Source organism: Ammospiza caudacuta, chromosome 2 (genome assembly GCF_027887145.1).
Source record: "Ammospiza caudacuta isolate bAmmCau1 chromosome 2, bAmmCau1.pri, whole genome shotgun sequence".
NCBI lineage: Eukaryota > Metazoa > Chordata > Aves > Passeriformes > Passerellidae > Ammospiza > Ammospiza caudacuta.
In genome coordinates this window covers 77,991,110-78,063,198 of record NC_080594.1, presented here as the reverse complement: position 1 = coordinate 78,063,198, position 72,089 = coordinate 77,991,110, and positions in this window count along the sequence as shown.

Sequence of the window (72,089 nt, the reverse complement as noted above, 5' to 3'; positions counted from 1 at the left end):
CTCTGGCTTCTCAACAATGTGTACTCTCTGTGGCAGCTCCTTTGAAATCCCTCAGTTCGCCCCATGAAACGACTGGTGCATTGTTCTTGGAGCACATTCGTTGTCTGCAGGCTCCATCTCAGCTGTTCTTTGAATTCAGTGAGGCACTGAAGTGCTACTCCAGGCCTTTGCCTGGTGATTCAGGACTACAGCAGGTGTAATTAAGCTCAGGCATGCTGCTAGGAAACCCAGGACTGCTCACACAGTACATATGCACTGTAAATGAAGCTCCTGTTGTTATAAAAGAGTCTGTTTTCAGTATCCCGCCATTCCTATTGCAGCACAGGGCCGTTCTGCAGCAGGGAATCCTTTTAGGTAACAGCAATGAGAACTGACTATGATGGGTCGCTTGACATGTGTCTGCAGGACCTGGGTAAAGGAGTTCAAACAGGAGAATTACGGGATTTTGAAGCCGTGAATACCTGACTTAACTCTTTGATGCTTGCCGTGAGGATTTTCTGACACTTAAACAGCACCAAAATAATTAATGTTAACAGTGTGATTGTTGTTATTACAAAAAAAAAAAATTTGCAGAGATTATATATGAACTCCTGGACTGCATGAACTTTCTATGTCAGGGTGCATGGTGCCTTGTCTGAAGAACTTGCTTAGTACTGAGCTTTTGTCTGAGGAAAGCCCTAGTGGCATTTGTCTGTAGATGTGTGTTTGAATTGCAACTGCCCTCATTTAAATAAGTAACTGTTTCTGGTAAAGCTAAATCTGTTTTATATGCATACAGATATGACTGTGCAGTACACTAAAACTAAAATGTCCTTAAATGCCTCTTTAAGAACATAGACTGTTGCAAATTTAATTTTCCTCATGAAGAGTCAATGGATGGATTTTGCAATCCTCAGAGCAAAACTCCAACTCCAGAATTTTTAGAAGAACTATAAAATTCCACTTAAACTGTGGATACAACACCCACGAAACTGATCTTAAGGAGAGCAGGATATTTGCCTTCTTCAAAATCAGTTCTATAAGAACATATAATAACCTTGGTATATTCAATTGCCTAATGGCCTCTTATTCATCTAGGTTCCAGTTCACCAGGATACTGAAGCAGATACGTTACTTCAAATGCTCAAATAGTCCCCATGAAATGAAAGTTTATTTCCCCCCTGACATTAACTACCTGTGAAAATTCCCTAATGAGTAGAATCTTATAATATGAGCTGCTTTTGCAGAGACTTTGTATATAATTAACCTCTTTTATGCCACTGTGCAGCTTTAGAATACTATTGAAATGTAGCATTCGAATCATGCAGCTTGAGAAAATAATTTGATTGCTAGATAGGATGTGCCCAAATCAGCAAGAACTCTGACAAGTCCTCTTTTCTCAGAACTAGACCAAAACTCATCTATCTTCTGCATACTCAAAGTCATGAAAGTAGTAGCATTAAAAGTGAAATATTTTATGCAAAGAGACATGTTTTCTGTGTAGTTAAAAATGCTTTTAATGTCTTTATGACTAGAGATTATATAGAATGCAACAATGTTAGGGTTTGCTCTTAGATGAGGGTTGTTTTCCATTGTATTATTATTAAAAACAGTCCTACAGAACAGGCCACTGCTATTTGAACAGTTTATTAGGCAGGAATAAACTATCTGAAATAAAATAAACTTCTAAAGGCAATAGAAAATAAAAAGGAAGCAGTCAGCAAATGACACAAGACACTGCTTGCTATTCTATTCCCTTCAGAGAATCTGGAGAGAAAATGGGAATGTCTGGATGTCTCAGGCAATTTTAACCAACAAACCAATGAAACTATTACCTCAAAATTAACATCAAATATGCTTTCTCATCCTTAAAAAAACCCCTCAAAAACAGAATACAACTCTTATATTTTGCAATCACAGGAACCGGTATCATTCTTCCACTCACTCTAACATTGCTGTGATTCAGTTTGAGTTCAAAATGACCACTAGAATCCCCAAATCACTAACTTTTTTCATTTGTTATCACTCCATCACTTTTTTGATTAAGGTAGTTTGCTAAAATAGTGGCTGAAATGTTCTGAGTCTCACAATAGCAGGTAAATGGCAACCTTAATGTGCTGGTTGCAGAGGGGTAATGACAGTACAAATTGTGACCAGTTTTGCAATCTTTCTGTACAGCTGTATCAGGAAGTCAGCCAGTTTGGAGCAAACTTCTAGTCAGAGGCTCTTTGATGAAGCATGAAGACAGCTTTAGAGTGTACCTCAGTTTTGGAGATCGTACTGATTTATTAGTTTTTTTATTTCTTTAGGGTTTGTAATGAATTTGCTCATTGAACTTAGAATATTTTAACTAAAATTAAGACTAGCACTATGGACAAAAATCTCCCCAAAGCCAGCTTTTCCAATGGGTAGAGCAGCGAGCCATAAGAGCACTGTTTAATTTGCCAGTGCTTCAGCTTCTGCTCTTTGCTGTGTGGAGACAACGGGCCCTCGGGAGCAGACAGCGTGGGTGGGGTTAATTTCTCAAATCCAGACTTCCACATGCGCTCTAATCACTCTGGGCTCCTTTCTAGGGTGCAGCTCATCTTATCCTAATTTGCAGGTCTGAAATAAATGGCAAGGACTCTGCTCTAGAATTGCCTATTTTTTCTCCCTGGATCCTGCAGGCAGCAGCTCATGCCGTTGGCATCCCAGGTAAGGTGAGACAAACCCTGTCCTTTGTGTTGGTACAGCAGAGCATAACACACACAAGGGATAGTCCTCAGTGCAGGGGGAGGCTGCACTGCTGCAGTGCTGTATAACAGATATTACTTCCTTTGAGATAGCTAGACATTGCTGTAGGCTGCATGTGTTTTACCCCCTTGCTGATTTGCTCTCTGTGTAAGCATTTGCCCAGTAATATAAAATAAAACAGCAACAGCAGCAACAACAACAACAGTAATGATGATGATGATAATAATAATAATAATAGTTATCATCATCATCATCATCACCATCTTTTTTGTGTTGTGTTTTGCACCTTTACTCAGAGGCCACAGTCCTTGTGGGTGTTATGTCATTGACTTATAATCAGTAATGACAAATTTTAGGCTTATAGAAATATTCATTCTGAGGCAGAAGGGTTTACACAGCATTACTTGCCAAGGGACATCATCCTTCTGCTCATTTTTTTGTATACTACTAGTTAAGTTCCATGCTGTAATCCTTCTCTTTAGAGTAGAAACATCCAGGTTTTAATGCATGTAAGGGATTGTGCAGGACTAGCTTTTTCTCTTTAATACACCATTACAAAGTGGGCTCTTTTATGGGGCAGATTTACAGATCTCCTGTGGAATCCATCATCTCTAGTCAACATTTTCATTGAAAGAACTTCTGACATGAAATTGTACTCTTATCAAAGCCGTACACAGAGAAGACAAGACTATTAGAAGGAAGGAACTAATTACTGCTCAAAACTGATTTTAATAACTTTTTCAGTGCTGTCCCTAAAAAATAAAAATGCAAATTCTCTGTTCTCTATTTGACTGTCCCTTACTCGTCCTGCCCCCTCTGCTGGCTGGTAGGTGCAGGATCACTTTTCACACGGCCTTTGTCCCCAGTAGGTAGCACCCGAAGACTGTATTTTGTGGATGAGAGCACTATGAAATACATGGGAATTCAGAAGCACCTCTCCTACACTATGTAATTTTTTTTTTCCTATGCTGTGAATTTTCTAGGTAATTTTCTCAGTTAAAAGCCAGGCAGACCTTTAGTAACACAAGTAGCAAACCACAGACGACAAGTCTAGAAGTTTTTTAAGTATTCCTTTCTCCTTGAGAGTCTTCATGTTCTAAAATACAGGTGTATAAGCAACTGGGTACTTCCCCATGGGGCCATCCTCAGCAGAAAAGGGAGTGTTCTTGCAGTCTATGAATAATTGCAGTAGATGTGTGCCATCCATACAGTCTGTGGGAAAGAGAAGATCCCAAAGGAGACAGGGTCACTGACTTGATAGTTATTATTTCTCTCCACAGGAGTGGCACAAAGTAACTTTATTTATTAAGTTAGTTAGTAGTAAACCATGATTCATATTTGTGTTTATTTGGGATAATCAATTTAATCTGACATCTGATAAAATACTCATAGGGATTCCTGAGAAAGTAGCTATGTAGCTTGTTTTAACAATAGATATTGAAAATAAATTGAAGAATCCAGCTTTTGACCTTTTTTTTTCTTTTCTTATAGTCTCATAGTGCAACATAAGGTGAATGATTCTTCTATACTGCCCTTGTAACTAGAAGCGATAAGTTTCACTGACCAGGGATTAGAGAAAAGAGAGTGGAGGGAATTAGTCCATTCTTTGTGATTGCAACAATGGACATTTTTATTTTCAAAGGATCTCTGGCTTTGCTGCATTCTTCAGTGGTAACCCTGAGACCTGATAATTTGCTAGCAAAGACTCCTTTAGTCCTGTCTTTTTGACACCATGACACTCAGCAGGTTGATCCTTTTCTCATGGTTTCCTCAGTTGTAGGTTAATTTAACTGATATATTTAAAACACAAACCAGTCTGGGACTGATTCTTCAGAAATATATAACTTTTAAATATAATTTATCTGGAGCATATTTTTGTCTTGCACTACCAACTTGTTTTATGTTCAATTTTGAAGAAAGGCTCCAAAGACAGAGGTGTCTAGAAGGTCACCAGCTATTCTAAAAGTCATCTGCTATAATGTGCAGCAAATTACTGGGGCCAAATTTAGCCCTTTATTGAACAAGAATAGGTCTCTGTGGCAAAACTAGTAGTAAGGTTTATACATGTACACAGCATACAAATTTGAATTCTGTGTTAGAGACAGCAAGCCTTGGATCAATATTTGGAAGATAGAAAACAGAAGCAACTTTCCACTGCTTTTAATGGGGAATAATCCACTTGTTCCTGCTTCTTTGTGCTTAATTTCAATTATTAGGAAACTTAACAGTGGGCTGAGCAAGCTACTGCAAGCTCCCTTATTTATCTGAGGGGGATACTGCAACTGCATAACAGGAAGGTGTTTGTGTGCTCATTGTGTGGACTGAAAAAATAAAACAAAAGGTAGGTGATATCCAGACCAAGATGTGCTATAACAGTCCTTCGTAGTGGTACATGAAGAAAGCAGTCACTTATCTATCCTTGCAATCTTAACTATGTTTTTGGGAATTATTGTTTGAGGAAGAAAAGAGAGGCGCAGTGTTCTCAGTTACTTAAAATAAGAGAAACTTTAAATTGACAAATGCTTTTTCTGTTTCTGTGTGTATGAAGAGATGAAAAAGCTTGGGCATATGTAGCTTTTCCCATCTGCATGCTTCACTTGAAATATGAACAGAAGAAGGCACTCCCCTGCCATGACCCTGGGCATTTTGACTGCGTTCAGCTGTGACTTTCAGAGCAATAATCTCCACAAGTATTGAAGTTCCCATGCCACTTGGTGTCACACAGTGTCTAAGGAAGGGCTCTCCTAAAATGCAAAGAGCAGATAGAAATGAACTCCTAATAAGGAAAAAATAAGAAAAATAAAGGTAATTTCTTAGATGATACACCTTCTGGTACAGTAGTTTCCTACTGAAATTAGTGTCTAGTACCTGAAACACACAAGTGGTTAACAGTGAGGCATTAAGATGATTGATGGTATCTCCAATTCAAATCCCCTTCTGCAGAGGGAGGGGGGCAAGGTAAGAGAAAGAAATTCCTCTTAATGCAAAGCTTGGATAGCATCATTATATGCAGTTATACAGGTCGCTGCTTTCTGCATTTTTATAGTAGCAAATCTCTATAAACCATGCTGCACTTGCTCTGCTGTTCAGAAATATACAGTAAATCCCCTAGAGACCATACTGAATTTCTAGGACAGGTATGTCTGTTGCAAAATGTGACTGGATTTTGAATATGCTCAAAAACTTCTAATGTGCTTTTATTACCACTAGGCCTTCTTGAACTTGTCTGTATATCCTAGGTGTTAAATGAGGTGTTGTATTTGCATAAACTAGTCCATGCATTTCCCTGAATTACACCAGCTGGAATCCTCATTATTTGGATAATGTAGCTTCCTGTCATGTTTGGGAGGGATTCTTGTCAAACAGAATAAATTCTGTCACTCTGCTGATATTTGGTCTTTCAACAAAAGATAGGTCTTTTTCCATTAGTATGTTCTCTTCCTTTTTTTTCCTTCATATATTTTTTCCCCAGCAGAACTGGATGCAGTGGTACACAAGAGGGCTTGAGTTTTACAGCGAGTACAAGAAAAAGCAGCAAGTGGGACAGAAATGAGCTACCTGGCCTGAGACTACATTTTGAACCCAGGTGATGTATGATGTATACCATCCTCTACTCACCTATTCCCCAGTCTCCATGAAAGAGAAGAAGATGGTTATCTGAGCTAGGAATAAACAGCAGCATCTCCCTGATCCGAGTGGAAAAAAGACACGTTGAAGGATGAAATGCCCATCTGAAAACAGTCTTGTTGCCAGCAGTGTTAGCAAAAACAAAATCCCCAGTGTCTTTTTCCTTTCCAGGAAAACAGAAGTAAATAATGAAAGTAAATTTGCCCATTCTGGTATTTAGAGAAAGAGACCAGTGTGATAGATGGACTTGGAGGGCGAGAACTGAAAGCTAACCAAGAACAGAAGAGAAAACGAGCAGACTAAATTTTGCTTGATGTAATCCCCCCAAGTGGGACATTGTATGTTCACAGCTTAAAAGAACTTCTGAGCAATATTTAAAAAAATGAAATAAATAATTTAAAAAAGGAACATGAACTTAAATGCTTATATAAAAATATATGTATTCTATATATATATATTCCTAAAATGCTTGACATACTTCAAATGAAACACATTCTGTAAAAGTTCCACTTTCTCAATAGCATTGTTCTTTGGAAGGCAGAGGTCTCATTTATGACACATCTTTGTACAGAAAGAATGATATTAAAACTGTAGGTATTGTGGGCATAAGAAATGCTGAAGAAATTTAGATGGATGTCTTGAAAATGAGAAATATTATCTTCCCAGGTAGAAATAGATTAGAAGGATAATTTGTGATTAAAATAAAAGAATTCTGACATCTGTAATGTGGCTTAAGGTTTATTCTGCTAGCAGATGGCTTTCTTCAGGCATTAGTATATTGAAGGGTAGCGCTCAAATTTCTGTTAAAAGGTCGGATAAAGACTGCTGCCTTTGAGTGAAGTAATGCCTCTGTGAAGGCTTGTCACGGTCTTCTTCCAAGCTGACTTGATTTTATTTAAAAAATCTTCACATGGGATTCAAAAAAATGGTCTTTGAAGCCTAAGGAAGCCATCTTGGTTTTCCTCAAAACTGATAGTTAGTATTCATAAGGAGGAGCTGATTAAGTGTTGGATTTGATTACCCTAGTGGGTCCCTTCCAGCTCAGAACAGTCTGTGAATCTGTGAAGAACTGAAGAATCTTCTTTGCTGTTCAGGGTCTGGGTTTGTTGATGGGGGTGCAATAAGGAATGTGCTCAAATCTGCCCAGGTAAGCACTAAATATTTGCCTGTGCTTTAAAGAGAGCTCTACTAATATCACTTTGACACCAAGACCATCTCTTTTCCCAAGTGATGTTATTACTGGCCTGACTAGGTAAAAAAACCCTGATGACTGTGCAGCATTGCAGTCAGCTCATGCAAATTTGGTCTCTGCTGCTAAATAGGGCAGTCAGAAAAAGCTCCATGGCCTCAAAGCCTATAGGCATACGTATATACAGTAGGACTAATCCAACACAGGTCTATGGAGAAAGTTAAAAAGAGTGTAGATGATAGGGAAATCAGTGCTTGAATGTAGACATATCTATAGGGATTCCAAAACAACAAAAACCCACCACAACTTTTTTTGAGTTTTTTTTTTGTTGTTGTAAAAAAGAGTTATTTTTATACTGTTTATGCATAAATTCAGATTTTAAACCTGGATTATATTTATATATTAAGAGAAGTATGCAAGCACTGAAAAAAGTCCAACATTCATACCTTCACAATGATGCTTGCAGTTGTTACTCATAGGGCAATCACCCAGTGGTGTTAAACACTGTGAAATTACAGGCTCATTTTCTTCATGCTGTTTGAATCCCCATTTTTTAAATTACAGCAAATAAAAAATGCGTTTTTCCAAACTACAGATTTATATATTTTTAGAGTGTACCTATGATTTCATCCCTTTTTTATTAGAATTTTTTTTTGGTCCTAACTTTTAATTTGATTTATTTGCCTTTTTTTAATCGTAAAACAATCTAATCTTTCTATTTTGGTTCAGGCAGGAAAGCTGCAGTATTTTATTCTTGCAGTAGGTGGCAGATGTAGACTACATATTTATTTGTAATTTCGTAAATATCTAAACTAGAGGATTATTCTATTTTCTAAAAATCTGTATTGATGTTTAGGAGCACCTGCATGTTAAAAATATTATTCCTTCCTAATAAATTTTATTTTAAGTACCAATGAACTCTCACAATCCCTTATATATTAATAATAATAATAAGTAAATCACAGGTTAGAAAGAGAATGGATTGGAATGAAATTATTTCTGCTGCATTAACCTTGAAGTCAAACTTGTTCATTTCTCACGTTTTCATTTTCCTGGAGTTAAGAGTGATCAAAAAAGTTTCTGTAAAAGAACAGTTGTTTTCATATATATAACAAATGCTGTGCTGAATCTCATAATACATTTTCTGGAGCTGTTTCAATTTCTTCCAGTGGCTTTATGCAACAATACAGAGCCTCTCTTGATTAGAATAGGTTTGCAGTCATAGAATTTTAAGGGCCAAATTAAAGTATGACACAGGTATTTTCCGTGGCAGCTGCTGAAGGCGTGCCAGACCCTGTACGTGTCTTGTTGAGGCACAGATGACCTCAGAGAGGCACATAATACTTAAGTAATCTGGAAGACCAAGGGAAAATCAATCAGTCTGAAAAGCAATATGGGTTAGGGATAATATGAATAATAGAAAAGAAGCATGGACATAGGCTTTCAAAATCTGTTTCAAAAGAACATTTTCCTAGTGGAATGATTAATGTTTGCTTGCTGCTCCAGCTTTTAATTTATTCCAGCTTTGTCAGACTCTTGCAGTGTGGGTTGTTCTATTGTTTTTTATATGTGCTCTTACACTGCACTTATCGTCATAATACCTGAGTGTCTTAGGGTAGGTGCATTGAATAATTAACATCCACTGCATATTTGTGCTGTCAGCTTCTCCCAAGGAGCCAAGTGTGTGTGAGAGGGGTTTTTTTTCAGGCAATTAAAGCAATGCACAGGCGCACAGTGATGTGTGTTAGAGAGGGCACATTCTGAGAAATATGGCTTGTAATTAGAGAGATCTGATGATTCTTTAGTTCCTGTAGTAAGGCTTTTAGTGGTTTTGTTAGCTGCATTTTCTGTACATTTGGGTGTTCTGCAAAAGGATGAAGCACCATTGTCTCATGAGAGCATATTTGTATAAATTTTGCTGGTATGTGTGAATGTAGAAATGGTGGATGCTTATTTAATAGGTTTGCAATGAAATCAGTAGAATTACAGTGGGAATTGGAAGGAACTCTTATTCTGTTCTCTGTACAATTTATAACTCATTAATTGTTGCAGTCTTACTGTGCCAGTACTCTTCAAAGAATTATTTAAAGTTCTTCTGTAGGAAGTAAGTATATTATCTTGATATGGATCCCATTTTCTCTCTTTTTTTTTCTTTCGTTGTTCCCTCTGTTCTTGCTAATCTGATGGTTGCATTGACAGATTAACCAAGGGTGATACATGTTTCAATGATTGCTATTTCGGGGAATCAAGCTATTTACTGGAACCTGTGCATGATAAATTCTCCCATAAGTAACCGCCTGACCAATTTCTGTAACAATTGCCATTGTGGATGGGATAGATGAGAGCTCTTGCCATGGAGAATGAAATCTGGCAAAGTGTGATGTCGGATCCCATCCAAACCTCTTCTGGATTTTACTCTAACTACATTAAAAATAAAGAACAGATTATTTCTCCCTTGACAGATTCCACTCTTCACCCTACCTTCCTCCGACTGATGTTACAGATGATTCCATTTGATCTGAAGCTTGATCAAATGGATCAATTTGATAGTAGTGGAATGAATATGTTAATAGTAGTGGAATGTACTTGAATCCAATTACCAATGTTTTGCAATACCAAGTAGAGAGGAACAGCAAATTCTGTGATCATTTGTTTGCCTTATTCCCATTAGATTTCCAGTCAGAGTCTGGAATCTCAGTCTAATTTTGTTTTTTTAGCTAATGAACAAAGACGCAAACCTCTTGTTTACCCCTCATAAGAAAAATAGTACAACTGAAAGAGATTTTTTGTTTTCTGTTCTTATTACAGATAATTGTTTGTATTATCACAGAATCTAAGAATCACGGCCCCAGTACTTGCTATGTACAGTGCGGTAAAAACAGAACAAAAATTCTCAGACTCATCAGTTTATACAGCAATATCAGTATATACATGTTCATCAGTACATACAACAAGGAACAGTAAGTGAATCTGTATAAGGAAAAATAAGATTTCCATTTTGAATTAGGCAATCCTGGTTTTTTATTCATCCCCATAGTGGGAAAAAACCCCAAAACACCGAAAACCACGCAGTGGAAAAGATGTCTACAATATTGCTAAACCTTCCTTCACGAGACACTTGGCTGACATGCTGTCTCTCACCTCTGTTTATTGATTGCTTTGCTGACTTTTTACTGGATGTTGGAGTCTTGACAGGGTAAACATTGCCATGAACAATAATGAAGAAGCTAGACCCTTTCTTGTAAACCATAAAATGGCCTTAAGAAGAAATTAAAATAATAAATAATAATTGTTGTCTAGATTTCCACCTCAGCATGATTTATGAGACTTTTAGGAAGTTTACCTTAGATTTGTCATAAGAAAGGGTAGAAGAAACACCTTATTTCTTTTTGAATTATGAATTCTATCTTTCATTAAAACCTCTGACATAATCCAGTTTGTTACTAAGCTAACAGGATGCATTCCTCAGCCATTAATAATGTACTGTAATGATGAATCAAAATATGGGCCAAAAGCTGCAATGACATTTAAAAAAATTTCTGGTGATTTTGGTTGCCTCACAGACATAAAATTTCTGACAGTCAACCAAATCAAATACAAATGCACTAATCTTGTCCCCAAAGACAAAGAATTTGATCCAGTCCTTGCACCCTATTATTTTTATTTAAATACATATTAATATTCTCATGCTTTATTAAAATTTTAAACCATTATTCAAATCTGGATTCTTCTTTTTTGCTTTAGATTACTCTGCAATGGTTGCTCATTTTTTAAAATTTGCCCGACCCCTTTATGCCCTATATTTAACTGTCTAAATTTATATTGATGTCTTAAATTGTTACTGCCTGGAATAACTTGAGACTGTCAAAATAAATTGGAATTATACAATTTATTTCAAATTAAACACAGATTCCTGTAGATCTAGTCCATCTGCTTTGATGCTTTGATTAGCAGAGTCAGGCTAATTAAATTCTGCTCACTGTATTTAAATTCTTGAATGTATTTTGTTCATGGCCATCCTTCCAGCAGGAAGATAATTATCTGGTGAATCTGAAAACATCCTGAGCTATTATTCTGAATTTGGTCTTGGAAAGGGCTTCAAATGTTTACACGGGTTTTTGGTTTTGTTTTACTTTGTTTTGGGATTTATTTTCTAAGACATATTATGTGCTGCTGTTCTGCTAGGTAAGACAATTACACTGAGTAGATGGCTACTGATTATAGTCAATTCAGCAGACTGTGTTTGTGTCTAAATTGCTGCTAGAAATGATCCTTGATTTACTTTTAAGGGCAGGGTGAGCCCAAATTGCTCGACTCCTTGCTTCCTCTGCAGTTCACAGTGGACTGTCAGCTTGCTCTTACATGTGCAAATGTCAAATTAATTCAGTAGTAGACATGACCTAAAAGACACATGTAATCCAGGACTTCACCATGAGCCTGAATGATTGTGCTTGTGCATTTGCAGAAAAACACCTCACATTTTAAAATCACAGTGAAAACCAAAATATGCTTATCCACAAGTTGTTTAAAACAATGAAAGACATTTATATTAACAAAAATGAAAAAATGAAAATTGGCTTTATAGGCAACTCTTTCCAATGCTGAGGGAACAATTGGGGAGAAGTCGGGATAGGACAGGGAAGTGTTTCAGAATTGCCAAGAGAAAGCTGCTGTTTTGAAAATTGAGTAGTGGATGCAGAGACTGCTCAGCTTCTCACATTTTTCAGATTGTTATAGGAAATGTAAGCTACTGCAAGGATGAGATGGAAAATAATATCCTGTCCTGATGGAAACTGTTCCAGAGACAAATAAAATGTGGGCAATGAACCACTGAGAGGGAATGCTAGAAAGGATGTGTTCTTAAAGTCAGACCTTTCTTCTGGAGAAGATGAGACAGACCTCCAGCCCTCGTATTGCTCTGGGATCAGTCTGTATATTTTGAGTTAAAGTGTTAACAATGAGAAAGGAAAAAGGAATGCAAAATCTGGGCTAGAAAGGGGCCATGCCTCTTTTGTCACCTGTTGCCATGACTGGCCTGACTTTCTGGTTTTTTTTCACTGTCTTCAAACATCAGGTCTTGATAATCAAAATCACACCTAAGATTCACAAAGGATTTAGGGATAGTGTTTAAAAAACCTTTTGGATTTTTCTGTATATAAATTTTAAATTCTAAATACCTATTTATTTCAAAGAAGCATACTAAGGTTTTAGTTCAATAAACTATGTCCACTAAGAGCCAATTTTGACCTACCAAAATAAGAGAAATAATAAGAACTATAATAAGAAGAAATACATTAGAAAAGTCAGAGAAGGGAAAGAAGGGAAGCTAATTTTTTTTTGAATCCTGCTCTTAGCTGGTGCATTGACACCAAAATCATCATCACTAGCATAGAGTCATAGAATCATGTATCAGGGACTGGTTTGGGTTGACAGGGACCTTAAAGATCATCTTGTTCCAAACATCATGCTGTGGGCAGGGACATCTCCCAGTAGACCAGGTTGCCAGTGTTCCATTCAACCTGGCTTTAAACCATTTCAAGAGTGGAACATTCACAACTTGTCTCTCTCTAGGAACTGAAAGTCTTTCTGGGCTTCTGGCAGATATATAAAGCTAGAATTTCCATAAAGTTATTCTAAATTATGGGCTTTATTCAAGGAAAAAGGAACACTTACATGAAATCCCAGTATATAAGCTGCCTCCACTTGCTTTTGGCACAAGATGAAATTGGTTGTAAAATACAAGTCAGAAGAGATACAAGTAGAAGCCTGCAGAGTATTCAGGAATTTGGAATTCTGTAATGGTGTTTTATAAGGGTCTTTAGGTGACAGCTTATTTCCCTCAGTTTCCATGTAAAGTATGATATTAGTGTTAAGGAGACTCTTAAACTCTTGATATTTAATTTTAAGCAGCTGTTGAAGACTTCAGCACACAAAAATCTTCTTAGGCATCAAGTCCAACTACTTGAAGTTTTAAAAGAGGTTTATTTTAGGTTTCAGCAAAAATATTTGTTAAGGTCCTATAAGAGTTGCATCAAGAGATACCTTTTACAGTTACAATTAGTTGCTATTAATATTACTATTATTAGTTATAACTATCCTTGTTAGAATCCTAATCATAAATTATAAGAATGTTTTGTAATGCTTTACTGAGTTCTGATATGTATAGAGATCCCACTGGCATAAATTCTTTGCTGTTATTGTTGTTATCAATGTTTATGATCATGATATGTTGAAAAATATTTCAAGAACATTTGGAGTCCCCAGCTGAGCTCACAGCCTCGTTTTGCAAGGCTTTACAAAAACACACAGGAATAGATTGTGCCTCTCTTTCAGTATAAAGAGATGTAAACCATAAGAAGCTTTTGGCTTATTGTGCTTTGATTAGGAGAGGTATACTTTTAGGTAGTACAAGATTAATTCTTATTTTAGTTGACTAATGCCATGATTTCAAAAATGCAAATCACTCTGGCTTTAGTAGAGCTTTAGTTCTGTCTTTTTGGTGTTGTTCCAGAATATAGAGAATAATTGTTAATGTGGTTTCTAATGTACCCACTCGAAAATACATTAATTCAGTAATTTGACTTTAGTTTGGCTAGCTATAAAAATCCATTTGTGCAATATCTAACAGTTTTCAGCAGTTAAGCCTTCAATCAGATGATAGAGAAAACCCCAAGAAATACTGTCAAAAAACCCCACCTTGAAAAGTTCTTATCATATACTCAAGTGACACAATATGAATTCACTGGAACTGAGTAAACCTGTGGAGGATCTAACTTGGTGTGTTATTTGGCAAGTTAGTGAATTTTGTTGGACCTTTTGTGTTCTCAAAGAACATGGAAAAAGTGATTTAACCTTGAATACTAATATCTTTATGGTAGCATATTCAGAAGCACAGTAGGAAACCGTAGTAATTTAGGATTTTAGATATGTCATGCCTAATGAAAACAAGATCCCTCATCACAGATTGGTCATAGATGATTAGTTGTTTTTCTGACTCCTCATAATTTAAGAGAGGAAATGGAGCCACATCCTCCAAAATATAAATCAAGAAGTATTTCCTTTCTCAGTTCCACAGAAAGTCCTCTCAGAAGGTTTAAAGAAACTTCAAGTTTGGTGTGTTTATTTGCTCCTTTTGCAATGTCTGTCTCTGTTTTTTTCCCTTTACAGGTCTACCATGCCCTTGAAAACAAACAATTGCAGGTTTTAGTGATTACTTTTACATCAGGTTAGAAATAATCTGTTATTCTCAAGACTGAGTTAAAGTTTTCTGGACTCTGGCAAAATATTGCTTTAATTTCACTTCCTTATTCAGCATGGTCTGGTAAAGTTGCAGGTTGAGAGACACCTCATGTTTCAAAAGCAAAATGCTGCAGTCTGGATTGGGTGGGTAGGACTTGTACAGTGGCCTCCTGCAGGATACAGATCTGAACTCGGCGCTGAAAATGTTTCATTTGCATAGACATTCACCATATTGATTGCAACAGAAAAGACAACAGGTAATAAAGGTGATAAAAGTCAGTGCTGCTGAAATGAGATCTTGTTTGCAGCCTGCATGAAAGCTCAGTTGGAGCTTCTGTGATAGGGCTAGTCTCTGAAAACATTTGTCTCATAAGCATTTTTAGAAAATCTGTGTGAAGTGATATAGAAAACCAAAGGAAGTCACAGCTTTATGTTCATGACAGTCAGACAGTACAGTAATTTGAAAATGCTTCCAGTAAAATAGGAATGAATGTACTTCCCTTGATCTGACATCTTCAAAACATTTTTTGGCTACTGTTCTTCACAGATATGCTGTGGCATGCCACATGCATTTTTGGCATGTATTGCAGTAGCAACAACTTTACATTTCCTGCAGGTTTGCAGTATTCAGGTAGCTATAATGGCTTTCCATATTCCTTGCTTTCTTTTATTACCTTATCTGGCAGTTGAAAAGGACATCTGGTGTCTGCACATATGGCAGGCTTCAAATCTCAGATTCACAGAAGAAATCTTGAAGGATATGGACAAAATGTTTTTCTTTAATGGACGATAACCCTTGTCTCTAAGATTGTTAATGGCAGGAAACTTGGGTTTTTCTGTTGTAACAATTCATAGTGACAATGAATCCCACAGACAAATGTGTTTGGCTTCCTCTGTCCTCTGTTAAATGTCTGAAAGTCAGACGCTGAAATATGATCTAGTCAGCCGAGACTCCCTTGTCAGCCAAGTAAGAAAGTTATGCACCTCCCAAGGGTGATTCATTCCTAAGGAGTGTTTAAGATATGTCCCTTGAATTGTCTAGGACTGTGTCATTCTCCAAGCAAAGGAGACTCTGGCTTCAGATGTGAATGCAACCTTTTCAAGTCTGAAGGTAATTATGCTTAAACCTATCCTTGAGAGCTTCAAGATTTTGATACCTAAAGACAACAGAAGCTTCAGATGGTACAAGGAATCATGTGAACAGTCCACGGCAAATATAGTACAGTTTAAAAAGCTGATAAAGATGGTTTTATGCTTTTTAAAAAAAATTTTTACTGGAATGAGATAAGGAACTCTCACAGAAAGATCACTAATGCTCTTTTATAGCTGGCAACTGCAATTGGGCGTCTGCAAGAGGCAGTGACTCAAGTGCTTTTTATCTAGTGGAAATGTCAAAAAAAAATTTTGTAGTAGGTGTGTGTGTGTGTCTGTGCATCCCTACATATAACACACTTGAAATTTAAGAGAACACTATTATACAAAACAAGAACAGTATAAATTACTCAAGTTATCATGACAGTACTAGCTCAAGGAGGATATTTAAAGGTTCTCTGTTGAAACACCCCAAAATTACTCTGATCGAGGTTAAAGGGCATTGCTACTTTCTCTTTTTTCTTCCTTTTCATTCTCAGCCTGTGTCAGGCTGCCACAGGCCTGCTTCTGTGAACTTTGGGCACTTGACAACACTGAGTTCTACAGCACATGCATGGAAATATGGGGACTCAGCAGCACTGTAACTGAGCTTGTTTTTTCAGCACTAAACATCTATCTTTCAATTTCATAATGCAAAGGAGGGTCAAAGCAAACACAGAATAAATCTCACAAATCACCTCAAGCATGAAGTCACAGGAGAAAAGGGGTAGCAGGACCGACCAGCTCCCTGCTTTTCACGCTCAGCCCATGTCCCAGCACACTCAGCTCCGTGGCTTTGGGGGTGGCCAGGGGAATCCCAGCCATGGTCTGTGCTCCCTGTGCCACCTGCACTTCCCCTTGTGGTGTGTCACGGTGCTGGCACTGGAGCCAGCAGGTGTCACCTGCCCTTAGCCCCAGAGGAAAACGAAACCAAACAAGTTTTTACAGGACACTTTCAACATTGAATGGGGATGGATCCCATTACACTCAAGACAAGAGATACAACTGAGATAAAAGAAAATCTTTGGTTGGCAGCAGCTTTTCTGACTGCTGCACACGGTGCCAACAGATTGATTTGAGCTCAGCTTTATCCCAGACAAATCAGTGGAAGACGTATTATCTGCAAAAAAAGGTAAACAGAAGATTTGCAAGTTTAAAGGACCAGGGGAAGCACAGATCTATCAGCTGGAATGTGAAGGAACTGATCTAGGGCCAGCTCTTGGGAGAGTGGTAAAATTCACTGTAGATTAGGTGATGATGAAATTAACAAGTATGTGAGTAGACAGTTCTGAATTTAGAAATTAAAACTGAATTTTCAAAATTCAGTCCAGTGTCAAAGCCATCAGACTTATTTTTCCTTTCTAATTTAACATCTGAAAGCACATTTTATTGCTACCTATGAAAAAGTTGGTAACTTTTCCATACTTTTCCACTATAAAAAAGCTGTGAACACAGTTGATATTTTGTGCTTATTTTCTCAAGATGTTTTTTCCTCAAATATATGTCTGGGCTTTATGGTAAAGTAAGATATTTAATAACACAGGATCAAAGTCTTCAGTATTTGTTCTGCATCAGGGGAGAATGCTATACTGACATAAAAAGTAAACTTTATTTTTATGCATCTGTCTATCTTATTGTCCTGCTTATAACACAGACTGTTGGAATGGAAATAACACCAAGTCTCCAAGCCTTATGATCAAAAAAAAAACTAAAGAAAAGGCATCTTTTTTTTTTTTATCAAGACCTAATAGCCTCCAAAGAGATATTACAGGTTTTTTAGTAAGTGTGTTATGGGTTTCTCTTTTTTTTTCTATTTAGTTTGGGTTTTAGAAACTCTGAACTGAGGACATTTGAAAATCCTCAGTTCTGTTTATATGTTTCTTCTTAAATCACTGTAAAAACCCTTGGCTTTAGGTGTCACAATAATGAATAAATTAATTATGGATTGCTATAAAGTATGAGTGCTATTACAACTGTTTAGAATGTGATAAAAATCTTTGTTCACCTTTTCAAACAGAAAATACAGCATGTATTATAACTTCAATAGCAAGTGAGAATATTTAATGTTGAGCTTCCTTGAGATTAGGACAGTGTTATCTTTTTTTGACATTAAGCACCATTTCAAGTCCAAAAATAGTTTTCTTCAGAAGTAATATGTTAGTATTTATGTTACCATTAGCATGTTTAAATGAAGGTCATTTAGATTTATTATTAGTAAATGAAAATACTGCTAAATTCACATTAATATTAGTCTTAGAACCTTATATATTTAAAGTATTCTGTAACATAATTATATAAAGGAAATTCCATTTTAATATGTCAGATAGTTTTATCATCTTACAGGCAGCCCTCCAAAGTTAATAATGTCAGGAAACATGAAGTGTTTTTGGCTATAAGATTAGACTTTTTATTTGGGAAAGGGCTTTAATTTTCATTTCAAAAGTAGATTTCATGCCCCATGAAATTTAAATGGTGACATTTGGAAAAAGTTCACTTTATTAAATATAGTGACAAATTATAGTGTACATGCTTCTTGCTCAATCCATCAAGACTACCTCTGGAAAGACCAGGAGTCTTTTTGCAGGTAAGAAAAAAGTGAATTCACGAAATAGTCAGTTTCACCAATTGTTCATCCTCAGGAGGCATGTAGCTAGGCAGAATTATTTACTTGCTTAATTGTATTGACTGGAGTTTGGAAACAAAACTTCTAAATGTATTCAAAGCTTTTCTTTTTATTTTATGACACATTTACTGAAAAAGTTTAACTTCCACAGAGAAATTCCAAGAACACCTGATAAAAATTAAACAGACAATGCTGGTAACTCTTTATTAGATGTGACTAAGCAATGCTGGGATCCCACATCACCTTTCAAGAAGTGGGACTTGTCTTACACGAGAAAGATTTGTACATATTCTTCTTTTCAAGAAAGTTAATGGAGAAGAGTCACTTTGAAAATATGCAAGTGAAGCCTTCTAGACCAATGCTCAGAATCTGTATAGGCATGTCTTGATGCTCATAATTTCATAAGAAAGAGAGGTGAACATAAAAAAGACTGAAGCAAAAGTGGTTTTTGTTATGTGCACTGCCATAGGCCATCTCTGCAGGAGTGGAGAGCTGCCCCCAGCAAAATTATGGCCAATCTTCTGTGCAGACAGAGACCAGCAGAGACAAGATGCAGGAAATCAGCTCAGTGGGTATGCTAATTTTGTCTTCACAGATGTCTTTTGGAGTTGTGCTGAAAACAGTGTTGATAACATTGGGATGGTTTTGTTGCTGCTGAGCAGTGCTTACACAGTGTCATTTCTCTTTCTCTTACATCCCACCAAGGAGTTGGGAGAGACACAGCTGGGACATGTAACTGCATCTGACTGCAGGGATGTCCCAAACCTTATGGCATCATGTTCAGCATATAAATCCTGGGGAAGAAGGAAGGAGCAAACATTCAGAGTGGTGGCCTTTGTCTTCTCAAGTACCTGTGGCACATGACGGAGCCCAGCTCTCCTGGAGATGGCTGAACACCTGCTTGCCATGGGAAATGGTGAATAAATTTCCTGTTTTACTTTGCTTGCATGCATGAATTTTGCTTGCCCTATTAAACTGTCTTTATCTCAGCCCACCAGCTTTTTCCCTTTTACTCTTCTGATTCGCTCCCCGGTCCTGTTGGTGGAGGCGTGAGCGAGCGGCTCTGTGGTGCTTGGTTGCCAGCTGGGGTTAAACCACAACAGCAGGCTATCTTCAGGTACCATTGATAAAAAAAAGATTTGTTGTAGGGAGGGAACAGGCCAATTTACTGCCCTTCAAGTGCCCTGGCTGTTCTTCAAAAAGAGGTGGGTAGTAAAAAGCAGCCATCCCTTACATTCCCCGGTTGCTCTGTTAACAATACATTTTTTGTTAGGCATGTAGCAGCAATGCAGCTGTCACCTGAGATTCATTAGTTCTGTAGTTGGATAGATATATATGAATCCTACTGCTTCAGTTAGTATCAGCCAGAAACTGACCATTAATTTAATCAATCAACGACTGAGCCTCATGGACTGGTTACAATTAGTGTTAACTAAATGGTGTATAATAGCATGTGTAAGCCCTGGCAGATGTTTTGCCTTTTTTAAGAGGAACTGCTTATACCTCAAAGAACTTTTTGATATAAATGAGGGAGAAAAAAATAGAAATGTGAAAGAATAGATATCTCCATATCAAAGCAAAAGTTCAAGACCGAGATCCAGTAAAGAACATATTCCGCTGCACCCTCCCCAAAACTTTGGTAGAAGTGTTATAAAAAGAGATTTCTGTAGAATCATAGAATGGTCTGGGTTGGAAGGAATGTTAAAAACCATACAGTTCCAGCTTCCCTGCCATGGGCAGAGACACCTTCCACCAGACCAGGTTGATCAGATTTCCAGCCTTGAACACTTCCAAGAATGGGGTATTTACAACTTCTCTGGGAAATCTCCTCCAGTGCCTCACAGTAAGGAATTTCTCCCTAATAGTCAATCTAAACCTAGATGAGAGAAGAAAACAGGTGACAATGAAGATAAAATAATGATTTCACTGAAGAAAATACAGAAACAGGAATGTGGTGCATGGTCTGGGTGTAGAAACTGCAGATCAAATGGGAGGAATTTGCTATGTTGGCTTGTCTTACTAGTTTAGGAAGGATCTTTAGTGCTATTTAAGAATTTACAATTGGTTTATTCTCTGTAAACCATCCTGTAATTTTGAGAGAATCAGTTCAATAGAACATGGCTGCTTACCAAGCTCCCAAAGAAGGAAGGAATGTCCTGACAACATTTTGCAGTTTTCCTCAGTTTGTAAAGACAGTTGTTTTATCAAGTGTAAGAAATAAATCAGGAGTCTGAAAATAGGGAAAAAATTTACAGGCATAAAACTTTCTCCACGGAATAAAATTATGTAAAATTAAAGTGACTTTTAATTTCTAAATATGGAGAATCAGAAAAGTTGCCAGTCTAATGTATGAAGTAGTGAGTAAGTGGGTAGTAGGAATATTTTACTGGTAGGAATAAATCATGTCTGTGTATTGATTACCTGTTTCACTTCAGAAGTCAATATTTAAGGACCCAAATTTTCCATACAATTACAAATTAAACAAGGTTGCTGAAGAAGAATGCAATCTTACACACTTGTCTAGACACAAATTGTAGTCAATGAGCCCCATAGGTTAGGATGTTCAGTAATCCAGTGTGTTTAAAAGGTTTTATTAAGAATAATCCTGATAGTATTGATTAATTGATGACAAGATAACATTTAGAAGCGCTAAAACTATTTGCCAGTCTCTTCAGTTTATTCAAAAGGAAGTCTAGTTTCTAATCCTCTGGATTTAGTCTTATATTGTATCATTCTCATGTTACAGAACAAATGTTTTGAGAGGATCTATTTCTCTGGATATGAAATGCCATAATATCTATTGCATTATGTATTGGCCATAACAGGAACTGCCCTGCACATTTGGTGTCCTCATCTCAATCAAACCAGAGCAGGGGAGTGGTCCAAAAGCAGGTGGTGCTGTGCAATGAAGATGATCCAGCTGTCCATCACTGTTTGTCATTGTCTCTGACTCTGGGAACTGAGTGAAGGTGTTGGACACTTTTTTTGTGTAAAGCACTTCCTCTTTTTTATGCTTTTGCTGTCAATATTGATGCTTTGTGCATTATTCCACTGCATTTCAGTAATTGGTTATTTCAACCCATAGTCTCTGCCTCTGTCCCTCTCTCACCAGAGGGGGTGGGGGGAAAAAGAATGGTTTGTTTGAAATTTAATTTCTAACTGGTGTTGAAGCACTCCAATACTTTATATACAGAGGCAAAGAGATTAAATATCTCTCCATTAGTGTTATTAACAGTAACCTTATTAATCTCTTTGAGTATTTGTTGTATTCTTGCTCCTGAAAAATGCATTTTGTTTCTGTTAAGAATCAACATTTTAGTTGTACATTGTTTCCATGGTATGACCTAAAATTTTCACAGATTTTTCTATCATCCTCAAAATTCCTCCCTGTGAACTTACTATGGCCTTCTCATCTATATCAGAAGATGAGGAATTTCAAGTCTTTCAGCTTGTTCTCTCTAAAATAAGAATTTTATCAAGTATTCTGTGTACCAAATATTTGTACAGAACAACACAGATAGTTTCTACCTGTGTGCTCTACACACTCATTTTTATAAAAAGAGGAAAAAGAGATTCATCACAACAGATGGAAGAAATTTGGCCCCTATCCCACAAATATCCTTAACTGAGTTTGCTGTTCAAGAAGGCTGCTTTGCAGTCAAGAAAAAAAGGGTTTTTTTAGCAGTATGTGTTTTCTCTCTCATTTTATTATGTTTTCATTCTTGATAGAAAACAATCACTTTTCTTATCACTTTGGGAAATGAATTCTTTTTAAGCACAGATTAATACAATATTGATAAAAGCCATTGTTATGTATATATGTCTGTAGTGAACAAAAGTAATTTTGTTCCTCTAGACTTTTGAAATCTGCAGCATTATTGGCTGTCTAAATCTCATTGATTTGCCTCATGTAAGCATATGGAGCTTTTTGTAAGTAATGAAATGCTAGGGTTCAGTTTGGTGCATCTTTCATTAAATCTGCAGTGATGAAATCTCTTTAATAATGCGTATGACATTGTTTTCCCCTCCCTCAACTTTCATCGGGGATGGAGATGTAATTGAACTGCTTTTCTTTCATATTTTATGTGGACAGGTAGTAAAATCTATGATATTTTTAAGACATTGTTCAAAATTCAACTTTTTTGTCAAGTTAGAACCTTGCTTTTATAAATATGTATATTTATTGTTAGGAAATATAAAACAGATCAGAAAAAATACTTGTTCAAACATTGAATTACTGGCCAGAACTAAACAAAGAACAGATCAAAAAGACAAAGAAAGTAATTGTCAAAAAACCACAGACTCAGTCCTCAATCCCAAAAATACTTGATTTTATGGATACTTTTATAGAAAAGAATAATCCATCTGATGATCATGGGATGATTGTTGTAAACAAAATTGAAACTTTGCTTACAATGAAATGAACAAGCGTGGCTACACATAAAAAGAAATCTCTAAGCTCTTATTGTTTTAAAAATGGGTAATAATCTTTTTTTTTTTGGTATTGGGCACTTGGAATTTAAACAGCATTATGTTAAAACATTCAAGTTTAATTTATAAAGCAAGATTCTGAGTCTTGGTCAATACTTTAGTACATTAATCATGTGATATAGAGAACTGGAACTGAAAAGAATGGAGGCAACCGTCCTTTGCACTGCATGGAGAAGTATATATGAGTTCAGAGGAAATGTTTTGTTGGGTAAAATATTTGAGCTTAAATTATAGCTATGTTGATGATATGGATGAATCATAGATAAAATTTAAAAAGCCTTTTTCCATGAAAAAATAAATTCATAAATAAAACTCTCTCTTTAAATATTAATAAGGTCAACTTATGAAGTCTGACACTGTCTTTACAGTGTAGCACACTTTACTTCTTCAGATAAGGACACTATGCTTGAAGATTAGTGCTGTCCAATGTCAAAACTTTTGTGTCCATTTTAAAATCTAGATAAAGTTCATAAAAGAAAGCCTGTTTCTACACTTTCTTTCCTTCTATCACATAAGACAGAGTTTTATATTTCAGCTACACATTAACACTTGAACTTTTCAAAGCCACTAATTCTACACCATGGCATATTATTACCCAGCTCTGATGGGTGCAGTGTGTGGATCCAGTTCTTCAGCTTCCTCTACTTTGAATCAACTTATTGTTCCAGTATCTTCAAATATAAATCCTCTGGTCTCCTTTTCTGCATGTTACAAATTCATTGATGTGATATAGGTAGGAAAATAATGCATTTGTAAACTGTTGTACGTTGAAATGAAGGAAAAACACGGGGTTTATTCCTAGGAAAAACAGCTGTTGTGGAACTATGATTTTAAGAGGAGAGGATGGCACTGTGATATAGCACAGCTGAACCATTCAAAAGGTTGTTTACAGGCATCCTTCAGTTAGATGAAGTGTTATAAGGCAAATGGTTTGCCCTCAGCAGAGTATGTGTGTGTTACTAGATGAAGAATGGTCAGGGGCAGGAGCCATGACTGCCTTCACTGCTTAAATGCCAGCTTGCTCCCTGGATTTGGGCTGGGCTGGCTCTCTCCAAAGCAATACTTGCCTACAGGGATCTAAATAGAAGCAAGATGGGTACAAATCAGATGGTGTCACTTGGCTTAGCACCATCTTTTAATACTTATCACTGTACATAGTCAGTATGTCCTCACATGCATGAAATGCCCCTTATAATTCTGATGATGCTGGAGACATTTCCAGTTGAAAACTTGTATGGCTTTCTTTCCAAGCATTGACAGGATGATAAAGGACAGTCCAGTAGGCATTAGTAAGTGGAGGACATAAGCAAGGACATACCCAAGTCTGTCTTTTATAAATGGGGTTGAGTGTGTGGGGAGTGGGTATGTAATCAGTGACCCTCCCTGTTCCTTATTTTGTGTGCTTGAGGCCTGAGATCAAATTAATCAGGGAATTATTGTAATCTAGGTACCAATAGTCTGTATCTGCTCTAAGATATCATGTTCCTGTTACCCACAAAATAACAACGATTTTTTTTTAAAGGGGACTCTTAGAAATGTGATTTATCTGAAGGTAGAAACATGGATTTTGTATGTCTCTATAGATTATAATCTTGTTTATAATCTTTGTAACAGTCTGCATATAGCCAGCATAGATGTTTGTTCAAAAATGAGTCTAAATACTTTGAAACATTTCATAATTCAGAAGTCTTCTCTGTAACTTTATATTGGTGGTACATAATAGCCTTAATTAAGGTTTAGAGTAATTTCAACTGTTTTCAGAGTTTTTCTACCCCTAGAACCTAATTTTTTTTCCTATACATGCTTTTCTCTTAACCACCTGAACAATTATTATAACAGCCTGAATTCTTATATTACCCTCTCTGCTCCCCACTGTTACTTTGCCTTTCCAGTAAGCTCTCTTCAGAGATAAATACAAATATGAATAGCAATTATAATTCAGCCTCTTCTAAAAGAACATTTCATTAATTTCTCAGTATTTGTATCTACTTATGACATTTATGTACTCTGTTGTTGTTCACTTTTCTCTTGTTTGATTTATTACTTCTCTGACGTGCAGGTTTTGGAGATTTCTTCTCTCTTGTGATGGAAGGCCACTTGGTATGCATTCCCTTTCCTTGTCCTTGTTTTTTTTTCCTTTAATCCTGCTCTTTTTTTTCCACATATAAGCCACTTATCTGAAAAGACTGAATGTATTTTTCCTGACTTATCTGAAAAGACTGAATGTATTTTTCCTGAACATAATACAATATATCTTTCTTCTACTCTGAAGAAACACTGAAATGAAGCAATTTGATTAAAAAAGGAAAGAAAGCAAACCAGTCTGTGTATAGTACAAAAAGCACCATTAAAATAGCCTTTAAAAAACAAAATCACAAATCTATGTTTTTAACCTGAAACAATTTTATTGGAATCAAAATAAAAAGACCCATTTCTAAAGCATTTAAAGTTCTGCAGCTTTTATTGTTTTATTTTAGAGATACTGTAGAAGCGACACAGAAATTGTTAGCATTTACACATTTCCCAGGTTTTGTTTTGCTAAAAAATAATTTAAATTATTTATAATTTCCAGTTTAGGCAAAATTTTATTGGAAAGATAGAAGAGGAGCCCTCTGGAGGAACAACCTCTCTTATAAATGTTTTAAAAAATATCACACTAGCTATATTATTTGAATTACAGTTTTGAACTCTTGTCCTTTTCCACACTAGCATTAGTTTAAATGTCTTTTGCTGCAGCTTTCTTAGAATGTACCACAGCTGAACAACACATTTTGGAAGCTTTCTGGGACACCCCACTGGTATTGACTGGACTGGATGGATGAGAGTTCAAATCCCCATAAAGCTTAAAAATTGATTTTTGGAAGAATCCAGTCACTTTAAGAAAGCATTCCAATACAGAGGCCACTTGTAATAGGCAGTTCATGTGCTGACCAGAAACCCCACTCAAAAGCTAAAAATTCTGTCTCAACAATTGCTTGTCAAAAAAGAGGAAGACAGGTTACAGTCCAGCTCTACTGGAGAAATTTATTCTGAAATATTGTTGCTTTTGAAATCTAGATGTCCCAGTTTCTCGTCATCCAGTTTCATCTAGAGCATTGTTTTTCACTGATTTTTCTTTTCTCTAAGACAAGTTTGTTTCTTTTTAATATAGTCAAGCCCCATAAACCCATAGTCAAAAACCATGTATATCACAGAATAATTGAAATTGGAAGGGACCTCAGGCATTAATTACTTTCAACCTCCTGCTTAAGCAGGACCACCAATCCATGAAGTTGGGCTTTAACTTTTTGATTAAATGTGTGGGAATAAGGAACATGAATGGACCTGAGTCAAATACAGGTCAAATCACTGCATTCTAGATCCGGGGCTTAGCTCTTTATTTTGTGCTCCATTACACTGCATTTAGGTGTCCTTTGGATCAGCAAAGGAATTCTACTAAAATTAAACCTTGGAGGTCAGTGGAGCAAAACAGTGGCAGGTTGGGAGAAGCAAGGAACAACAAAAGCACACTCCTAGATAAAGGGAAAGTTTTCACATTCTAGTTACTGAGTAGCAGAGCAGCTTTGAAATTCACAAATTCACTGCTTTTTTGGGGAGGGAGGGTGGAGTTTATTCATGCAGTGTTAAGAAGTCTCTTCTGTCAATGGACAGGAAAGATGGATAGAAGAAATGAGACCAGATCAGGATTCAACATCTTCATGAGTAGTCTAGGATGAGGAAGAATGAAGAATGTGAGGTGTAGGGATGTTTTGAAAGAATGTGTGTATAGCTTCTGTGAGAAAAAACCAGTTTATGTCAGTTTATTCAATGGAAGTGACTTTTTTGACTTTGGGGACACCTGATATATTTCTAAGAACTTAGCTATTGGTAAGGGTAGTAGGAGTGCTGGAAAGTGGAATAGCTTCATGTTCTTTGAGGCAGAAATAGTAGAAAAAGTGAAAGACCAAATAGAATTATAGAATCTTTAAGTTTGGACAAGATCTCCAGGATCATCAAGTCAAAGCTTTGTTCAAACACCCCCCTATCAACTAAACCAACGCTAAATACCATTCCGGAATTTATATTAAAAAGTCAAATCTTGGAATTTCTTGAAAATTTTCAAGAAATTTTCCTGAGGGGATGGTGACTCCACCAACTCCCTGGGCAGTCTGTTCCAATGCTGAACCACACTTTCAGAGAAAAACCTGAACCTGCCCTGGTGCAGCTCGAGGCTATTTCCCCTTTTGCCCTGTCACTTGTTGCTTGGGAGGTCATCTCCCACCTTGCTCCAGCCTCTGTTCAGGTAGTTGTAGAGAGTGATGAAGTTTCCCCACACCCTCCTTCCCTGAAGGCTAAACAACACCAGATGTGTGGCTGGTGTGGATGTCTTTCTCTTCAGACCCTAAAACATCTTGCTCCAAAATGATGAAAGTCTGATTTAATGCAAGTGATCTCAAGCAATAGAACAGATGATCTGCATATGCGGTACCAGTTGCCCTCGTTGTCTATTCCTCTGGTTAAACTGAGCAATTGCTGTCCTTTGGCAAAGCAGCTTGACTAATTGTAATTAATTTTTGCTGTAAGCTAGTGCTTTAAATGCCAACAGTAGTTGTGCTTAATGAACTAAGTGAAAATGAAAATGAAATGGATAGTTCCTTGTCAGAGGAGGAAAAAAATTACGAAGAACAAGCAGTCTAGAGGAGCTGTATATAAATACATATAAAACAATGGTTATAACTTATTAAAGAGCATAAGAGAAATGTAAAGAATAAATCAAAAGAAGTGTGTTGTTGCTCAGCTGAATAGGAAGCTGTCCTAGTTAATAGGGCCAAAATGTTACTGTAATAAGTTCTTCTCCCTTATGTTAAAAAAGCTGAGATAAAGCAGAGAGATGTTTGAAGAAGAAATTCTAAGAAGTTTAAGGCAAGAAGTTAATAATGCGATGTCTTCTGGGAGTGCTAAATGAAAAGGAAAAAGTGTTGAATACTACTTTAAGCTAGGCTGCTGCACAGACTTTATTTTTCAAATTTCAAGGACAGTTACTGCTGAAGGAAAGCTTTTGGTAATAAAGACCTGATTAGTGATAAAAATTGCTTTTAGAATCCCCAGAAACACTAAGATTTAAAACACAAATATGAACTAGTAAGGGGGTAAAAAGCTGGCAATGAAACTGTGCATGAATAGATCAATTTTCCAAAATATTTAACAGGACAACTAAAATCAAAGGTACTTTCTGTTAAGTTTGTCAGCTTAGTATGTATGAACCAATATATGTTAGAACTGTATTTGAAGAGCTTAGTTTGAACTCATCATGCCAGCCCTAAACAGCTTTAGAAACTCAGGTGTTCTATTGTCTTTTCAAACATTGCACATTAGAACCTGGAAAAAATATATATTCAGCTCTATTTATTTGGTTTGTAGTGGAGGGCACATCCAGTTAATCTGCACAGTTACCCTAAATACAGATGGAAAAAGTCCCTAAGAACTTTTGCGCCTTACTTTTCTTTCACTGCTGCAAGGACGTCTAAATTTACCACAGGCGTAGAGGGTAGGATTGGATCTGTGAGCCAGATCAAACTTACCACACTCAGAGCACAGAAAAAGGAGTGCAAAGTTGAGGGTGCCATCAAGAGAGGGAAGGGAACTCAACAAATATCTTAGACCTGTGGGACCTCTTTTTATTGAAACAACTATGGACTTAGACCCTGTGAGAGAAGGCACTGATGCTTGCAGGAGCTGCCTCTGTGTGTCCAATCTGTCCTTCTGGCTATGTCTGGTGAATAGTAGTGAGTCTCTGGCTTAGCTTGAAAACTTTACTAGATCAGTAAGAATTGTATTTGCTTTGGCATAAGAGAACTATTTTTCTTCCTAGTTGAAATAGGACAGCTCTCATCAGTTTCTTTGTTATGATTTCAACTGAACCTTTGCTGACTATGTCTGTGTTAAGAAAAACCAAAACAAAACATAAGTGAAAAGAAAGAGCACCACCAGAAAAATATATCCCCAAGGGACAGCCTTCTGCACCAACCTGTGATTGTTTTGGCTACTGAATTCTAAGTGTCATCACTGTTACAGTTTTGGCTGGGCCAAAATGTTCACTCCAATTTTGTCTGAATACAAACTGATGAGAGAAGACACCAAGAAACACTCCCAAAAGGCATTATGGACAGCACTGCTCCATGTTTGGGTCTCTCTGCTCTGTTAACTTCCCCAGCACTGTCCCAGCAGACTTTGAATCCTCATACTCCCCCATGTATTTTTTATGATACACTGCAGATCTTCAGTGTATGTGTCATATAATCTCAGAGTCAGCTGTAGATTTTTCTTCAGAGATTTTGAACTGGTAAAAATAGATAGAAATAACAACCAGGTCTCATTGCCAGAGATGTACTACATAAGGCCTGAAAAAGATATGTAGCCAAGTGCTACGCTGTGAGGAGGTGGCTCTGCTGTGTCACTTTGCCTTGGGGACAGAGAATGAATATTTCTTCAGCTTATTTTGCTAATACCCATGTGCCAATGTCTGCTAATCTGCTGGGCACCTAAAAGAACATTTGTTGTGTGACAGCTCTCTGAAGCAGAAAAAAAATTCAGCAAGATCTCAGCTCTTGTTGGAAAACAGAGGCATCTTTTGTCATCCCTTTCTGATTCTCTTTCTGGCACCTATAAGACATCACTGCAGTTTCTGTCATGGTGAAGGGTAATTTTTTCTGCCAAACATCTTACCTTGCATTCTGATATCATAATTGAATATCAAACATAAATAATTGACGGTTTTGTTTTAGAAACATTTATCTTAACAGAGCAGATGTGCATTCTGAAACATGCAGTAAACATCCAGTAAACTGTCCTCACAGAGGGGCTCCACCTTTTCTGGAGCCTCTAAGGCCTCTCTTGCCACTCTCCTACCTGCTTAGCAAGAAGGACCTTGTGAATTCTTCATTTCTAAACACTTCACAGACTTCATCAACAAGTCTTGGGAGAGAGGGCCAAAATCTGGATGCAGTATTCCACAGAGGTGCATAGCTCACACTCTCAGTGAAAACAACAGTCTTGTACTTTAGAGTTATCTTCAGTTTAATAAATAATCACTTGTACACAAAAGGAATGTCTTAGTTTACCCCCAGCTGGCAACTAAGCTTGACACACTCATTCACTGCCTGTGGTGGGATAGGGAAGAGAATCAGAAGAGAAAAAGAAAATTCATTATTTGAGATATAGATAATTCAATAGGTAGAGAAAAGCCACACACACAAGCAAAGCAAACTAAGGAATTTGTTCACTACTTCCCAGGTGTTTAGGCAGCCCCAGGAAAGCAGGGATCTGTCATACACAATGGGTGCTTTGGAAGACTAATTCCATTATTCCTTCTTCATCTGCTTTTCAATGCCGAACATGATGTCTTGGGATATCCCTTGGATCAGTTGGTGTCAGGTGTCCCATCCATGCAGTGCTGTCCATCAGCTATCCCACTAAGCTTGAATACCTGATAGCTGGGGCAAACTCCTAGCAAATGGGAGACTAAAGCAGCAGTCCTTTGAAGTGGTAAAGCATTTTAAACACTGTGTGCAGTAGGATGGATTCAGCAGAATCCATACAGAACTTCTCAGAGAAACTTAGAAGTACACTCAATTTGTGTTGAACAACAACTCTTACAAAACAGTTCTACATGACTGGATGAGTCAGGGCAGATTTAATACAAAATTAGATGTTTGAAGCTTTAGCTAGCAGCTGGAGCATTTAAATTACACTATGATCACTTTTAAAATTCTAGCTAAGGGTCTAAAGCTAACAAAAAATTTAAGTTCCAAAATTAATTTATAAGCATGAACAATAACATGACAGCTAAAAGCACATTCAAAGATGGAGGCAGAGGGGGCCTCTATTGTTCTTTCATACTGAAAAATGCAAAGTATAGGAAAATTATCTAGATAATATTTGTGGAGCTTAGGCTAAAATTCAGTAATGCATAAACTCCCAAGACTGTCATATTTATGGGTTAAGAAGAATGAACTAGTGTATACTACTACAAGTTATGGAGCCATCACTATGAAATTAGCATTCACCAGTAGCAAAGTTGTTCAGGACAATTAATTAACATGGAAACAAAAGTGTATATGATGAAGAAATACTGGCCAAGATTTTCTGAGCTAAATATCAAATCAGAGTGGAAAATTTAAATGCTAAAGTGCTTTCTGTCTTTATTTTATGCCCTTGCTCATGTCCATATGTGCTCCACCCTTAAAGAGCATTTTGCTTCTTTGGTAGAAGTAGTGCTGGCTGGAGAGATTAAACAAATTCTAGAAAGTTATTACCTATAAAAAGGATTATATGATTTTCTTTTGAGAATTCATTGTTTGAGTTACCCAAATCTTGAACAGTAAATAGCATGTCTAGAAGAATGATATTTCTGCAGTGTAATAGGAAATACACCAGAGGACAAAAGTTAATTAAATTAAATATTGTTTAAGATAATTTGTTCATGTCAAACTCATATTGGTTGTAAGTAATAACTAGTTTAGCAAGATCATAATTTTAAACTTCATTTCCTTGTTCCTAGATTTTGAATGGTATATTTATCTTGTCTAATTATAAGACCATCACAATTTATTTACAGAATAATAATTGGAAACAAACCCACTATCACCGGCCCACACTACTTAGAACTTTTAACTTGTAAAATGCCAAGACTTTGTTATTCTTATAAGAAACTGCATCTAATTTTGTAGGTACTTCCCCTGGTTTCAAAAATGAATGAGGGAAAATAGATTTAACGCATTTATGAAAATTTGAGTCCTGGATGCCAGCGTGCAATGAATTTTATAAATACCAAAGGCATAATGAATTTTCTTCAGTCTCAGAAGATTATGGAAAAATTGCCACAGTTTTCAGAGACAGCTGGATTGTGTCCCCAAATAAGGCAGAACTGTGCAAATACTTTTTTTTTTCCTTTATGTCTTGTGTCAGTGTGAAATCCATTGGACTTACAGTGATTTCCATTTACTTTGCTTGGTGATCTCTTTGGCTGAGGTTTGTAAAGTGTAATATTGTGTAGAAACCGATGACAAAAACTGAAAAATAATTGCATAATGCTCTATTGTTCTCTTGAGATTATCTCCCCAACACTTTAATATAGAGATCCAAAGTTTTGATTATTTGATAGTATTTGATTATTAGATGGTATTTGAAAAATTGCTGAAAAGTTAAATGCTATTGCAAATCTTCACACAGTTTCATAGGATCAACTCCATTTGGAAAAATACTAGTAAACAGAATTTTGGTCCAATGCTACAAGGCAGGCAAAAAAAAGCCCTTTGACAATTTTTAAAGCTATCAAGAAAAAAAAAAAGCACTCAAATTTATTTTGGGGTTTCAAACCAAATTAGAATTAAAAGAAAAAAGGAGAGAGAGAAAATTTTGAATGCAGTCAACAAGATTTTTAATCCTCTGAAGAGTTCCTCTCCTCACTTGATTTTAATGTATGCTGGGAACAGAAATGATTAAACAGATTTTGCCTTCATTATGGGAAATCTACAACTTTTATGGGCATCCTGTTCCACTGCCTCATCACCCTCAAGTAAAGAATTTTTTTCCTAATATCTAACCTAAATCTAACCACCCTCAGTTTAAAGATATTCCCTCTGGTCTTATTACATGCCCTTGTAAATACCCATCTTCCTTGTAGTGTCCCTTCAGGAACTAAAGACCTTTAGGTCTAATTCTGATTGCCAAAAAATAGACTTTTTTTTCTCCCTAATGAACGTGTGGATACAGTTTTAGAATTACATTGTGAATGTGCTCACAGCGATAGCCCCCAGAATCTGTATCCACAATCTGTGTGACACGCTGTGTTTATCAGTGCGCGCTGTGGGCAGAGCTGCAGGGGACGTGTAGGATGACAGTGGGGGTTCTGTGTGTTCCCTTCCCAGAACGTGTCAGCTGGAGTGAGTTACAGGCTCACAGACCCCTCACTGATTAATTTGCAGTTTGTTTGTTTCAATTTTCTAGATAATCTTTTGGGTAGCTAGAAGACTGATGTTCCTTGAATTTGATGAATATCTAAACAAGAATATTGCAACTACTATTGAAACAGAAGATGTTTCTTAACCCATGCTCTACCCTTTTTTTGGTGGTTTTCTTTTTTTTTTTTTTTTTTAACTTGAAGAATCAATTTATGGCTAATAAGGAATGCAAAAAAAAAAAAAAATTCAAACCACACTGTAAATAAAAATAATTACTTGAGAGGTATTAACTGCTCCCAGCCAGTGGCAGATCACCATAATCAATCAGCTGCCTTATTCAGGATGAGTATGCTCCCATCTGAAAGAGATGGATCTGCTGGCAGGCACTTTTAATAATGTTTTAGGAGGGTGAGAGGGCATATTAAGGTGAAATATAGTAAAGCTGGATGAAATCGTCTGTTTCAGTAGTGCAAAGAAATTATAGGTGTGCATGAGTAACAATTCAGTAAGTGCTCTTGTTCAGGCTCTATAGGTGCTATCTCATTAAATTATTTTGTTGGCTTAAAAACATGTTGTAAAGTGGCAGCAAACTCTGTATGCTGGTGAAAAACCTTAGGAACATTTTTCCAGATGATGAAGGAAGCAGATGAAATTCTTTCCCTCCAGTCTCACCTTTAACTTCACTGAGAGAATGGATTTACAAAAATTTACATAAATTTGCAAAACCAGAGCATGTGTGTAAGCCTCTATGTGTGCTCATTGGACAATTTTACCTGTATGGACTTTATCTTAGCAGACATTCTGAATTTGAGCTGGAGACTTCTGGAGTGAGTAATATTGGTTTCTGTAATACAAAACATACCATGTCTCTGAACTCAGATCTGTAGTCACAGCCTATGAAAAGCTAGGTAGATAGAAACAAATCAAAATTCTTTACCTACAATCTCAATAAAACCCCCCCAAACCCCAAAACAAACTACCTAAAAATGTGCTTGAGTGAAGACTCCAAGTGTGGGGTTCAGCTACAACCTTCAAATACCTGGCAGTGTTTGTCTCAGACTTGAGCTGAAATGAATGACAGACAAATTTCTGACCAAGACTTAAAAAAGCTAAAATTTGCACCTATGTTTGTGTCCCTAATCTGACACTGATATCTATGACATGACTTTTTCATGTAGATTTTACCCTTTTTCAGTGTTATAGCTGTTTTGTAGCAGTATATTTTCCATGTATTTTTCATTTAAAAAGCATCCACTAATAATCTGCTTTAAGTAAAATTAAAAATCATCAATATGTTTTTATTTTTTCCATGTTTTTTCTGATTATTATAGAACATTAATGATAATTTTTTTAAGCTTTAAATTTTTATATCCTGTAGACTGATAATTTATTTCGTCTATTCTATATTAATATTTTCACCTATTCTAAATGATTATTACTGTGCCTTACAAGAAGTTGGAACTTGTCACAAAAAAATTCTTCAGATTTCAAAGAAGAGAAATTCAGAGATTAATTTCTGAAAGATACAAAAGACTTGTTTTTAAAACTGTTCTGAAACTAGCATCACTGTTATCTAGACATTAGAAAGTGCTTGCTTAGTACAAGTACTATATCTGCCTTGAAATCTTAATTTCTTTTTCTTCAAAACTTTTAGAAATATCCCAGCTGATTGGATGATCTTCATTAGTGAAAAGAAATTACCTAAGACAAGGAAGTTTAATGGGGTGTTGCTGTCTCTAAGGGCTTTTCAAGTCCCTGTATTTGAAAAAGGTTTGCTGTAACATGGAGCAGTATTCTAAGAGAATACCTCCCACAGAGAGCTGAATAACCTATTTCACTGTGCATGATGATTTATCAGCATCACTTTAGTCAATTGGGTAAGTTTTCCTCCATTTGTACAGAGAGCATTTCATACTTCAAAAGTACAGAATTATAAGTCATTGTCTATTTGTTCCAGTAGGCACACCAAAATAATTTAATTAAATAAAGACCCTATGGAATTTTATGAATGTACATACCTGTGCAATAGCACATTAAGTAATGATAATGCAAAAAAACCCAAAAAAACCAAAAAAACAAACAAATCAAAAAACCAGGTAGCTTCTAAAAAACATCTTGTAGTAAAATTTTTGTGTTTCCTTGAATTTGGGCTTTTTCATGTTCATATTGTGACACATCTATACATAAATGCTCTTGCAGGGGACTTCAAAGCTATACCTGTTACTAAGCTGAAGACATAGCCACAGCTCTCTCAATGGCATAAATTCATTTGCAGAGGGAGCATTTCCAGTTACATGAGATATTCAAGAAGTTTTTCCTGCAAGCCTACACAAAACCCAATGAATATTGTAGGATGTAATGTAAGTGCATAGGAAAGGTATTTTTGTGGATGCAGACAAATGGCAAACCACAACATATGTAACTGCAGTGGTGATAACTCTGAAAGCATTGAAACCTAGTGGAGGCAGAAGGGTCATGAAGAAGCATCAAAGAAAATGTGCTGAATCTGAAAACACTGTCAGCTATCTTTATTGTGGTGCATAGGAAGGAACCTGTTAGCATGATTTAATTCACAAGCAGCCTAAGCAATTTGGTGTTAAGCCAGGTGTTGGCTGTTTGCTGCTGACAAGGAAATTTCATTCTGAATGAAAACCCCCCCAAACTTAAGGGAAATGTTGAAGATGTTGGCAGAATTCAAAAGATTTACTATGCTCAGTGATCTTTTTCAACACTATCACTCACTTTTCTGTGGTCGTAAAGCAAATATAGTTATGTTAAAATACAATTTGGTAAAAAGGTTTATTGCTACAAGAGAAAAAAAAAGTCTGTAAAAAAGAATGACAGTGTAATAGGTCAGGCAACTAGTCCACTTAAATGTCATATACTATAATAAATTGCCCAAACTGACAGTTTAAAATTAAAGAAAGACATTCCCACAAATACTGCTTTTCTTTAAGGAAACATTAAGATAGCTGGTAAATTTTTACTTAGTTTACAAACTCCCTGGGAGATCTTGAAGTTTAGGTATATTCCTCAGTGTCCAGAAAGGCATTTAAAAACCTGTGTTTAAGATCAGGCACTGGCAAATATCTGTTTGAGAGGATTGTGCTACGCTGCCTCTGCACAAAGTGATCCATGGTAATTAAGAGAAGAAAGAGCAACATTCAATGATGGCTGGGTCACTGTGCCCTGGAAAGATTGTTTGCAACCTGTTTTCTAAGATTTTTTATTTTCTACATTAAGGAATGGAAGGTAGAATGTTTTTGCTGCTTTTAGTCTGAATTAACTCTTTGCATCAGGCAAACTTGAGTAGAAATTAAGCAATATTTTGTTTTACACTTGATGCATCAAGAGTTCAGAATTAAGTTCATAGCTAGCTGGATCTTATCAGCTCCTTAAAACTGTTGCTTCATCTGTATTATAAAATAGAAGAAAAACTGTTTTATGTACAGTTTTGCTGAAAATGATCTGGATTTGAAAATTCATATAGTATGGTATACAGAGATTAAAAATTCCTTTCTACAGCTAAGCCTGAATATAAGCTCCGGCAGCTTTCTTGAAAGATTCTTATCTTTCAGAAGTGACATTATCACTCCACTGTAAATGTCAGTTAGGCTTTAGTAAGTAATTCTAGCTCCCAATCTGATCACGGATAAAAATTGTTGTTAATAGTCCTGATAATTGACTGGACTACACCAAATTTCTAATATAATGTGAATACTGTGTGTTATCAAGGTGTGGAAGAGAAGACTGCTTATCATATTAGCAGACTTTGTATACTTAAATTTATAAATGGATTGTATTAAATAGTTACAAGATATAAAAGACTTTAGTTTAAATGTCTTAGATGCTGTTCAAGACCAGAGACAGTTGCCAAGCTGTTCTTGTGAGAGTGAGTTTCTGACCTACAACTCCAGTCTGCCTTTTGAGAGACCCTCATATGTCTAAAATGTCATCACTGAAAGAACTATCACCTGCAAATACAGAAATGTGCTGAAAGAAATATATTTTAAATCCTGTAAAAGCTGGGCAAAGAACTAATGTATCAATTTTTTCTCTATTAGCTCTTGAAAGAGAAGCCAGGTCAGAGCAAGATCTCTAAGCTCCACTCAGATTTCAGGAATCATTTCCAGAGGTCATATTCATGATATCACAGTAAAATTTATCCACACTTTCATAGGAAAAAAAAAAAAAGTAATTATACGTTTAGATCTGGAAAAAAATTTGAATTTATTTGTTTCTGTGCTAGTACCTTGTATCTACGCCACACCCCACCCACTCATCTCACTCACAGTTGTTAATGTGTGCTGACTAAAAATGCTGCTAAAAATGAGACACTATGCTGTCCAGCTGAAGGATTTCTATGTAAGCTTTCACTCATTATATATTTGGGGTTCAAGCTGATGAGAAATCTCATATGACTAGATATGAAAGAATCCCATTCTGTTCTGTAATGTCTTTTCTCTTACCATTATTAGCAACTGGAGTACAAACAATAGTCAGGAAAAATACTTATTGACCTGCTGATCGATGCTAGTGCCATAAAAGGATTTACAGGCAGGTAGAAGTGAGAGTTAAATTATTTCAGTGAAATGTTTTTTTTAGTTGCAGTCCTTAACCTCAGGACAGAGACTTAGAGGAGTAAGTTTAAGCAGATCAAGGAAGGTTTTGTCAAAAAGGTAATAGACTCTGAACTCCTCCACTCAGCTAAACTTCATGCTGTTTCTGAGAAGAATTTTTCTGGGGTATAAAATTCTATCACTTGGCAACCTGATAAAGTCACGAGACTATATTTAAGTTGCTGAAAGACACAGGAGGAAGGTAAGGAAAAATACTGATAGCATGAAATCTACATAGCACACCTAAGGTCTGGAAGACTAGGTTGTTGCTTTATTTAATTTTCCTTTTTACAAAAACATAAGATTCAATAATTTAACATTAATTTTAGGGAAAAAATAGAGGTTATATTTGATGATATCACTGAAATTCTTAGGTCTTGAAAGAGAATATAGTTAATAAAGGAAAGAATATAGTTAATATAGGAAAGGGCAGGTTCTGATTGAGTCTAATAGCTATATATTAAGACCCCACACACTCTACTTGTCCTCACCTGGAAAAACTGGAGCTCATTTAGAAAAATTCTCTGACATAATTTTTAACTCATTGAATAAGTCCTAAAGAAAGCACAATAGCTGTATTTTTCAAAGGTTCATTCCTGCAAACGTATATAATCTTTCATATTGATGAACCTGTGCATCTTTAACAGATCAACAGAAGAGAAATCTATAAGGCAAAATGCAGTTCCCTTCCCCTGCTGTCCCTGAGAAGAGACTGTTCTCTTGCTGTGACACAATAACAGAAATACACCGTGATTCTGCCAAAATGACACGTTCTTTTTTTCCTCAAATAGACATCACTTATAATAAGTTCTTCAAGTTCTGCTCTCTGAGTCTTTGAGAGGTCAGAATGACTTCAAGTAACATAAAGGAGCAATAGTGAATAAAAAAAAAGGCTACTCATACAGTCTTAATATCCATTTAAGGTGTACCAGAACCAGTAGAAAAAATGCATTATAAATTAAGAGACACGATAAGAACCCAACCAGAAAAAGTGACAGAAAATGTTCAATTTTAAAATTTACACTTCAATAAACTTAGTGTTTCTCCAAGTCCTGCATATTTTACAAAAGAAAACTCACAGTGCTGTAGCTAGAAATAAGCTACAATAATGACAGCTTCCATAATAGTTCATATTGAAATAAATAATTCTGAGGTTCAATTTTATAAATTTATAATGAATTTATAAATTGGATTATGACAAGCACTTCTCCATGTATGCACTGAAAGGTAAAAGGAATTTTGAACTGTAAATCAAAAAATCATAAAATATCCTGAATTAGAAGGGAAATGCAAGGATGATGGAAGTCCAACACTTGGCCCTGTACAGAACCATCCCCAAGTCACACCATGTGCCTGAGAGCACTGTCCAAAAACTTCTTGAACCTAGACAGGTTGGTGCTGTGACCACTGCCCTGGGGAGCCTGTTCCAGTGCCCAGCCACCCTCTGGGGGAAGAATATTTTTCTGATATACAAATTCAAGCTCCCCTGATACAATTTCAGGCCATTCTCTTGGATCCTGTCACTGGTCACCACAGAGAAGAGACCGGTGTCTGTCCCGCCTTTTCTCCTCATGAGGAAGTTGCAGACCTCAATGAGGTCTCCCCTCAGATTCCCCTTCTCCAGGCTGAACGGACCAAGTGACCTCAGCCACTTGTCATACAACTTTCCCTTGAGGCCCTTCACCATTTTTTGGCCCTCCTTTGCATGTTACCTAATAGCTTACAGTCTTTTTTTATGTTGTGGTGGCCTGAACTGCACAAAATGCTCGAGGTGAGGCCACCCCAGTGCAGAGCAGAGTGGGACAATCCCCTCCCTTGCCTGGCTGGAGATGCTGTGCCTGATGCCCCAGAGGACAGGGCTGGCTCTCCTGGCTGCCAGGACACTGCTGGCTCATATTTAACTTGTCAACACCCAGGAACTCCAGGCTGGGCTTTGTGGCACTGTTCTCCAGAGCCCAGTTAGCCAGTCTGTGCATACATCCAGTGGTACTCTGACACTGCTCTGTCCCAGCTGCAGTATGTGGAAATTAAGTCATCAATTAAGTCTCTCTGTAGGGCTTCTTTGCCTTCAAGGGAGTTCAAAACTCTTCAGAATTTAGTGCCATCAGTAAACTTACTTAGTGTTTCTCCAAGTCCTGAATCCCAGTCATTTATGAAGATGTTGAAGATGAGGAACACCACTAATGACAAGTCACCAGTCTGTGCCACCCCATTCACTGTGACCCCTTCAGTCCGACTTGTGAGCCAGTTTCTCACCCAGCACATGATGTGTTTATGCAGCTTTTTGCTGGCCATGTTGTCCAGAAGGATCCTGTGAGAGCAACAGAAGTTTTACTGAAATCCAAAAAGATTACATCAAATGGTTTCTCTTGATCAGCTAGGTGGGTTGCTTTGTTGTGAAAGGAAATTAAACTCAATTAACAAGCAGGATTTTCCCACTATGAAGATGCTTTGATGACTCTGTTGTTTTTTCAGGTGTTTTTCAATAACTCAGAATAATCATCTCTATAATTTTACCTGCCACTGAAGTGAAACTGACAGGCCTGTAGTTTCCAGTGTCATCCTTCTTGCCATTCTTGAAAACTGAGACAATATTAGCCAGCTTCTAGTAAACTGGAACCTCTTCAGATTCCCAAGACTGTTCAGAAATCACAGAGATGCATAAAAGTGACATCAGCCAGCTCTTTGGGTATACTCTTGCATGAATCCTATCAGGACCCTTAACTTATAGGAATCCAGCTTGAGGGGCAGTTCCTGCACAACTTCAGGCTCCATTGGGAGTTTATCATTCTGGTCCGTCAGCTCAGGGCACTGAGACCCCTTCAGTCCTTCATAAGTGTTGAAGAACAAAATGAAGAAGGCATTGCACTTCTCTGCCTTTTCTGTCTTGTTTGTGAGGTGGCCATTGTCATGAAGTGACACACCAATGTTATTTCTGGACTGTCTTTTCCTAATGACATATGTAAAAAAATATATTATTATTGTCCCCCTTCTGCTGAGGAATTCAAGCTGTTTGAAATTAATGAGTGAAGAATAAAAAATGGCTTTTTCTCAGGCAGTCAGCACTTGTATATGTCACACAAATTGTTAAGCCATATGCTAGCACTTAAGTGTTGAATCTAGATTTAAGTGAATTCCTTCATATGTGTTTCAGAAATTGCTTCTGAATCTTTTCAAATTAATTTAAACCATAAATTATCTTTAAATCTGCAAAATGGGTATTTCAGCAGTATTTGCAATTCACTGCTTCTTGCTTAACTCTGCATTGCCTATGGGTACCTGAAGAAAAATTAATTTTGGGCTGTAACAGAATAACTTGTTCAGCACCTCAAGGGTGTGTTAAGAATTTGGATAATGTTTTAATATAAAACTACTAATGCTGTGGGTCTGTCATTAAGTAAGATACTGATTAATATAAAAGAGCTTCCTGGTAGATTTGTCTGGAATATGCTTTTTGGTGTCTCTGAATGTTCTTAGTGATTTTAATGCTTTTGAAAAATAAATGTGTAGGAATTCTTGGTTATATTAATCTTAAAATTCTCTGATTTGCTTTCCTTTTTAAATAGAGAGGACAGCCTGAAATCTGAACACACAACAAGCCTCTGGGGCTGCCACTCTGAGTGGACTAGTACCAGCAAAATTTGCAAGGAAAGCTTACAACATGGCGACCTAGTTTAGCAAATTTCCACCCAGTATTATCTGACTGCAAAGCTACTAAGTGCACATACGTTTTAAAAGGAACAGAAATTATTTGCTAGATAGCATAGTGACAAAAAAGGGCAAACTCTTGTGAGCATACAGGTGTCATTTTTAATAAGGTTGATGCACCACATTTTGTAAATTATTTTATATGCTTTTACCTACAATTCATAACAATTCAGTGTCTTTAGGAAAGGTTGCAAGATAATGAAGGAAATATCTAAGTAAAAATACTAATATCTCGCTTAGCTACAAGAACTGATCCTCATAAGAATTAAAAAAAGTTATGTTGAAAACTGAACAGGGTATGTTGTTTAACAAAATTATATTAAATGTCCATTTGGCTTTTAAAAAATTTATATGCAAAGTCCATGGGGTACACAGTGCAGACAATTTACTCTGGCAAGTAAAAGCCCCAAGTGTTTGAATGTGATAAGAGAGTTCCTGTAATAGAGCCCTTCTGCAAAATGTTGCACTTGCTGTTTTGAAACCATGGGAATGGCTGTTACTGCATTATCTATCCAGTAACTACTATAGCTTATGGCAGAAACCATTCACTTTAATGACTTCAATGAGCTAGTTTTATTTCATTAATTCTTCTACATTGAAAATACCTAAATGAAATAAAGTAGTTGTTAAAAGGCCTCAGCTCTTCTACAATTCATATAACACGAAACATATCATATTCTTGAAATGCTATTTTAGTATTGGAAAATAAAACTGCTACACTATTGTGATGTAAGTAACCTGAATTCTTTCACCATCTGGCTCAGAAGCATGGAAGACTGAGCTGGGAACCATAATCATGACACTTAGCACTGCTTATAAGGGAACAGTAAAAAGAAAAATAGCTTTTGCAGGCAAAATACTTAAAATACTATGATCTTTCTTCCAGAATTTACTCTTCCAGGGTCCTTCCCATACTATATTCCTCCAGTATGTCCCAGCTTTCTGGCACCTTATGTCACAGCATGTAATATGAAATTTTTTTATGTTCAGAGTGTTAGACAGAAAGAGAACAATGTGATTTCCTTTTCGAATGGAGGAAGAGCCTGTAAAGAAGAAAGATCTTGCAGAGTTGTTACTAAAATTTAATCCTAATATATGAGATCTTCATATTCCCTGCACTTTCTGAAATCTCTGATTGCATTCCATAGGCTCCTAAAAAGAGGTCACTTTCAGAGATTTTTGGATGAGCTCAAGAAGCATAGTTTCCACATATGAAAAATTTTCATTGTTTACTAGGCCAGTGGCACCATAGTGAAATTTAATGCTGACTAGAGTGTAAAAGTTATAAATTACGTCCACTTACCTTGGATTTGTTTTTTCCTCTTCTGCATGAGACCATGATGTAGAAAAGCCAGGTGAAATGTATCTCTGGTTTTTGAAAAGTGAAGAGACGTTCATCATTCACTGTTCATCTTTGTGATGTTCATGACTACCAACTTCAACATCATCTCTCTTTCTCTCTCTCTCTTTCTCTCTCTCTTTCTCTCTCTCTTTCTCTCATTCCCTCTTTCTCTCTTTCTGTCTTGTGTTCTGCTTTTTACTCTTCCAGTCTGTAGATTCTTAGTTCCAAGTTCCTTCAGATCCTTGTTGATGGTACTTTTTCTCCTCTCTGAAGATTGATTTAATTACATCCATTTTGAAACAGCAGGACAAGAGCTGTACAAAGTTCAATAGATCCACATGTAATATTAATTTACAGTAGCATTTTTTTCCTTTGCTATCTGTATTTTTTTCCTATCAAATTTTAAAATTCAACTGAATTTTTCATTACTACTAAAATTAATCAGAGAATCAAAGGTACTTTTATGATCTTTCCCCTGAATAGCATAGTCATTTCAGAGACCATCACTGTACAAGGATTTTTAAAATTCTTTTTGTGTATAGCTGTAGTTACAAAAAATTATCTACCCTGAATGTCAACGCTAATGGTTGAATTTAATCAAGCTGTTACATGAAACCAAATATTCAAATGTTTTGAACTGAAACAAATTTCTTAGAGTCTCTTTTTTCCACATGAGTGAAAAAGAAAACTAGTCACTTATTTCTGTATATACTGTGTGTAGTACCTAAATCATAAAACAAACAAACAAAAATGATGAAATGGTAACATATACTGCAAAACAAAAAGAGCCTGAGAGAGCTGCAAAAGCATTTTTACTCTGGAAGTGATTGATTTTTTTTCATTATTCACTTAATTACATTGAAAAAATAAAATGCTGTCTTAAAATTGATTTATAATCAAGTATGACTTATATTTTCTGTAGCAAGTCACAGGGAATTAGAGTCTTTAGAAACACATAAATGGCAATCAATATCAGCTACGCTTTTTTCCTCATCTTCTAGTTTTGCCTAATTAAACCTGGGTGACAGGACAAAGAAATTTCCCCAAAGGCTTTCTGATGTCACTTTTCTATCAGCATAATTTCATTGTACTGTGCAGCTCATCTTCAGAAGGTAAACAAGGCTGAAGTAGGCAGTAACCTCAAATCTATCCAAACCACCAACACAACACAACTGAAGGCAGAAAAAAAGAAATTAAAAATCTTAGCTGGTATAAATCTGTGAATCTATACAGAGTTATCTGTACTGCCATCAGTGTACCATGATGACTGACACACTGCTGAGGAATAACCCTGGTGCAGGTAGTTGGGCTTGCAGGATGCAGATTGAGATGCATTTTGAAATGTGGCTTAAGCTCTCAGTGGGAACCCCAAAAAAGAGGCTGGGAGCTGCCAAATTTTGGGATAACAAAGGGCATGAAGATGGGTGCTGCCAGCCAGGAGAATGGACACTGAGAGACACAGCAGGAGCCAAAAACTCGGGAAGATGAATGAGAATTGTGTGTGCTTGGACTTGGAGGGGATAAAAGACCACCAGGGGATCCTTTGTTCAAGGTTCCTCCTTGGAGCCACCAGCTTGGGCGGTGTCTGTGGTTTTGTGCCAGGAATAAATGGAATGAGACATCTGAGACAACACGGAAAGCTGGTCTGACTGTGTGAGTGGGGTGAGCAGGGAGCCAAGCTGGGCTCCCATCAGGTCACTGGAGCTGCCTGCTGGGAAGGGGCTTCAGTCCCAGCTGTGAAGTCTGGCCCTGGGGAGTGTGACTGGTGGGGAGCCCCTGAATGGTCAGAGTGGGAAGTTTCCTTACCAGCAGCTGAAAAGCTGAGTTTCTTTTCCATAATGTTTCTTAGCTTGTACATCAGATAGTTATTATGAAGTGCTGTTTTAAACTCTAGTATTTCTACAATCAAGTATTTCTACAATCCACAGTATATCTACAATCAGCTGTTCTAATTAGCTATTTTATATAATTAGTCTTAAAAATAGTAAAGAAATTCCCTCTCTACACTGTTGCTCAGGTAAATTTGAAGAACTGGACGATAGGGTTTTGTCCTCCTGGTCTTTAAATCTCTTGGTATCCTAGACTAACTTTAATTTGTCATCCTAATGTAAATAATGGATTACTTCATCTAGTCACTGGAGCTACAGGACCGCTGTAGAATTCTAAATAGTAATTAATGGTATATCTGGAGTCATCACTTCGGCTTAAGGGTGACATCCAATATGCATTGATGAATTGATTAACCAAAAGGCATAGCATGAGGTATAAATTTCAGTGACATATGTGTAAATCCTGTGCTGTCTAGAAAGTAATGGTCTGTCTGAGGGAGAGGAAGATTTCTAATACTGTCTTAGTGCTGAATCAAGAACTGGATTGGTTTCTTTAAGTGGTTTTTGTTTGTTTGTTTGTTTGTTTGTTTAGAAAGACTGCTCAGAAACTGATCCTGGCCAGCTTGGCTGTCAATCCACGTTTGGCAGAATGGTTATTGTGCTTGTCTTCAAAAGGAATCTGACTTTCTGAGGAGTATTTTAGATGGAAATGGATAAATTGCTAGTGAATGCAGACAAAAGCAAATTGCCTCTGTGTGTTAAATATTAAAAATATCTGCTCTCTGGGTCCATATGAGGACTTGCATGAGATTTAACTGTCTGACTATCTCTACATATTTTCCTAATCCAAAACTGCTGATACCTTCATATCAAGCCTGTAAACTGCTGACTGACCATGTAAACATTTATTGGTGCAAAACAGAGAGATTTTTGATATGAGAATCTTAGTGTGCCAAAAACATTTTACATCTAGTGCAGTATAATAGGTCTGCTTCTACTGTAAAATCTACAGCCTGCTCCTTTGCATGCCTTATCTGCCAACTCAGATCTGCCCTGCATTCCCAGATGCAAATAAAACAGGCTTTTGATGAGACAGTGAAAAGAGCCAAGTGGAGACTCAAGCAATGGGAATGACTACAAAAGCATCCAACACAGTCTTTTTCACATTCAGATTTGCGCTTTCTTCTGGACTAGTGGTCTGTTTGGAACAAAATGTGCCTCAGCTAAAAAATACTTGGACTTACAATTCCAGAATCTGGACTCCAGTTTCCTGGTTGGAGTACGGTTGGTTGAACCTACCTTATCCAATAGAGCACCCTGTTACATCATAACATTATTAGATTTTTTCATAAATCAATTCAGATTAATATTGACAAGATTATTTTACTTTTCATTAAGTAATTGGAGTGTAATTTCCAGGTTCAAGTCCTTGTTTTTATGGTAGATTATGTATTTTCTCAAAGATCACTACATATGTATATTTCTGTGATAAATAAATAAACAAACATCAAAATAAATAAATGAAGGGGAAAGAATAAGGCATGGAATTAAAATCTTCTATGCTCCTGAAGAGTTTATAAGAAACTCTTAGTCACACTTTAGAAGAAGGAATTGAGATATCAATTTCAGTTTTGTTCTAATGGATATGAATTCTGAGAACAGATGGAGCATACTGCAAGGTGTACTCTTAAGCCCAAGAGTTCTCTATTCTGATTAACTAAAAGTTATTCAGTCATTCCAGTCTACCCTTATATTCAAAAGAGAGAAACTGTCATCCTTGGGGGTGAAAAAAAGCTGAGATAGGACAGGTGAATTATTCTTTGAACATATCTACCTCTTCCCAGTGATTAGAAGGAGTGAATAACTTGAGTATAAGGCAGGTAAGTTCCATTCCTACTGCATGCAGGGTTTTTTCCTTTCTTAACGAATTAACTTTTTTTTTTTTTTTTTTTAATTCTGGATGTATCAGAACAAATTACACTGCACTAGACTGTTAAATGTCTAAAAATAAGGCATGCAGTAATATAGACAGTGAAATGATTTAAAAAAAAAAAAGGGGTAACTTAGAACCAAAGTAGATAGATGGAAAATTTTTGCAGAGAGATGGAAAAACTTCTGGAAAAGCATTTTTTTTGCTTGTTTGTTTTATTTTTAATTTTTTAAAAAATTTTTGTTTTGTTTTGTTTTGTTTTATTTTGTTTGTTTAGGCTGGTCATGAGGACCACTAAGGATTTGAAGAACTAGAAAAGGGAATTATAGAGCTCAGTTTGGTTTCATGCAATTAACACTACTACCCTCAAATCAAGCTATATTTGTTCTAAAATAAAATGTAGAAAACAATATAATTTTGGAGTGCCGTGGATTTTTTTTCTGACGCTGAGATACTTCAGTTAACACCTTGATAGGACTGTACATAGTAGAGAATGAGAAAGAAAGCACATGCACAAAAAATTTAATCTGTAGTCATCTATGTCTTCCTCTAATTTCTAAGATTTATAACTGAATTATAAAATTGTACGTGGTTTATAGCTCTTTTTATATGGAAAATATGCTCTGTTAAAAAGAAGTTTATACTGACTGTTTATATTTGAAGTGATAAAGACTTGCTTGGCTCTCAGTATGGCAACTGACTGGTTATTCCTGCCTTTGTTGTGTTTGGTGGAAAGAAGGGTAGAGGAAATGAGAAAATTAGCTAATCTGTTTAAAATCAGTTTTTACTACTAGCAGGAAATGCACAAGCAAAGGTGATCTGTGTGGAAGAGGGCATAAAACATGAAATAGATAAGACAAATGCTATAATTTCTTTTCTTCCCAGATGCAGAAATTCAGTTCATAGTGCAACGTTTCCCTTTCCTCTCTTTACAGTTCTACCACTGTGACTGGAGGTAAAAGCCAAGAATTGGGTTTTGCTTTTGTTTTTGTTGGGGTTTTTTTGGGGGGGGTGGGGGTTGCTTTGTTTTGTTTCATTTGTAGTTTTTTTGAGCAGTCAGTGTGGTGCCGTGTTTTGGATTTCTGACTAAAAGTGTTGTAAACACATAGGTGTTGACTACTGCAGAACAGGTAGGTTCCTACCCCTCTCCCAGCCCACTGGATTTTTGGGGAGAAGACAGCCAGCAGCTGTGTGGGTGCTTCACAGCTGGCAGTGGTCCACCTATCACACAGTGGGGAGGTTTCTAGCAGGTAAATACTACTGTGGAAGGAGCCAAAGCAGAATTCTTTCAAGTAATTCAGGTGACATGTGTTTGTATTGAATGGGAGAAACAGGAAATGAGTCATCTAACCTATTCCAGATTTCCAACATGGACCACCTTCTCAAAATGTATTTCTTACTATTTAGTCAGTTGATTTCCAACTTCATGTCAGTAGTTGAGGTCTCATCTAAGGTTCTCCTAATGAAGGTTTAACTGATCAAGAAGCTGAAATATAAGTAATTTATAATTGCAAGAAGAATAAAATAACTAACTGAGGGATGACTTGGATAGGCTTGAAGTGAAAGGCCAACAACATTATTGCACAACAGAAGAAAGTCTCATTTTGGGAATACATATCTAGGAATTAGCAGGAAACCAATGTACTTCTTTGTTTCCTGCTCTATGACAGCCAGAACAATGCTTGAAGGGATTACAGTATCCGCCTGTGGATGGAATATAAATTAATATTGTAAGAAGTTGAGAATGGATTAATGGGCTCATTCAAATCAGATATTACATTCACAACAGTAGAATGGGAAAAATGTGAATAGAAACAAATGACTTTGGCAGGAAGAAGCTGTGAATCAGCTGAGGTGATATAAAATGAAATAAATTTGAGCTAAAGACTTCTGTAATAGGTAAGAACTGTTATCTAATGCAGCAGAAAGAATTTTCAGCAGATAAATGTGCTGGACTGTTATGGGAGAGTTTTTAACAGATGTACAAAGAGTTCTGTGGAAAAGGTAAGTTTCAAGAAGGGTATAAGTAAAAATAAAGAACAACAAGAAATTATAAGGATATTACAAAAGCCAAACAGTTTATAGAACAGATTTTAGCAATAAAAGCCAAACAGTTTATATAACAGGTTTCAACAATCAGAATCAATTGAACACCATAACAGTATGAAGGATATAATCAAAATAATAATCCGTATAATTCCTTACATATTTGATGTTTCCTGCTGAGCCATAGCACCTGTAATATATTAGTGGCAAGGTCAAATGTTAAAGTTAGCTTAAGTTCATGAAGATGATACCTGTTAAAAGATGCCTATAATTCTTTAAATAGGATGATATGGAGGAAAATCTATTTCAGAACCTTGCCTAAAGTTAAATTAAAATGAAGTCAAGAGCTGTAGGCTTAGCATGAAATATTATATAGTTCAGAATGCTAATTTAATTTTAATTGCTATTGCTAAACAAAAGGTTAATTATAGAGCAGGTGAATAATGTTGTGGAAAAGGACACCAAAGCTCTGTAAACAGATCCATACTTAAATATTTCAAACAGGTAGATGAAATGTCAGAGTTGTGCAGAAATTAAGGCACATCTTAAAGTGATGTTATTTGTGTTGTGCCTGGGAGCAATAAAAATCCATGCCACACCAGAATTCATCTTTTATCAGCAGAAGTAATATATAGCAGACATCTTTTTTATCTGAGCCATTCTGGCCAGCTTCATGGGCAATGTTCTATGCTCCTTGCCTTCTAAATGCAATTGAATGGTCTTTTGTTTCCTCTGAATTCCCTCATCAATCCTGTGTAATAACATCTGCCAATGCACTCTTCCATTTCAGCCATTCTCATATGGAGTCAGTGACACAATAAACTGACTTCACTTCTTGACTTCTGAGTACTTGGCCATTTGAATAATAGAATTACTTCCCTGTTTCAGACAAAATGCTAAGGTTCTTTGGGTATCAAGCACAGAGAAGCAACAGATGCCTAGGGAATTGCTTAAGGTATTTAATGGGAAATGCTAATTTCATCACAGTTTTTGCACTCTAATTTAGAATATCACCTTAATGAGTGGAATATGGAAAAGGAATGCTACTTCTTTATTTTCATTGTCCATGAAAATTCATAATGTTGGGTTTTTTCTATATCCAGTGAGCCAAAATCTGCTCTCAAGTATGTATGTATTCGTGACTTTTTTACAGCAATGGAAATTGTTCATCTTTATGTTCAAGTTGATTTTGTCACATTGATTTTTCTTGACATTTTGTCTAAGCCTACAGAGAAAAAAAAGCAATAAATATAAACTTAAATGTGAGAAAACTTGTGGATGTATTGACAGGATGAAGTTTAGAACTACTCAAAGTAATTTTCCATTACTAGCAATTATTTTTGAGAGAGAGTGGTCTTTGAATGCTATTTGACTCTCTGCTTTCATTTTTGGGGAGATGGAAGCCATGGAAACCTGTTTTTAAGATGGCTGGGAAAGAAGTTGTCGAAGAGCAAGCTACAACATTCTAGCAATAACTTTGTCGTTACATGAATGTCTTCCAAGATGATTATAGAAAAGCACATTTCCTTTTGAGAGTATGAGTAAGTTCAAATCAAGAAGACTGGATTTTTTTCTGGTTGTTATCTTTGTTTTGGGGTTTTTTTGTGGTTTTTGGGGTATTTTTCGGGGTTCTTTTTTAGGTATTTTTTTGGGGGGGGGGATTGTGTGTTTTTTGTTTGGTTTTTTTTTAATAATAAATTACTCTAAAATATACACTTAAAATATAAAGTATAATATCTGTGAAATTTTTAATGAAAGCAGTTACATAATCAAGACTTGATTGTGCTGCATTTTGATTTTCCTTCAGAGATTTTACAGCAATGAGATGCTTTATTCTTTCTGTAAAGGTTGAGTACACAGAGAGAAGGACTAGGTCAAGTTATATGAGAGGGTTTCATTTTTTCAGTGAGATTTCCCATCGTTTCCTTCTATTAATTTCACTTAGAATCATGGAATCAAGATTGGAAGAGACCTTTAAGATCAAGTCCACCCATAAACCCCTGACACACTAAATTATATAACCCAATGCCAGGTCCAGACATCTTTTGAACTCCTCCAGGGATAGTGACTCCACCAGCTCACCAGGAAACCTATTCCAATGCCTGGCCACCACAACAGTAAAGATATTTTTCAAATATCAAATCTGAATATCCCCTGTCTCAGTTTAAGGCCATTTCCTCCAGTCCTCTCACTGCAGGCATGGTAGAAGATACCAGCATCCTCCTGGCTATAACCTCCTATCAGGTAGGTGTAGAAAGCAATGGGATCTCCCCTGATTACAAGGGATTACAAGAAAAAAGATTTCTTCCTGTAATTTGAATAGTCGGGAAAAAAATTAAATTTTTTGTAACAATGTTATCTCACTTCATCCTTGTTCTTACAGGATTACATATTCTGAAGCCTCACAAGGAGTTGAGGCTTTCTAGTTATATACTTAAATCCCTCACCACTCATTATCTTGTGTTGATTTTGACAGTCTTATTTTAGCCTGTTAATCTTCTCACCAATTCACCATTTGTATTAAAATACTGCTGAAGTCCAAATTTTGTAACTTAGATTTTAATTTTAAAAATAATTCTTTGCCAGTATTGAAAAGTTATGCTATTTTTTAGTATTGTAAAATATATAAGCACCTGGAAAGAGCGTAACACTGTTACTCAGAAGTGGTATACAATGGGCCTTTGTTGCAAATGGAATTTACACTAGTTTCTTAAAACCAGTCTGCTTAATCTGATGGAAATCATACTATGGACGATCTCTATTTTGACTGAGAATGTTTTTTCTGCATTTAATTCTAATGGAATGAAAATAATATTTTTAATTTCACAGGTGTCTACTAGGACAGTTATTACAAATATTTAGGGCAAGACTATTTATCTACAATAGGACCTATTGACTCTACTGTATTTATGCTGGTCTTATGCCTGATCACAGAACCATCAAAGTTGAAAGAGACCTTCAAGATCCTCTGGTGCAACCCAGCACCACCATGGTCATCCCTAAGTGATGCTCCCAGTGCCACACCCACACACTTGAGCTTTTGGAGTTGGTGACTCCACCACCTCCCTAGGCAACTTATTCTGATACCTAACTGCACTTTCAGTGAATTATTATTTATCAGTGTCTAATCAGAACCTCTCCTGATGCACCTTAATGCCATTCCCTCTGATGTGGTTTTGTTCAGCCTGGATAAGAGCAGCCCACAGCTTCCTCATGAGGGAGGGTGGAGGGGCAGGCACTGATCTCTTGTCATTGTCGTGACCCATGACAGGACCTGAGGGAATGGCCTGAAATTGTGTCAGGGGAGGTTTAGGTTGGATGTTAAAAGAAATTCTTCACTTAGAGGTTGGTTAGGTACTGGAACAGGCTCCCTAGGGAAGTGGATACAGCACCAGAATGTCTGAGTTAAGAATCATTTGGACAATGCTCTCAGGCACGTGATGCTACTCTTGGGGTGTCCCTTGCAAGGCCAGAAGCTGGACTTGACTATCTTTGTGGGTCCCTTCAATTCAGGATATTCTATGATCCAATGATTTTTCTCATTTGTGTCTTAAGTTTTTCTAGTTTTCTCCATTGGTCTCAATTTAAAATTTTCCAAATAATTCAAATACATTTATTATTATTTACAGCATCCCTCTGAGGTACATAAAGATCACATAGAAATAATGTCGTGTGTTACTGAAATTCAACCTACAGCAATGTGATACCTGCAGCTGAGTAAATAAGGTATGCAAAATAATTTTTAACAATGCCAGAAAGGAAATGAAAAACAGTTTTAATTAATAGAACACCAAGAAAAGTTTTAGGGATATAGCTTACAATTTAGTGAATTAGAATTCAATTAGCATAGTGACATTGCTATAAAAAAAAATAAAATTATAGATCTGTGACAGTCACCTGGCATTATATTCATTAACTGAACTTAATTTAACTGCCCAAAACTTAGGTCAGCCATGCCAGGTGTTAATAGTAGAGTTCCTATGGCACTTTTGTAAGATGTTTTTCTGCTAATGGATGCAATAACGTTTGTGATGCTATTTTGCTCATCCTTGCTTATCTGCATCCCAAAAAGACTTTGTATTGCCTTAGTTCAGGTACTCTATTTGCCAGTGTTGTGTGGATGTCCTGGAGACCTTAGATGTCTGAAATTAGTCTGGGCACCTATCCTTATGCAGATGGAACAGGCATGAGGGATTTCAAAGAGACTTCAGAGTGCAGATGCCCAGAGTGGGATTTGGCTCCAAATTAAGAAGATTATACACAAGCATTTATATTCAAAATATATGTCTAAGGTCTTGTAGTCATTGGAAGTCAATGACTTAATTAACTTACCCAAACACAGGCATCCAACACTCTATGATGGGCCTCAGGAGATCCTCCTGACTGTTCCCTTACCTTATATTCAGAACATCCATGCTTCTGTTGGTGCTATTTTGCATCTGCCAGCAATATCTCTGCATCTTTTGTTCCTCAGGCTGTATAAACTGGCACTAAATGCCCACATGAAAGGAAGTAAATAAAGTCCCTAATCAACATAGGGACTGAAATCTGAAGATGCATTTAACTGACTATATAGGATGTATTTAATGTCTATAATCTGGAGTTTAATTTGATTTATAAAGTCCAAAGGAATTAAATTTACTAATATCAAGAATTTTGCTATTGCATCTTACCTGGAAGAGTGTGTATCCTCCCTCCTGCTCATTAGTCATGGCAAGTACTTTTTGACTTTTGTGAAAGTCAGTGTTGCTCGATTCAATGTAGTAATAACAGAAGGCAATACTTGGTTGGCTTCTTTGCCATTTAGTGTTTATATAATTGCATTTCCTAAGGGAAGAAGGAACTTGAATATGACTTGAGGTAATTCTGATTTCACTACCAGGAAGTGACTGGTTTAGTGTAAGCCACCCTGCAGGGCTAACACAGTCTAGCAGAGATTTGTCATATCTGTGTATGCAGTGTTTGGTCCTGGAGCTTGTTTTAACCCTTCTAGCCTTAGGACACAATTCTTAATGTGTTGATGCTTTTTATCTGTTAAAAGTGCTTGAAATTATATGAGAGTATCTTTTGGCTTATCAGAATTAAGTTGATATACTATGAAATTGAAGGCCTGCGATGAATTTGCAGAAGTGTGGCACAAGGGATATGTGTGGACCTTTCAGGATACCACGTACTGTAGAATGCTGGGATGTGAAAGGACACAGATGCTGTAGTTTTATGCAATGTTCCTCCTCTTGAGATCCAACTCTGGAATATATTGTCCTTTGTGCTATACTTTGTTTTCACCCTAGAAAGAGCTATTTACTTCACCTAGGAAGAGAGGTTGGTGGTGAGTTGATCCTTGGCATAGAAAATTGTGGAAGAAGGATTCAAGGAATTAGAATTTTAAATTTCCCAGAAAGATTAAAAAAGCTTTTATGACAAACTTAATTATTGTTAAGTATAGTTCATTTTAGGGTATGAGAATCATGATTCTAATAATGTATTTCTATAAAAGTTATTGAGAAGTGATTTTCTCTGCAAGGACAATGTATTTTTTCTATCATAAGTAAGTATCTTTAAAAGTAAATATCAGTATATTTGATTTTGCCACCGTCAATTCTATTATCAGTGCAATTTTCATGTAAAAATAATTGTGTTGATCAAATGTTAGCCAATCTAAATTTATTCATTTAAATGATGGACCTAAGTTAACATTCTAGTTGAGCTCTCTGTTTTTCCTACGCAGTATATTGGATTTTCTTGGTAAGGTTTTGGTAAAAGAGTGGCTTCTTTGAGAAGACACCAGAAGTTTGTCCTGAGTCTGATAATGGTGCTCATACAGAAAAAAATGTCAACAAAGAGTAGAAAGCCTACTGATAACAATAAAAGTCTTTAAAATTGGAAAAGACAGAGAGAACACAGAGAAAAGATGTGAGAACATAGAGATGCCAAAGAACAGAATTATGTCCTGATTAAAGCAGATCATGACATAGAGATCCATCAATTTTAATGCAATACAGTAAAAATACTTTGGTGTATCAGGGAAAAAAACCATCATGGATATGTAAAGGCTAGCTTAATTTAAAAATTCTTTTCCTTTGCATTTACTAATCATTTCCAGTCAGGAAATGATAATTCTGGAAAATTTGGGGTTTTTTTTGTTGGTTGCTCTCATCCTCTAAAATTATTGGTGAATTTGTAGTTCCAAAGGAATGAAAACAAAATTAGGATCTTGAAATGTATTTCTGGGTAATTAAAAAAATCGGGAAGAGAAGTGATATGAAATGTATATAAAATATATATAAATGTATATAAAATATATATGCCTATACACACCAGAAAATGAGAGATCACGTATGCAATAGAGGGTAGTTCAGAATGACTTAGAAAAATAGGAAGAATGAGACCAGTGGTCCCAAGTCAAAAAGATAGCAAAAAAAGATAGCACTTTTTAATCAGCTGTATGTATGTGCTGATTAAGACACTAGAGAAGATGCCTTGGCAATACTGTCATGTAATCAACCTGGAAAGCAGGAGATAAGAACTAATACTTATGTGCACTAAGCTTTTTTATTGATTTCAGACTTGAATAACCTCTAAGGCCACAACTGTTTTGGAAAGATGATAAGAGTAGAATCAATCAGAAAGTGAATCTTATATTTTTTACTGAAGAGTGTGGTTGATTTGATTGTTGCTTCTCTCATTCTTTACATGAGAACAAAGAATAGAAAACTATCAAATAAACTCCTGTGACAAGTTAAAGACATGGGGTGTAGCCCAACACTCTCTTTGCCAAAGTGATCTTACAAACATGATTTATTATATATAATATTTGAACTATTTTTATACATCAAGAATGTACTACTTCCTGCCATATGCTTAGATGAATACTTGTATTTCCACTGTAGGATATCCTAGTTCCCTGTGACTCCTCTAGTGGCTTCAGTCAGAGGTTTAGAGAGAAGCTGAAAGCATTATGCTTACCTAATCCAATCTTCTAAAGAGGAGATTCAATGTAGAAAGTTGCCTGTAATTCCTAATATCCAGTCTAAGAATGGTGATCATATTTGCAAAACAGAAAGTTCTATCTTGGGTTGTGAACATTATCAATTAATCCTTCAAAAAGATCTCTTGTTCAGGTGCTCTAAATAACAGAAATGTGCAAATAGATATTGGAGAAAAAGCATTAGGAAGGTGTCATAAGAGCTGCCTCTAGTTTTGGTGAACATATTCTGGCTGCACATGTGAAGATGACTGAAAATACTTCTAGATTCTAAAAGAAGCATAAGAAGTTCTAGACACTAGGCAGACTGTAAAACAATCTGTTTAATTTATCCAAATGAGGATGGAAAAGTAATTTTATGTCAAAGACTGTGAAGTAACTGAAGCCAATGAGCGAATCTAATGGTGTTACATACTTGTTTTAATCAGCAAGTTCAATATATATTTATTAACTAGCTGAGGAAAGTACTGTAACTAAAATGGTCATAACTTTCTTCATTGGCTGACCTGAGGAGTCGGCACCAGAGTGTCTAATGCATTCATGGCTGATAAAATAGTATAGAAAATATTTCTTATTTCAAACTGATAAAGGAAGATCACAATCCAGTTTTTAATGAGTGCATTCTATGACTTTTTCTGGTACGTCTGTATCCAAACTCCTAAGATAGTGATCTGAATTTCATAATATTGCAATGTAATTAGAATCTCTAGTGTCTTTGCAAAGTGGTCAGTTTACCTAGAGGCCTTAAATAACTTTACAAAGTTTAAAGGCAAGCATCCAATTTGGAGTCATGGTGAGAAATTATGATGAATTTTGAGCATTATATTCTTTCAACCTATTGAACTTCTATCTCTTGAATAAAGATGAATAAAATGAATCAATGAAATGAAATTAATAAATTTCTAGTAACTTCTTTGTTTATAGAGCTACTGCTTCACAGAAGCCAAACATATTCGGACAGGGAGTATTAATTAAACCACAGAACTTCTAGGAATGCACAGGAAGATGAGGAAGTGTGACTGTGCATATCTGAAGAGTAAGTTTTGGTGTGCATTAACTTTCTGTTGGCCTGAGGAAACAGGTGAGTCACTCACGTGAATGGATCTGAGGTTTGGCTTAGAGTAACTGATTAGGGATATAGATGAAAAGCATACATTTGTAGCATGCAGTAGATACAGAAAGGATATTTAAGCATAAGTTTTTGTTATTAATGTGAAAACATTATTATTTTATGCATGTTTTTTGATCCTAAACCCAAACAAAATTTGACAGTTACTGTCAGTGTTCATGTAATTTTGCTACAGTAGTATATCTGTGTTAGCAAAAAGCAAATTTTTGGAAAGTTTTGATATGATGACTTTCTAGGCATTTTCCCTTTTTAAATACAAACATAAAGACTTTGCACATACTTAATTCTGGTTTGCAGGTTTGTGAATCCTGTAATTAAAATCTGCAATCTAAAATACAGATTGCCTCCTGTCAAAGTAATTATCAGTCTATCATGTACCTTGTATGCTGGTTTATTCCAGGGGTGTTGGGAGCAGTGGGGTGTCCCTGTGGGGTGTCAGGACAGGAACCAGGGCCTGTCCCACTCCCCAGTGAGGAGCAATGGGCAGTCTCAGCTCTGAGTTTTGGTCCCCTCCTTGGGGACATGACCAGTTTAGGGCTGGGCTGGGACACTGTCTGTGGGTGGCCAGGCAGAGCAGGACTTTGGGGAGTTGGAAACTGGCCCTGTTGTGGTGTCACTGGGACGGGGGCTTGCACTTGGAGAGCGATGTGTAAAAGCCCTGATGTTTCCACCTGTTTGCTAGTCTGTGAGGAGGACTCCTGTAAAAAGGTGATCCTTGGCGCCTGTTATCGTTTTCATGTACTTAAGGTTCCTCAGAAGGTCTCAATGCAATAAATTGGTTAATAAATATATGAGAATTTAATATTTTTAAATTGGTGTGTCTGGTCTTTTAACACCATAGTGCCAAGACTCCAAAGAATGATAACATGTGCATTGTGCAGATGCAGTGATGGGCAGGCATAAGTTCTGTAATGACTGCTCATAGCACATTACCTCTGTCGCTGGTTACAAATTATGACCTACAACATAGGACATGTCCAAACATTCATTATTTCAGAAAAGGCATCTTTTTTTTTTTCTCCTGTTCAGTTTTTCCTGCTGGGTTTAACAAAGTCTGTTCTCTTAAAATGGTTCTTAGACACTGCCTTTTTACTCCTTAAGATGTTTTTCCAAAGACATCAGAGAAGGGGATGGAGGTTTAATTCTTAATGAAAACAGGAAAAGTATATTTCATATATGGAAATCCTCATGTTTTTGTGATGAATGCCATTCTAAATCACCATGCATTTGAGCAAATCTCTCAATTTCTTAGAGGGACAAAGAAAATCCTCTTTAAACATATTAATCAGTGCTTTGCAATAATAAGTAAAAGAAATTCTTTTTGGTAATATCTCAACATGTTTTTAAAACTTCTTTTGTCTTTTTACTGAAGATTTCAGAAGGGGTATTTAAAAGAAAAATAGAGTAAAGTCAATTTATTTTTACTTTGTTTCTTTATTATCATGACAATATTTTCCCCCCTCTCTTTTTGGATCTAGTAGTATTGAAGTGATTTTTTTTACAACAGATCTGAGGGCTAAATATCTGTTGCATTTAAATCAGACTATAAATCTTTTTCTAGAGCAGAAAAATAAATGACAGCCTAGGGTTTACAACAGCTGCTGTGGATGAATAAACCATGAACTTTATATTATCAGGTGAATATCTGTATAAAGGCTTTAGGCACATCTCAAAGCTGTAGGATATTGAAAAATAATTTTGTTTTTATTAACCATGACATCCTACTGAATAAATTAAAAGTAACCTTTTATGGATGATATGAGAGATTTTGTTGTCCTTTAAAATGTATAATGAATTTTTCTCAGATTAAAAAAGTTAGTTGCTTCCTATTTATCACACATTTCAGCTTAGTATGCATTTCTTGTCCCATTAAAAATGAGAAGGTGAATCCTCATTAGAGAATACTGGTGAATAGCGTTTCTGGGGCTTTATGGTTTTGTTTTGGCTTTCTGAAAGTGCAGACACCTGTTTGTAAGTTCATTTTTCATAATTGTAATGCACAGATAATGGGGAGGCTTGTGCACAAAGATAAAAAGGTTTGTTCAGTTGCTGAGAGCACAGCAGAGACAATGAGGATGCAGTTTCCATATTTATTGACAAATGTGGGAATGGTAGTAAAGATGTGAAATGCTTATAAGAGGCAACTAAGTAAAAGTAATGTAAAGATTGAATATTTTCCACAGATGAACTCCAGTATTAATTAAATAGAGCAATGAAATTTGATTGGAGATGCACAAGCCTAAAATTAAGGAATAATATATAAAAATCCACACGAGAAACAAAAAGGAAAATGAAACCTTGACTTCAATCATAAGTTCACACCAATGACAGAGCTTTGTTTGGACCAGCTCTCCCCTCCCCTCACCATAATCTAAGTGCTCCTAATAGTATCCAGCTAAGGCCTGAAGTCATTGTAAGTGTTGAATCTTTTTGTTTAATATTTTATTTGGACTAGAAAAAAAAACTGCGTGAGCAGCATCATAGACACATCTGTTTGAGTTCCTAAAACAAGAAATTTATTCTGTGCAACAGATCTATGGATAGAATATGTGATTAGCCATGAGCATTCTTTCAGTTTTCTTAGAAAGAAGGGGTAGGAGTGTTGCTCTCACAAGGACACCTGTCAACTACTTGTGGTATCCACAAGGGGATGAATATTGGATTTTTCGATACTCCACTAGATTATGTGCAGATGCCCACAGCCTTGTGAGTTGCTGTGTAACTTGTGAGGCACAAGTGAGGGGCTATGAATATTTCTATAAATGTTCATGCAGGTCTTGCCTTGGGGGCTTTTCTCATAGGTACAAGGGTCTGGCTCGTAATGAGCCATTGATGCAGTGTCAGGTGTTCATGTGTGAAGCCACTTCCTCTCTGTACCTTTTGTTTCACCTATTTATTCTTTTTATAAATGAGATTTTTAGCTTAAGCCACCAAAGGCAGCTTAAACCGCCATCACTTAAGCCCAGATCAAGTTCTTGGGCTTTCTCCATGTGTACAACCAACCAGCAGTTGACACCCTGCTTCCTATCACCTACCTCAAACATGCCACATTAACTATGAAATCGATGATGGTTTTATAAAATTTATCTATTGCCCTTGCATTTCTGAATAATTTGCATTTAAATTAACCCAGTCAACTCAACATGATAACAAATCTTGGAGTAAGATAATAAAAAGAGACCTATAATAGTAAAAGAAATAAGGTTTTAGAAAAGCCTTTCAAACACAGTGCTGGAAGGGCAAAAATTGGGAAAGTTAACAGCTTTAAAAATGAAGTTGGTTATATTATGGAATTGGCCATATGGCATCCTGTCTGCAGGAAAAAAACTGAATTGGGAATTCTCTAAATTCCTTTTGATTCTACACTCTGTTGCTCGATGTAGTTTTATAAAGACTTGTCAAGGCTTCAGATTTTTATAGAAATTCCTATGTCTAACTCATGCACAAATATTCTGGATCCAGATCCAGGTTTTTTTCTTGAATATATAACTTATTAACATTTATGCAATCCCTGTGGTAGTGTTTGCTTCCCAGATTGCTTATCCTGCAGAGAAATATGTAGGTTTTATGCTTCACACTTTATTCAGCCTTGGCACTTCCTTGGATCTCGTGGGTTTTCCTTGAGCAGAGCGATAGTTTCTCTAATTCATAGTTGAGTGTGAAATATAATAGATCTCAAAACTGCTACTATTCCTCTTTTCTGTGGAAGAAAAACCTTCTTCACTACATTCTGTCCCACCATCTCTTTTTTGAAGAGTCCTCATTTTATCTGCTGCCTCACTTTTATTGTGTAATATCTACTTCCAAAAATTTTTCTTAATTGGCAAAAAATTCTCACAACAAATAAAAAACATGTACATTTTTATATTCAAGAATTTGTTTTCCTTTTCTGTGTACTTTTTCACATATGAAGAAAATGCTATGTAGGGAAAAAAGCGAAGAGTTCGCTTTGAAAATAGTATATGTAAGGAAGTTAAAAATTCTTCTTGGATACAGATAGTAGAATAGCTAATATTTTGGAAAGAATTACTAAATTATTTTTTATTTTTAGCTTTTTCAGTCAAAATCTCCAATTCTGCTCATATTTGCTGCAGTCTTATTGAAAATACCTTAGCCAGAATAATTTGGTGTTGAAACCAGGAAAACAGATGCAGGTTGTAAAACATGTAACTTCCTAGGTATGGACTCAAGTTTTTCAGCAATTTTCCCTACAGTGTAGAAGAGGAGCAACAGATTGTAATCCATGGGAGGGTGCCAGTGACACCAATTATTATGTTCATAATTATCCTTTCCCTGTCAAGGATTGTCCAAAGTAGATACTGAAGGATTAGTGCAGACTCAGGCTTCTTAACAAACCTTGTAGAAAAGTAAACAAAAAGTTAAGCAAGAAGATGAATATTACCAGTCATAGTTAATCCCCTTGGTCCTAAATCCCTGCTGAACTTGCTTATCAGCTTAAATGCAAATAACTTGTGGAAATACAGGCCCTGAAAAAAATGATTCTCTTCCTATATATACTGACTGGAGGTATTCCTTGCTGTAAACTTTCCTACTTAGTAAAACCGTCCTAGAAAATTGTTTGAAATATTGAGAAAGTAATACAGGACTAATTTTATTTGCAAGGCAAGCAAGGGTTTGTGGAAGAGCCTTCTGTCTAGAACAGGAATAAGCATTCTTCTACTATTTTATTAGTAACAGGCATTTTACTTTTACTCTACTTTTTAAATGTATCCATAAAATTTGTGAAAAATGCTTGTCTTGTATCAAATCATACAGAATTTGATAGTAAATAACCCAAAATATATCAGTTTTTTTTATTCCATTTTTTTTTGTAATGTTTTCATTACGAGGAAATACAACATAAATATATTTATTAAGAATGTGCTTTGGCTAAACTGTGGTGTGAAAAAGCACATATCTTTCTATAGATTCATGCCAATTAGTGGATTGAAATTAAGAAAGCTGACTCAGAAAATATTTTTTTAAATGGTCAGCAATATTTTAACTGAAAATGTACAAGCATAGATCCTTAGAGAATGAGGCATCAAATATCACTTCTATGAAGTAAAAATGAGAAACTGTCATCCTTTCATGTTCAATCCCCTTTTTCTGAGTTCAATCCAGCACTTTTTATCTTCAAGTTTAATGAAAATTAGAGCATAATGTAATTATCACAAATGGATATATTCAGAAAATTTCTTTAAGTTTATTTCTTCTACAATAAAATTTTAAACCCTTCCCTAGATTCTGAAAGCAGTGATACCTCAAATTCATCGTTATAAACTGGAAACAGGATCACAGGTTTAACTAGAGGACAGAAGGACGTGGCTTTCATAGAACACCCCATAACACACATCAGTGCATTTGCATTTGTATCAGCATTTTGTTAAAGTAGAAAGGCAGTAAACCATTGCTGCAGAGACATTAATCTGCAATTCAGATCCTCTTTTCATTGTAGTGTATACTTGACTATCTTTATTACAAATCAGCAGTCATATGTGCTAATATATGCCATGCTAATCATGACATAAATTGTACTTTGTTTTCACCTGCTCAGTAAATATATTGTGTGCATTAAGTGTATTGTGAATTTCAGTTCTTCAGTAAATGTGTTGTGAATACATTCATAGAAATCAGCATCTGTTTGCAAACAAACTCCTGAGAGAACAAAGAGACAAAATGATTTAATAGCTTATTTTCAGGAATAATAACACTGGTGCAGTTAAGATCTTTCTGCTTACCGTCTTTCATTATAACTGATTTTGAATAGAAATTTATCATGGATTATGTCACAACTCTCTTTGCTTTTAAGATGAATACAAATGATATTTTATAATGTATAATGTGGTGCTCAAAATTTAAATTTATTCTAGTTAAATGATCTAGGAAATGCTCTTTGATTATGGGGCCAAATGGCATGGTAAGCCCATATCCATTCAACTCACATACACACATCTTGCACACATCTATTTTTTCCCTCCCCAAATAAGGAAGGGAGTTTAAATGTTTATTAGGATTAGATCTAACAGATAACTCCAAACTTGCCCTTAATCTAGAAAATGCTAGTCTTCATAGGTTTAAAGTATGACATGGCCTGTGCTAATAATCAAGAGTGTGGACAATTATGTATCGCTGCTAAGGTCCATGTGTGTGTGTCCTTTTTATTTTACAGGTGTACATTTAGCCTTTCTAATCTTTAAAAAAATCCCTCCTCCCAGAAAAGGGAGGAAAAAGAAGATTGCTCCTAAATAGAAGTGGCTTTGTGCACCGCAGTAAACAAGGAACAAATACTGTAACCTAATCAATTTATAAGGTGATAGGAAGCAATGTTAATCAATTCATGAAACATTTTAGTTATAGACTTTCCACAAAAAGTCTCAATATGTGGTCTTTCTAGGTTACTGCACAAGTCACCATCAGCACATGTCCTGCTGATGTCACATAATAGAGTGTAACAGCATTGGAGGCAGCAGATTTCTAAAACACTGCCTTCTATGAGAGAGAAATGAGGAAACAATGATACAGGGGTTAAGCAGTATTCCCAACATTTTTATTACATTCCTTTTAAAGAGAAAAGTGTGTTTGAAATATCTGCTTTGCTGACATTGGGAGTGTTTTCCTTCCCTGACAGGTGTAAATCCTAGGACATGAGGCCTTGTTACCAAGTGGTGTCAAGGTGTGCTCCCTAAAGCTCTCATCCCACCGCAGTCACAATGCTTCAGTTTGTAGGAAGTGTTCTGAATAACTCTTCTGACTATTTCCAGACATTTAACTAAGGATCCTGATACTCAGATGTAATGATATTTGCATTTACCAAAATTTTGCAGGGACCAAACATTTTAATTTGTCTTTTCCTTATAATGACTAAATTTAATATTTTCAGTACTCCTTTTAAATAAATTAAAAAGAAATTATTATAGAAAAGAAAACATTGAGAGGCAATGAAGCCTAATCTTGCTTTTGATAAGGGTTCAAAACTGCATTGACTTCAATGAGAATTTCACAAAGAAAGTTATTATAGATTTGGATTTCCAAGACTTCTACACAGAGAAAAGTTATTACATTCTTCCTGGGTTCTTCAAAGTTCCTAAAAATTGGAATCACAGAATGTAGATATTTTTTTCAGAAGACCTTGTAACACTCCTGCTGTATTTTTCCAACCCTATTAACTCGTGTACTTTTTTCTAATCTTGCTACAAAAACACAACACACTTTATATTCAGTAGTGTAACACTATTTAGTTTGCAGTAGCATAACTGAGAAAATAATTCAAAATCAATAGGCCATGGACAATGTGGCTTCTGATATCTGACTTTCATTTAGATTCACAGAAGCATGAAAAATAATGAAATGAAAAAAATCATAACACCCCCTCCCTCCCCAGCTCATGCTAGATAGATAGGTAATGAGTGATATCTACATGACTTTGTGTCTATCAAACACAACTAGTAAGGTCAGAAATTGGGAAGAACACAAGTCAAATGCATGTGCTCTCAGGCTATCTTGTGCCATCCAGTTACTGAATTGTTCTACCCTGCACTTCAACAACTGAAAATTACTTCCTTTTAATGATGCTGAAATAGCACTTGTCACCCTGATGTGTCTCACTCTGTATATTAGGCTTTCTATCCTCTCTTTGGTGATAACTAGAGTGGCAACATTCACCCTTTCACATCAAAAGACTTGAAAAGGGAGAAGAGAGGAAAGAGACACTAATTCACTGCAGCAAAGCTAGTCCCAGTAGCTGAGTGATAAAGTGTTTTGACAGAACAGTTCAAAAGTCATGTTGCAGTAATTTTTCATTCCATGTTTTATGCTCTGCAACCTATCAACAAAAACCTACAAATCTTTAAGCCTATAAAAGATAAACTGCCTTCAAGATGCATACTTCATCACTGAAAGCAAATATACTTTGAACTATTAATACATTTTTAGATAAGGTAATACAAGCCTTCAGGAGTTGTGTGGACCAATTAAAAACTAAGTGTAAAGAAAAATGTTAAGACAAGGATTATTGCTGGAATTTTGACATTATAATACCAGCATCCATGCCTTCTTATCCAGACCTTCAAGATCTTTTGTTTCATGTTTAGGAACAAAACCAAGTTGAACCCCACAGCAAAATCCTAATTTTAACATAAAAGCAGAGACATAAGAAAAGAAAGGACCAAATAAAAACCACTTTTTCAAGATCTTCAAATGAAAATGAGGAGTCAGATAAGACGCTATCTACTTAAAAAATGTTCTTTTGAATGAGATTTTAAATATCTTAGGTATCCAAGGAATCCACATGCAGCTGACTGATACAGCATGGAGCTATAGAAGGCTTCAGACTCTTCCAGAGATGCAGGTTGCTAGGCAATCAAATGTGTGGAGAAGAATTTTGGACAATGATATCAAAAAACCCCTCTGACGAGATGACTGGGCCACTCCAGTGGCAGGGCACAGTGTCATGGGGGAAGATGCAAACCTCCTGCCTGAGGAGCAGCCTGGTGAAACAGCCTGTTGGACATCCCTGCCAACAAGGGATGGAGCAGTTGCACTGCTCCTGAGGACATGACTGGCACAGAAGGAGGGACCTGGGTTAGATCTTTGGAACAGCTGGTGTCCCAAGGAACTGTAATTCTACTAAAGGTAATTCTAGTAAAAAAAACCCCATAGAAATTACCTATGTGGCATTCTATGTTCTCTCTCAGTTCCTTGCATGGAAATGTTGCTTAGGGGCTACCTGATAATTAATATCAGATATATAATAATTAGAAAGCTATGGGACTGCTTTTGACAAGTTGGCAGCATTTGTGACCGTAGTACTCCATGTAGTTACAGGGTAACACAAAGAGGAAATAATATTGCAAGGTGCTTGACAGAAAAATTTCTCAGTGTTAACCCTGTCTCGAAGGGTTTGCCTAATCCCTCTAATAAAATTGATGATAGGTGCACTTTTTGTGAAGCAATTGTGCTGCAGGAATTGAATTTCAGCTACTGGTTAGTTTCACACAGATCACTGACAGCAGAAGGCCATTTGAAAACAAATGATTCTATATTCCAGGACCAGTTCCATGAGATAACTGAGGTCTTGCATTAGAATGAAGAGAAAAACACTAGGGAGTGGAAAGAAATGTCTGAAAGGAAATAAAGGATGTAGCTTGGGCACCCAGTAATATTGGACAATGGTATTCCTGGTGTGGTTGTAAAACTTGCAACTGTGCTGGAGAAGTAGAGAGTGATCACTTCCAATTAGCTGTGAATCTATGTGTGCAAATGAAAAATAATGTCTTAATCTTTGGACCAAAATACTTGCAACAAATGTGCTCTAAGTTCTAGAGCAGTAACTAGGGCAGAATTTGATCCAGAAACAAACATATAAATTAAACAAAGCCCCATCCCTTCCACCTAAGTATACATTTTAAATTATTTGTATTCTTTCGAGGAATGAGTTAAAGCTAATTTTATATCCCACTCCTGTAGAACAATTGGAGTCAACTGTATTCAGCTCCTGGTTCAGCCTCTGTCCCTGTTCCTTATGCCATAGTTTTTGGGACCTGTATAAGAGCAATTACCTAAACTGGTAATTCACAGGCACACGGATTTCTCCTGTGCTTATTGTGTGGCTGTTACGAGTGAAGTGACAAAGCCAAAGATCTATGGCCAGCAGCCTCCTCTCTGGGTTACCCATTTTGAGCAATATTTCATAAATGAGTTTTCTTCCCTGATTCCCTCTAATGCCATTGTTAGATCATAGCTTTGTCCTTGCAGAACTGACATGCTCATATCCAGAAGACACGATGGCTGCACTGTCCTTTTAAGGAGATCTATTCTCACCCTGCTCTCATCTAACACTTACAAGGGATAATTCTGTGGAGAGGCTCTGTGTTAGTAATTAAGGGCACGTGCCATTATGGGTCTAACACTGAGGGAGATTAATTTCAGAAATGAAGTAAATATCTTTTATTCTACAGAGGGCACATTTGAGTTGTGTCAATTCTGATTATCAGTTCCCAATGGAATATAATTATTTTAGTATCCTGTCCAAAAAAATTCCATTTTAAAGCACTGTGGTGGTGCATCCCCAAGTCCCCTAACACAGACTGCTCTACAGTGTCAGAAATTCTTGTTAGCCTGGGCCTTGATAAATGACTTGCAGGTGATGCTCTTCCCCTTGAGATTATCAGAAGCACTGTCTGTACCAGGAACTTCTGCTGCCTAACCAAGGAAGGGGATGAGACAGAATCAGTCATCCCCTGCTAGCCTTGGAACATTGCTTTACTGAGTCATAGCCAGAGTGGAACAGTATTATTGTTACTAGACTTTTGAAAAATTCCAGGAATTGCCATCTTGGATTACTGCCAGGATGGAGACTGACAGATGACTGAAGCCAATTGTCTTGTGACCCTATAAACAGCGGTCCTGAGTGAAGGCCTTTGAGCTCTCCTGGACTGCAGCAGGTTGCAACCAGCATCTCCTGTACATGGAACATCTTTCAGAGGTCACATTTAAGAAATAGGTAAAACAGCAGACCCCACATGAAGTAAACCAGAAAGTAATTGATGTAAAATTCACAGGAACAATAGCTGCACATTTTTGAAAATAGTAATAGTAATAATAATAATAACAATAATAATAATAATAATCATCATCATCATCATCATCTCTGACATTAAACATTTCAAAAGTAACATCTGTAACAAATTAACAGTATTAGGATCTGAAAGGCTGCTTAATAATATGTTGTGACACAACACCTTTTCCAACTGGTGGAAAATGTATTTTTTTGAAATGTACTTTTAGGTGTAGAATCTAAAGCTGTACTAATATTAAATCATGGTGCTTTTAATTTCTTAGAAACTTTATCTAGTTTGATTGTTAAATGTGAAATTGTTAAATTGCTAAAATCTAAATAAATCACCCTGATTTTGTTTGAAATTCTTTTACAGAATTTTTAGATGGAGTAATTTCACACTTCTTAAGATGGAAGCATTTGTTTTGTTTTTTTCTAATCTGACATTTCCAAAATGACAATAGAACAGACAAGAACAAAAATGAAAGAGAAAGATGTTAAGCAAGGCCTCATTAAGGTAAATCTCCAGTTTGAAAAGGACAGCAACTACTTCTGAGCATGTTGTCACCTAAAATTCATAATAATATTAACCACACGAAACATGCAGACAGGTTATTGACATTTAGATTATTTTCACATAGGAGTTTTCCACCAAGAATTTTCAGTGTGTTGCAATTAATAGCTAAAACAGTAGCCAAAACCATAGAGGAACAGGCAAAATTAAATATTAGGAGAAATAATTCTAAAATGACACTAATTTAAACAATTAATGGGGCGAAATTTTGAAGTTTAGTTTTACTTCTTTTATTAATGTGAAAACTAAAGATTTAAAAAAACTACTCCAATATTTCTGAATCTCCTCTGTCCACGTATAGATCTCCCAATTACTCTTCAGCTGCTTAAATACAGCAGTACTTAAGCACTTAAGTGCAGCAGCAATTTTTCCTGCTGTAATTACTGCGAGATTCTGTTTAAAATCTAATTGGAGTTAAACCTGTATATCTTCTGCTGTAAGCACAGAATGAAAAGATTTATATTGCTCTGACTTGAAGAAGTCTTGGAATCCAATTTTACATGAGTAGTGAAAGCAATCATTGCTCATGATCACTAACTAAAGTTTAGCATCTAACTAAAATGCTAGATGTGTTCCCAAAGAGTGGTGATTCCATCTACTTTAAGAAATCCCACTTAGATCTCTGTAAAGTCCAAGGAAAGAAGAAGGTACATCCAAAAGCAGAGAATAATTGTTCCTTAGTCATCCAATCTGCATTGACTGCTGGGAACACGGATATGTCAGAGTGGTCTGTAGGCATGTAGGGAATGAGTCCTGTTCTGCAGAGGATCACCAAAGAGAGAGATGTAATAAAACAGCATAAGGGCAGGACTGCCCACCTTGTGCATAATGATCTAGCTCTTTGAAGCTTTCCTCCTGGAAACGGAAAAGTTCTATCCTGGGCTTCCTTTTTTATCTGACACTGAATCAAATTCTCTCTGTAACCAAGCATAATGGAATGGAAAAAAAGGAAAGAAAAAAAAAAAGACAGAACTAGTACACAGATAAATCATGACTCCTGAAAATGCTTTTCTTTAATTCACTGTTCATCTAATGTAAATTGCATTCAGGAAAGTGCTGTTCGTGCTTCCAGGTCACCATTCTGCTGTCTCTTCACTCTCCAGCTTAGGGGGTAAACTTAGTTTTTCCCACATTGCAGATTTTTGCCATGAGACGTTTTTTCCAAAACACAGCCCACAAAATAGGCGCCTGCCCAGAGTTTCAGTGCTGTTCTCTTCAAGAGGCAGGGGCCCATCTCTTCAGAAGAAGTAGGTCTGATAATTTCTGGGTGATGTAATTAACTTTTAGCTAAAAAGGAGGAAATACCAGGGTCAGCTCAGCTGGAACAGCAGGCAGACTGAATAGCTGCTCGACACTCAGTGAGCTTTAGGCAGACGTGCCCTGACTGAACTTCCCTTTATCTATGCAGAATCACATATATACATCAGGGAACAGGAGAGTTTTTAGAAATGGGAGGATTTGAAGACTGGAACATACTTTGTGAGATAGGAGAAAAGCTGATTTATCTGCCACTTCCCTGCTCCATAATAGTAGCTGAATAATTCTTATCAGTTCTACACTTATATTAGTAATGGAGATATAAAGGCTTTGTTAGGCTTCTTCCATTTGCTTTGAAAGTGGAAAAAAAAATCACCAGAATTTCATTCTGTCCTCTAATTCTGCCTTCACTAGTCATGTGGTATAATAGTACTTATCACGATGAACTCATTTGATTTAAGGCAGATATATATAACAGATACCTCATTTCTGTTTCTAATTAAATGAAATTAATTAAGCATTAATTATGATTTCACTATAATATAGCTACTTTCTGAAAATATCTTAATAAAAACCAACATAGAAGTAATTTGCAGCACACAGAATATTGGGTTAGTGAAACTATAGCTTTGTTTATAAAAGATTTGCATAGGCTGAGCTTTATTGTTTGTGAGCTGTTCCAATGACTTCCCTGCAGTACTTAATGCTGTGTAAAACCTTGTGAAAATCTTTGCAGGATTAAGACATTCCCCATTATAAACAGAATAAAGGTTAAAGAAAAAGATACTAAATATTTCAGTTTATTTCTGTAACAGAAATATGTAAAGTGCAGTCTTGCCTGCATATACCAGAGGGAAGTTTTCCTGGTTTAGCCAAACATTTGTATGACCTAACAATTTAGGAACTTGGGCATTTTATTGCCAGTTCTGACACTAGTTGCCCTTAAAGCATTAAACAAATTTCTTAGCCTCTCTGAGCATCTTTTCTGGCTTTTGAAAATGGGAATATAACCAGAAGTTATATTTAGCATTTAAAAACAGAGTTCAGATTTTTGAAGAGAAACTGCAATAGAAACAAGAAGACTTACTGATTCCTCATCTTTCCTTTATTGTAATAAGCAAACAGAAGATTAAGTTTGTTAACTTCTCATTTTGAATTGTATGTACTGCATCATTGACATATAATCTTTCCTCATTTTCAATTCTTGAAATGCAACTCAAGCATTCTGAAGGTCTGAAAAAATTAAATTCTAAATATTTGATTATTACAAGTCAAAATAATTAGAAACATTGTTAGAAACGGTTGATTCACACATTAGAAAGAAGTTTACATCAGTAAATACTGTTCAGAAAAGCATGAAGGAACATGATATAAATTTAATATGATTACAGATTGCAATTCAATAGGGAAATCAGTTAGCCTAATTTGCATTTTGAAATTAAAATTAACTTCATAGATTTTTTCTCCTATTAGTTGTGAGAGAAGAAAAGTGTCTACATCTGTACCACATTTGTAAACGTTTAAATCAGCTAACAAGAAATATTGTTGTACCAAGTAAAGCAATCTGTTAATTTGTGACATAATTAAATATGCATTTCTGTAAAAGCTTAAAACTGCAAGCATGTTTAATGAAATTTAAATGACATTTATTTTGCATATCCAGATATGTTATTAATAAAATAAGTAATTTAGAACTAATTTACATAGTAAGTGAATATAATTAAAATCAAACCTTCATTAAAGAATCACTGGAAATCTTTAATTTCTAATGTATTTTAAGGACAGAACCAAGATTAATTAAAGAGTAATGCGAACAGTGGCCAATAATACATCCGAATCAGGTGAAATTCATACTACACATGCCAAACAATGTTAAACCAAAAGAAATAATTAAAAAATATTCTGATAACTCATGACTATAATTTTTGCTTTTCAGAAATGTTTTAATTTTGTCATCGAGATACATTGCACAATAATATTGAAAATATCAAATAGTAAGACTATAGAATTTTTCAATTTCTGATATTTCAATTCTTTTTTAATTGTTGATATTGGGAAGCGTAGGAGCACTTTTTCTTCCCAGGATTTTTTTGATACCTATTACAGTACAAATAAATAAATCAATATAGAAGACTTTAACTTATCGTTAAATTTAAGGAGTTTGGACTTAAAAAAATTGCTACATTTAACATGAATCATGGTAAGGATATCCATGTTTACAAGAAAGGTGTAAGCTGTAACACAGCTCCCATGTGTGTAAAATTACAATCCTGTTGTCATCGTTATGGAAGAAAAACTCATTTGGTAAATACATTTTTTTTTCAAACCATTCTTCAGATGAATAAGACGATGGTCCCTCAGGTCAGTGAAATTCTATGGACTCAGCAAAAAACCTTAAAAACCTCTTTTCCAGTGATAGGGATGATGCCTTCAAATTGCACACTAGCATGGTCTTCAAGGTTTCCTTTTATACATGCAGTAGAATTAATTAAATTATTGGTACAATGCTGACATAGTATTCCCACTACCTAACTATTTTTTGTTTTGTCTTGTAGTCTCCTGGTGTCTCCATAGAGGTACACAGGAAAATTCTGTGGTTTGTACATTTAGCATGTACGCAGTCACAGCCAGGAGCTCCAGTTTGAGCTTTCTCTGGAAATAACTGCAGTGGATGGGAAAGGGCAATGCAGACCTGCAGTGGGGATGGACTATTGGGCTGGCTGACCACAAGTGCAACCACAGCACAAAGTGAGGCAAACCATTGCTTTATGAAGCAGTGTTCAAAATTATACTGAAAAATTATCAAAAAAGGGGTAGTAGAAGACACCATGATTGCTAAGAAATAAAAAAATTATTCAGACCTTTCTGACTTCTAATCATTCTGTTCTAGTATTAGATAGAATTGGATTGTATTAATGACTCTTCATAAAGAGTTTGGATAATAAATTTCTGCCTCGAAAGGTATTTCAGATCTCAATATGTGTAATAAAATCAGAAAAACCAGAAAACCAGTTGCCATGATGCGATTTTATCTTTTGGTTTAATTTGCTTCCTTTGCAGTCTTGATGTCAAGTTCTCTATTGAAATCAAAATTAACACATTCCAGATTTATTTCCTATAGTAAAACTCCTTGGTGAAGGACAAATTATTACTGAGAAA